The sequence below is a fragment of the Cupressus sempervirens genome, chromosome 3 (assembly GCF_028749045.1).
Source record: "Cupressus sempervirens isolate cs-2001-9-10 chromosome 3, ASM2874904v1, whole genome shotgun sequence".
In the NCBI taxonomy this organism is placed as follows: Eukaryota; Viridiplantae; Streptophyta; class Pinopsida; order Cupressales; family Cupressaceae; genus Cupressus; species Cupressus sempervirens.
In genome coordinates this window covers 1,091,698,242-1,091,770,330 of record NC_143120.1, presented here as the reverse complement: position 1 = coordinate 1,091,770,330, position 72,089 = coordinate 1,091,698,242, and the positions used below count along the sequence as shown (strand labels likewise).

Genomic DNA, 72,089 nt, shown 5'->3' with positions numbered 1-72,089 from the left:
ATTGAGAAAAAGAAAACTTGAACATATTAGAAGAGAAAGAAGTTTCAATCAGTAACTAAGCCACAAAAGAAGTAGAAGTCAAAGAAAAGTGATGATAGTGAGAAAATAAAGTCTAACACTGAATTTAAAGTTGTAATAAACTTTATACCTAAAATAGTTGATGAGCATGTCGAGGCTATCAAAAAATTTGCAGGAATTAGGTCTATCAGTATGATAAAGTATCATAAATTAGATGAAGAAGACAAAATAAAAATTGAGGAAGCTATTGTTGATACCATGTACACCAATAGGTATGCTCCTGTTGAAATTGTTGATGAGATTCCTAAGGAATTATATAACAAGATAATTGGAAGATGCAGATTTGTTATGACTATCGAGAAAAAATTAAGGGAAAGATCATTGGTTTCAACATCTCCACAGGGTTTCAACATCTCCACACCCATCAGTACCAGAAAATAAGGAAGAATTAGATAAGCACAAGAAAAGATTCATGACTAAGAAAAGGTCATTGAGAATTATGAAAGGAAGAACTCAAGAAGTTGAGGAAGAGAATGACAATCTATGTATCTATAATTTGGATAAGGAACAATAAAATGAGGTTGACACTGAGCCCTAGCAAGAGAATATTCAATTAGATATTGAGAACATAGTAGAAACTATAAATGAAGTAATAGATAATATTCCACAAATTATGAAGTCCACAGAAGAAAAAAGAATAAAATTTTTTGATATTACGAAAAATGAGCTAGACAAGTGTATTAATAACGATCAAGATGTCATGGATAATGTCAAGCAACAACTAGAAGAGAGTCGTGTTACTTAGTCAACCACTACACAATTTATGAATGAAGCACCTATCTTGTAGAAATTCCATGCATATTCAATCCCTCCTACTACTACTAAAAATGATAATATTTCATTTGATTCTATTAATTGTTTAGCTACTAATGTTCCCATGGATACAAATGATACCAATAAAAGTACCAAGCAACCTCAAGATACAAATAAGGATGGAGAACCCAAGGAAACTAAATAGAAAGATGAAGGAAATATTTCCATTAAGTTGAGTAAAGATGAAAACATTGACAATACAATAGGAACATCCACTAGTGAAACAAGGCTCAACAACCCCAATGCCAAAATAGAATAAAGGGGAATTAAGTGAAAAGGAGAAATAAAGAGAGAGATAATATTGAGCAATGCACTGAGGAAAAACCTCCATAGTAGGAAGAAAATATTGTATAGACTGAGGCACCTGTACAATAAAGGGAGAATAGGAGGAAGGAAGATAAACCTTTTACTATTGACCAACCAAAGAAAAATGAGGAGCGAAAGGCTCCAGTGTGACCTAAGACATCCCCGAGAACAAGCTCCATTACTTTGTAGGAGAAGAAGAAGATTATGAAGAACAAAAGAGATCGAGTCACACTAGATGGAGTTATTGAGAAACCTCAATGTGACACAAGAAAACTTGGTCCTGATACTTTGGTAAGGTATGGAGAAGTATGCAAAGGGGAGGAAACATAGGATAAATTAAGGCAAGAAGCACACCGTCAAAAGGTTTTATCTAATGTAAAATACATCTTATTGGAGACAGTCCCCAAGACAAAGTTGGAGGACAAGTCACCTATCTTAGATAAAGTTGTCTCACTTTTTGAACAAGTAAATACACTAGATGTAGATACACAAGAGAAAATGATAGAGAGGATTGGAAAAACAGTTGAGCATAAAATAATGGAGAAACTTAACCAGTCCATTGTTGTACAACAAGTTATAATTGAAAAGATTGTTACTGTGATGTAAGAGGTCCTAATGGAAATAATAAGGTTATTCCAATTGTTATGTTATCTACCCCACTACACACAAGATATTTTGGAAAAGTTGAATAAAATTGATGAGGATTTGAAGGCTAGTGATTGTAAGTTAAAAAAGGAACCTTGGTAATTCCAAGTTCACTATCAAAAGACTAAATACTTTATGAGCATATTGTTAGATAATTGAGAGGGGGGGGGGGGGGGGAATGAATAAGTTATGTCAAGTTATCTCACAGTCCCTTCCAACATTTCAACACCATCAAAGCATCATAAGCATCAACAAAAATAATTTCAATAAATCCAATCACTCAGTAGACATATTCAATTTAATACTTTAATCATACATCCACTTCTTTCCAAATTGTTATCAAATTGTTCCTTTCATTACCGATTGTCAATAAATTTTTACTTGTTACCTAGGGATATCTTAGTTATTACTGAATTATAGTAAATTGTTAAGACATGTAAATCAACTTGCAACATAAATAACATTCACACAATTAACACCCAATATTTTTAATGTGGAAACCCTATTAAGCGAAAACCACTTGTGACTGACAACCCAAAAATTTCACTCTTGTGAAGTGATCTCTATTAGGAGACTACCCTGTTTAACGTTACGTACACTTTGTTAAAGTGATATTGTTATAAGATTTCACCAAAAGATCATCTAGACCTTACACTCCTTGTCCTTGACTAAAAAGAGTGGTCTGATTTAAAGTACTTACAAGCACCCCTAATAAATGTTACCATATAGGATTTCAAAAACTTTTTTGGTCCAATTGATGCTTCCATAATTTTCTTCTACAATGGTTAAACAATAATAATGTAAAGTGATATGCTACTTATAACAACTACATTTTCTTTTTTAGATCTCTATTCTTGCTCCTTCTCTATCTTTCACTCACTCAACTACTTTTGTCTTCAAAAAAATCTTCTTCTTGTATTTTCTCTACTCTTCTCTTCTTGGTTTAGTTGGTGCAACACTTAGCTCTTCTCCTTCATCAACTTCTCTCTTCATATCATCCTTCAATTAGATCTCTTTTAGCTTCATCACTCAACATTATCAAATCAACAACCTTATGAAATCAGGTCAAAATATTTTCAAATCACTAGCCTAAATTGTCTTGTTCTCCTCTTTAAATAGGTTTTCCAATGCTTCATTTTTCTACTTAATCATAATCATCAATCTTAGGTTTACAACATAATTCCTTCATACAACGAATTTAGACACATAGAAAATATATCCTTAAATAAAACTTTGTGTCCATCTTTATCCTTTTTCAATTTCCTTAATCAAATCCTTCTTGAATTTTCTCCATCATTGATCTTGCCAAAAATGTTTACTTAGATTAGACCTTCTCAAATTTTCCAAATTTCTATCAAAAGTTGGCCTCAGATTCCAATTTCTTAAACTTTTTTTTTATCTAGCTATCACTTGGTAAACATTACATTTACTCAGGAAAGATATAACTTTCTTAATACTTTCTCGGGAAACATTGTGTTCTTATTTCTTCTTTACAATTGCTCGATAAATATTGTAGTCTTTCTGTGAATACATTCCTCCTTCATTAACCTTGTGACTCGGTTAAGCTTGTGATCTTCAACATATTGCAATAATACATGATTGTAAAAAAATCAACCCAATATTATATAATCATTGTCTAGCTCATTCAAGTACCCATTAAATACCTTACATATCAACTTTGTCTTCCTCATACTTTCTTCAAATCCTCTTCATCAATCTAATGATATGGTACTTTCCTAAGTTAGCATAATTTCTAGCCAACTAAGGCTTTGACATCAATGAAAATATAATAACTGAATATGACTCTCTTACATACATTCATAACATCATCACCTAACAATATCCCACTATCAATTACAATATCAATTGGGATTAACACCTACATGTTGATTTAAGGAGAGAGGAGAATAAAATAAGAGTAAAAATACTTGAACTTCAGGCCATCTTCATACCACAACTGGAAGTGATGCAAAAGAATGTGAAAAATGCCACAGAGCTCACAACAACTCAAGAAATGTTTGGGATTGAGCATATGATTGATCTTCTTAGAAAGTAAAGTCCACCAAGATAACTTGGGTGGGGGGGGGGGGGGGGGGGGGGGGGTGGCGGTGTGGGAGTGAAATAGTTAACTGATCAATATTATTTTTATCAACCTTATTAAACTTCAAACATGTGATCAATATAAAAACAACCATAAGAATATACACATACACAATAACACCAGATATGCTAACTAGGAAACCCTTTATCAAATGGAAAATCCTAGTGGGGATCGCACCCATAAAAGATGTACTAATATATAAGCTCCTTGTAAGAGGATAGACTTTATTAAAATCCAATGAAATAGATTCAATACATATTAGTCTATGTTAGGAGACTTTGAATCCATGTGAGGAGATTCCAACTTTGTTAGGAGTTGTGCCAGCCTTGTTAGGAGTTGTGCCAACCTTGTTAGGAGCCGTAGAAGGAAGAAGAACCCACTATCCAAATAGCTTCAGGAAAAATACCACCATACACATTATCAAACTAGCTTTTATATTATTCCTTTTGGAATAATAGAAATACAATTGATCTCAGCAATTCAATGTTTGCTATGTCCTCTTACTGTGTCATTTTTCCACCAAACACCTTTCAGATCTCACTACCAGGTCTATAAATTCACATCACAATAATCCATTTTATTACTTACTCACATTAATCTTTTTCAATTATCATATTCACTTTCTTCTAGCATAGAAAACATTTATCATTACAAGGAAAATAATTTCATTTATACCAAATCCTCAAAATAACTCATGAGTCGGCCTTGAGGCTTTCCCAATTAATTACAATAGTACCTCATTAAGATAACATACTATGTTATATCATTTCAAAATTACATAATATTTTTGGCTCATAGTATTTAAAAATTCTCACACATACAACCTTGGACTTGATACACTCGCTGACATCATCATCACAATGCCTTTTTTTCTCTATCTAATTGTGCTCATTCAGATTCTATCCATGCTAGGAGATATAATCCAGACATTGAAAACCACATCTTAGGTACTCTATTTGCAAACTATCTTTTGTAAATCTCACATAACTCTCAACAGTCTTTGACTTTATGCATGAGCACTTGACCACTAAATTAGGACACACTGTAGAACATATCCTCAACTACACTTGACCTTATGTTTAATCCTCAATCTATACAACCTCGATCTCTTTCTTCTACTTTGTTAATATTCATAGTATGTTGACATCAATGAAAAATATAGTCATGAATGTAACAAATAGTGATGCTAACTATCCCTCCAATGCTAGAGCAATGCTAGAATAGTCCCTCATAGAAATATTATCAATATTCATGCTAAAAATCTACCCCTTCAACATTGATGGAAACATAGATGAAAATCATCTAAGTTCCAAGAATACTAAAAATATTGCTTTGTTTTTGTTATTGCTTCTCTCATATTTTAAAATCCTCTTCATCAATAAAATCTAAAACTCCTAGGAACAACTCTTTGTCCCCCATTGACATATCTCTCTCATGTGCTCATTCTCCCCATAATTGAGATGTTATATTTTTCATGTGCTTATTCTCCCCTATTGACATTAATGATTAAGGCATCATTATGCTAATCTACTACTTAATGTCTTCAACCAGCTCAAGTTTCCAAAGACATTGTTCAATATAACCTACCAAGAGTCCTTCATGACTCTACTCAATAAGAGCTACTCTCCCATAGAGGAAGCATCAATATTCAATCCAAATAAACAATAGTGCTCTATAACATTGGACTAATGCAATCTCAGTATCATCTATTGTGAAGTAGGCTGGGGCCTAACCCCAAGAATACCTCACAAATACTCAAATGTATCATTAGGCAAAGGCTTTATAAATATATCCACAATCTACTCCTTTGCATTCATATATGCTAATTTGATCTCTTTCTCTGCAACGTTCTCTCTCAAAGCATGACACTTAATAGATATAATGAATGAAGATTGCATAAAGGATGTTTGTAACACTTCTACTAAGAAAATCAACCCTTTAACTGCAAAGGATCTCAAGAAGATCCTTCACCAATCACCACTACAAGCACAACTATGCACAAATCTAGTATTGGTGAGTGTTGATGAGCTACAAAAAGCTGTAGCAGCAATAAAAAGGGAGAAGGAAACTACACAAGAATGATCCTCGCAACCTCCCATAGCTACAACAGAGCAACCTAAAGAGCAAGAGGTACAAGAAAAAATTGCTAAGGTTGACTCTACAATAAAGGTGGCAACTACCGCCGAGGAGCCTACAAAGGAATCAACAGGACAAGATATTCCTGCAACACAAACCCAAGGTGCACCTCCTCAAATTGTCATCATTGATCAAGGTAGTAGAGGAGAGGAGAAAGAAGCAGAGAAAACCCTTAAGGAGTAGGAGGCAATACAAACATTGGTAAACTTGCCTAGCTCGAGAACTCCTCAGAAGTAGCCAAGCACTGATGCAATGCCATTGCCAATCTCTACACCAGGCCCAAGCTCTACTAAGGCTACAAGGGTACTTCACTATGGAGACCCTACATTAGATGAAGAAATAGTCATACCAAGCTATGACTCAAGGACAATGAACCTGCAATAGATATATGAAGTGCAAGAGGCACTAGAAAAGAGGAAAAGATAAGAGATACTCAGAAATGAGTATAAGTAGAAGCAAGCACTGGTAGAAATAAAAGAAATATTTCTTGATGCATTCAACTTGTAGACACATAATTAAACCAAGATTATATTGGAACAACTGATAGATATTATAGAACAAGTGACTAATGAAGACCAGGAAACCAATGTGAAACTTATGGAATGGTCTGAGAAGAAATTTCAAGGAAAAGTTAATGAGAAAATATCAAGTGAAATAACACTGTCATAGGTTGAATTGGCAAAAAAGATTGAAAAAGTGAAAAAGGTACTTGAGAATGTATTCTCATTATAAAAAAGGTTGTGTGATTTCTCATATTTCACATAGGATACAAGCCAAAGAATAATGAGCTTGGAGCAAAATCTAAAGATTTCCAACACTCAACTCCCAAAAGATCTAGCTTAGAGTGAGAAGCATTTTGCTCAAATGCTTCACATACATAAAGAACTAGTTGTGTTGACAACAGAGGATGCCAACATCAAGGCCAAATTGATGCAAATTTAGTCTTACATAACCCCACATCTAGAAGTACTCCGTAAAGAACAAGCATATGTAGAGACTTTTCTAAAGAAAGATCATATCTTTCTACTGTGAAAGGACTTATTCATCTTGCAACAGAGACAGATATCCAAATAAGTCATTGGAAATCACTTGTACAATTGGGATGCATCTCTCAAGATGATTATGGAGGTCAATAAAACATTTTTGGCAAAATATGGTCTCAATCCTTAGAACCCCTTGACATAAGTGTCAAAAAGGGGGAGATATAGTTAAGGGGGAGAAATTAAGAAGGAGATATAATGTTTTGGGGGAGTTGTAAATAAGACTAGAAGGAAACATAGATACAGAGTACAAGGTACACATATACATTAGCTTAGGGAGAACACAAGAATTTTGGTTACAGTTAAAGGAATAGAAATGGCATATCAGCTCAGGGGGAGTTACAAAACTTTTGAGGTATATATATAGATAGTTTTCATAGAATTTTGAGAAGTTTTGAAATTTTGCATATATGCCAAACTGTATGCATATTTCACTCAAGGAGATTAGATTTTGATATACTGCTAAGTGTTTTTGACACTCATGTCAAAGGGGGAGATTGTTGATCTAAGACTAGGTTTTGACTATTTTGTGTCAACACACTTAAGATGTTTACTAAGTTCATGATGAGCTAGTAACACATGCTGAGTAAAATATGTATAGATGCCGAGTAAATAGTTGATGCTGAGTAAGTTCAAGTGTTGAGCCAAATAGAACTACAACAGGTGTCGAGTGAACTTCATGTGCCAAGCAATCTTCAAATGCCAAGTGAAGATCAAGTGCTGAGAAAAGTATAGGTGTCGAGTCACTATAGAAGCTAAGTGGAACAAAATTGCTATAGGTGTCAAGTGAGCTAGTTTTTCTATATGAGTCGAGCATTAGAGGCAACAAGTGTTGAGTAACACAGATTGGACATAGTTGTTTGTAATTGTACAAACACCTATGTAAACAATTTTTGAGATGACATAGAAGAATCTCGAAGGATATTAAAGATAAGAATGAATCTTTTATATTTCCTATGCAATCAGCATGCAACCAATAATAAAAATGAAGAAGGCATACAACCAATAAAAAAAGTGCAAGGAATGAGCGAGAAATAAAGATTTAATATGGATCATAGATTCATACCTAACCCTAAGTCTTCGAAATCTTTAAAAGGAGTACGAAACCCCATTGTATATGTGGATGAAAGATGTGTATGGGTAAAATATAGCAAAATTCAGAGGAAAGTGTGAAAAGAATTAGAAGAACAGAGCAGCATTGCAACATTTAGTTGATGAAGAACTAAGTATTAGAATATCAAAGAGTGACATATCAGATCAAGCAAGGATCAGGTTAGTCAGAGAAAAACAAGGATCTAGGATTAGCAATTGGAGATTGCAAAGTTATCAAGTCAAAAATTTTCTAATATTCTCTAATAATTTTATTAGATATGAAAATCCTATGGACTTAGGTTGGCCTAGCAGCCATTTCTAAATCCTTTAACAGGGTGACATTCCAAGTGAATATATTAATGTCCTTTAACCAAGCCTACTTTTAGTAGGGTAGTGAAATCCTTTAACCAGGTCACTTTTGACAGAGTGTAAAGTCTTTAACGGGACAAGCCTTTCATAGGGAAGACCATTGGAAGTTGTCAAACATTGTAACCTTAAACAATTACACATTGCTGCAATGATATTTTGTGGGTGTCATCCCCATCCCAGTTTTATCTTCTCATTTTGGAGGGTTTCTGGGTTACCAAATTTGTGTGTTATCTATTTTCATGCATGTCTTTACTTTCAAGTTTATTAGATGGATTGGATGCATGTGGATGATTTTAATTAAAAGAATTTAAAAGGGTTAAAGTTAGTTACTTCTGATTCACCCCCCCACCTCTCAAAAGTAAATCTTCCCACTTGTTAATTCCAACAATAAATCATAGAATGAGTGTCTAAAAGATGTTAATTCACAGTGAGTAGAAATAGATCTTGAAGACCTAAGAAGGTAAAATACAAAACAATTAAATGCTGTGAGATTGCCACAATGAGGATAGTCACATATTATCTTTTATTGTTAGTTTTGTGTATGGAAGTAATCTCTCTTCATTTTACTGATTTTGAGTTATCCCTTTGAACCGTTTCAACCCTTCCTATTGTATCAGTGGTTTGACTAGTAACTTCATTTTCTATGAGAAAGGGTTTCTCTAAAATTTCTTAGCTCTCCTATTGGAACAATATTTCCTATAAAGTCATTAAAGTTGAATTACATTAGTTCCTTGTAAGAGTTAATATACTTTAAATCCCTTCCCTTGATTGAGAAATTAAGAGGATTCATAAAATGTTCTTTTGGAGAAATAACAAATTTTCTTGTAGTTGAAGGGGAGCCAAAAAAATGTTGTTGATCTTTGTAGAGATCTTTGGTGGGGAAGAAATATATACCTTCTCTCCTTCTCCTGCCTACTCTAATTAGGGCCTTCAATGTCAACATGTCTGTGACATTTGATTGGGCCTAATGTACTTATCCTACTTCCCTAGATCCCATATTCTACTTCCTAAGAAGGTTTTGGCTTAAAGGATCCCATTTTTCAGGTGCACTCCTAAATCTAGCTGCAAAACCATTATCACTGCAACCTAGTACCAATTGACTCCTCCAAGGGATTCTGCTTCTCAATCATTGCCTTTCAACTAGCAAGAGTCGAATACCCTTTTTATATTAAGTGATTTCTATCTCAATTCTTTAAAAGAATGTAGATCAACAACACAAAGAAAAAAGAAAATCATGAACTAAATGATATCGTAGTTTGTCAATTAGGTCTCCTAAGGAGCATTGGAAGAATTGGGAAAAGTAACAAAAAATGAATTGAGCAATTAGCAATAAGATGACTAAGCAAAGTAACAAAAAATGAACAAGAAGTCTAACAAATTATCAAACCCTATACTCAAGGTTTATGATGTACCAGTAGTAAGGACCATTTAGAGAGTTCAATCAAGACTAATTTACGACCAAAATTAGCGATGAGATGACTGCAAAATGTAACTCTGGCAAAAATGTAGTGAGCTTGAGAAAACTAAAGTTTGGTGTGGTGCCCAAACCATATCCTGCATGCTCCCTCACCAAAGTTTAATAAAAATGCACGTTGAACTATGTGAACACCCAAACAATATCCTGAGTGCTCCCTCACCAAAGTTTAGTAAAAATGCACGCTGATCCTATGTGAAATTTCTCGTCTTGGGCATCTATGCACAAATTTATGTATAGTCTATAATAGTGATGCGCCTAATTAATTTAGTATAGTCCAAATTATATTATGACCCAAGTTGGGTCAAAATTTTGACCAACTTGGGAATAGTTTGGATATCTTTAACTTGGGTAAATGATGTTGGTCAAAATTTTGACCAAATTGGGAAAAAAACAAAATTTTGTGACCAACGCGGGCATGGAAACTAAAAATAAGGAAGATTCATAGCTTTGGTAAAAAAAATTAGTAGAAAAATGGGTACAAATGTACTAGTGTGGATGCCTTGGGTAACAAACATCAGATGCCATCTTTTTGAGATATTTTCTAATTAGTTGACATGGGAATAGTCTAAGTTCACTCAGATGGATTCACTTATAGGTTCATAGTCACAGACATTGCTTGCCAAGGATACACAGGAGGAGAAGCCAAAATAAATATCAAATTCCTCTACTAATCCTTCATCTTCTTCTAAGAAGAAGATGAAAAAGAAGACTAAGATTCCTACCTATTCCTATTGTTAGAAGAGACCTCATAATGAGTCACATTATTTTTAGAAGAGCTTTGATGGTTATGAGAAACAGATTACAGATTTGCAAGCTTTTCTTCAAAAGAGCATTATTTCCTCTCCATTCTCTTCTACCTCACAAGGGTCTACCTTTTAGTCTTCTTCCACATCTACACCATATTTTGGATAGGGTCATGTATTATGGGCATCCATTACATCCCCTTCCTAGGTCCCTTGGTTACTAGATTCAGGTGCTTCTCATCATATAACATCTTCTCATGGTGTCTTCTCTACTCTTGAGTTTTCTCCCATTCCTCATATTCTCAATGGGGAATAACACTACCCTAGCAGGCTGCAGGAAAGGTTTAGTTGGCATTCAGGATGTCACCTTCAATAATGTATTGTATTTTCTTTCTCTGTCTGTAAACCTTCTCTTGATTTCTCAAATTACACACAATGGATCAGGGCAGACAGTTGAGTTCACTATAGGTTCAATCTTCATTTAGGATAGTGCAACAAGAGGCCTTATTACTATAGGGATAGTTGATCATTACACCCATCTCTACACTTTCTCACACTTTGGTCCTCCATCTCCATTGTTGGAGCACAACTCTTCTCTTTCACAAGAACATCATGTGGTATAGTCAGGGTACTTGAATCTTTGTATTGTTCCCAAGATCACTACTTTGACTCCCACACCACATCTAGTTGAGGTCTTTTCTCTTTAGTAGGATTCTTCTCCAACTCTATCTGACCCTCTAGCTCCATTCATCGAGTCTCCAGGTGCACCTATTGCAGATTCTACAGAGGACATTCATCTCCTCTTTCATGATAGTGTTAGCACACTTGCATTGGGGATTTTCATTCAAGATCCTCATGTTTTCTCCTTTTAGCATCAATTATGCCTTCCCGTTTCACCTCTCCTTTAGGGGTTTCCTTGTTTTGTTTCCTTGTTTCTTCGACATTGGAGTTTCATTGGTTTGATCATTTCTATAGGGGCTCCATCATTGTGGGGGGCTTTGGTGTCTCTTCTCATGGGCAGTTGGTTGTACTTATGGTTTTGAGAGAGTCTCTTGAGCCATTTCTACTCTATGCTTAGGGATTATGGAAGTTGTCCTTGGGGGGTCTTGTTGAGGCCTTCTTTCCTTCCTTCATGTTTTTCAGCATGTTTGTACTTACCTCTTTTTGGGGGAGGGTTTTCCCATGTGGTTTTTCCTCTTTCCCTATTTTTAGAGGTTACATTTCTTTGCATTTGTACATGGGTACTTAACATGGCCTAGTTTCTGGGACCCATTCTGCATTTCATCTTAGCTTTTGTGAGCTTAAGTGCATTCCCCTAAGTTGCACTTAAGGGGGAGGGGGGTGTGTTAGTGTAAATTATCATTTACACTTAAGTTTATTTAGGATAAATGCATTTGTTTATTAGTTGTCATCTAGGAGTTGGCATACTTTTATGTATTGACTTGTTGACAACACAAGAGTTTGTTCCTACCTTGTCATACTTATCCTCTCATCTACATGGAGGATAATCCACCTTTTGTTGATGTATGTTGAGTTGTCATGCTTATCTCCTAGCGCTTTCTAGCTCATTGTAGAAGTTTCCTAGAGGCCTTTATAAATAGGCTCTCTTAGTGTATTTTCATATCATATTGTACAAAAATTTACATTTTATCTGAGAATACAATTTTTTAATTTTCAATCCAAACCCTTGCCTCTTCTTGTCTTTTTCTTCTTTGTGACAGATTTTCTACGTGCTGGTGATTCGAGGGCTTCTGGATTTGATTTGCATATTTGCTCAAATCCTACATTCTTCTCTATAATTAGTGTTCTTGCATAATCCATTATTAATTTGTTTCTTCTTTTAGCTATCTCATTCTAGGGAGGGGTCCTTGGTGCTGACATCTATCTTTTGGTTTTTTTGTCATTGTAGAATGTACTAAATTCATGTGAGATAAATTCACCGCTTCTATTAGATCTCAAACACTTCAAACTCTTCCTTGTTTCCTTTTCAACTCTTGATAAATGTCACTTGAATAACTACAAAATCAAAATTTTCTTTAAGAAATATCATAGTCATCATTCTAGAATAGTCATCTACAAATGAATGAAATATTTATCTCCATGGTAACTTTTAACACCAATGGGTCCACATAGGTTAGTACGAACCAATTCCAAAATATTATTGCAATATATGTTTTTCTTTTGAAACTATACTTTGTCATTTTTCCTAATTGACATTGTTTACACATAATATTGTTAGGATTCTTTAGTTTAGACAATACTCTTACTTTCTTCATCTTGTTGATAGTCACCAAATTGTTAAACTTCACATGACATAATCTTTTGTGCCATAACCAAGCATCTTGTTATTGTGCAAACATACATGTCTCACTTGATAGGCCTAGATAGAATAAGTTGCCTCTAGTCTTTTTGCTAGTTCCAATTATCTTACCATCACTGTCATGTATCTTGACCTTTCTGTCGTGAAATTCAACTATGTAACCTATTTTATTCAGCTATGAAACACTCAACGAATTATAGTTAAGTCCTTCAACCCAGTAAGCATTGTCACATGTTATCTTGTCAGTCAGTTGAATAATGCCTTCACCTTTTATAACACATGAGATATCATTACCAAATTTAACACACCGACCATTGTATGGACCAATATCTTCAAATTTTTTTGTATCACCAATCATATGGTTGGAACATCCACTATCAATTATCCATTTGTCACTTTTGTTCACATAATAAATTAATGTAGTTTTCTCATCATTATCAGAATCTTCTTTCATAGCAACATAAACAACTTCATCATCATTACTCCCAAATGCATTATCAATCCATTACTCCCAAATGCATTATCAATCCTTTCTTCATTCAACTTCTCACTAAAGAAAGTAACAAGCTTACCTTCTTGACTTAATACAGCTCCTATGTCACTACACTTGCATCACATTCAACTTGAAATACCTTATTGAAATCAAGCAAAGCCAATACATGCAACTCAACAACCTTTTGTTTCAAATTCTCAAAACTCTTATTAGCTCCATGTGTCCACTTGAATTCCTTTTTATCTCCTCTCAATGTCTCAGTCATAGCATTACAAACAGCACTAAAATTCTTTATAAACTTTCTATAAAAACTAGCCAAACCATGAAATGATCTTACCTCACCCACATTCTCCAATGTAGGCCATTCCAAAATTGCTTTAGCCTTCTTACGATCCATTCTCAAACCATCAGGTGAAATAATAAGTCCCAAATACACAATGTCTTCTTGCATAAAAAATAGTTTTTCATATCAATCATTAACTTCTTCTCTTTTAATCGCTGCAATACTTGTCTAACATGCTCAAGATGTTCTTCCTTAGTCTTGTTAAATATCAGAATATCATCCAAATAAACAATCAAAAACTTACCCAAGAATATTTTTAGAACTTCATTCATCAACCTCATGAAAGCACTAGGTGCATTAGTTAAACCAAAAGGCATAACTAACCATTCATACAAACCATCTTTTGTCTTAAAAGCAGTCTTCCATTCATCACCTTCTCTGATTCTGATCTGATGATAGCCACTCTTCAAATCAATCTTGGTAAAATACTTTTCTCCACTCAAAAAATCCATTATGTCATCCATCCTCGACATAGGAAACTTATATTTCACTGTGATCTTGTCAATAGCTCTGGAATCAGTACACATTATCCATTCTCCCTTCTTAGGTGCTAATACAATAGGTACAACACATGGACTCAAACTTTCTCTGATTAAACCCTTCTACAACAATTCATGCACTTGTCTATTAAGTTCTTCATTTTTTGTAGGTGTCAATCTATATGGTGCTTTGTTCATAAAACTAGCTCCAAGAATTAGATCCATACAATGACTTATGCTTCTCACTGGTGATAAACCATCAAGAATATCCTCAGTAACAATATCTTTATACTCATTCAACAATTTTATAATTTCTTCTATTACTTAGCTACCACTATTTGCTATTAGTCAGTCAATACCAGCTTCTATTGTCACTCGGCCATTAGTACTAGCACTCAGTCCTCTAGGAACTATATCAAAACAAACTTGATTCTTCTTCACTTCTTTTTCAAATTGTTTCCCATTAACCATGCAAACTTTTATTACGGCACAATTAACCTCATTTGGACTTTCAATCAAAGGCAGCAATATTTGTTTTTTCCCATTCACCCAAAGAGTATATTAATTTAATCTTCCATCATGTATAACATATCAATCATATTGCCAAGGTCTACCCAAAAAAATATGACAACAATCCATAGGCATAATATCACACAACACTTCATCAAAGTAATGTCCAATCTTGAACTTCACAACACATTGCTCACTTACCAATATCTTATGCTCATCTTTGATCCATGAAACATGATAGGGTTTAGGATGCTTCAGCCTCTACAACTACAACTTTGTAACCAACTCTTTTGATGCCAAATTTTTAGAACTTCCACTATCAATGATCATCTTGTAGCATTTCTAGCCATCTTACATCTGGTCTTGAAAAGAATTCTTCTAAGGATAGGTTCCTCATCACTTCCCTTATTACATAAGGTTCTTCTCACCATCAAATTTTCTCTAGCCTCAAGTCCACCTGGTGAACTCTCAATGTCTCCTTGAATCACAACATTTATATTATTTAGCCCACTTTTAGAAGATCTACATTCAAAAGATCTATGCCCTTCTTTACCACATCTGAAAAAATTACCACAAAAACTACCTCTAGAATATGTATTACCTCTTCCTTTGTAAGAACCAGTACCTCCTCGGTAAGAACTACTACCTTTCCACTCAGTCTTGTCTTTGTCATCATTCTTCTAGTTAGATCTGCCACCTTCACCATAAGATCTACCTTTGCCTCTCTGGAATCTATCATCTCTATCTCTTTATCTTTGTCCATGCTTCTTTGTCAAGATCTCCTCAGCTTCAAGGCATATTGATATGCTTCTTCTACAATTTCCAATTTCACAAAACTTATTTCGTCTTGAATTCCAAATCTCAATCCATTTATGTACCTTGCAATTTTCTCAACATCATCATCCACATGTCCAGATCTGATGTCCAATCTATATAATTCCTCAATATATTCTTTAATAGTCATGTCTTTTTGTCTCAAATTTTGCATCTTTCTCAACAAGCTAACTTGGTAATCAATAGGAAGAAATTTTTCTTTACCTTGTTCACCATCTTCACCCAAGTTCTGATCTTTTCCTTTACTCTCCTTTGTCTATCAGTTTGCAAATGCTCCCACCACAATGAAGCATGACCTTTCAGCCTAGTAACTATAATTTCACCATCCTATTATCAGGAGTGATTTCATACTCAAAGAACTTCTCCATATCAGAGATCCAATCCAACACAATATTGGTGTCCAACTTGCCATCATAAGGAACAACTTCTACAATAGGCTTCGGATGTGCCCTAGACAATACTCTCAACAATCTTTCCTCATCTTGATATTCTTCTAGTTATGGATTAGTGTTTGGTGTTATCGCTTCATCATCACTCACATCCTCAAGATGTGCTCCTCTCCTCTAGGTTGTCTCCACAACATCCAATTTGGCTGTAATTTGTCTCAAGGCATCTAACACGACATTATCTACATTTCCTCTACCACAAACCATCTTTACAAATTAGGTTCCTACAAGATCATAACCCTCTTCAAGTTATAGGTCAAATCCATAGATCTGCAACCCTACAACCAAATCTAAATCAAGGTTCTACACGATCCAAAGTCCTAGTACAAAATGCTTCACACTTCGATAATTTGATTACACACTTAGGAATAACTGTGCTCTTATACCACCTGATGCAATGAGGGCAAAGAACAACTAGGATAAAGGCACACCTAGGAATCCAAACCAACCTGTAGAGTAAACACAATGGAAGCAAACATACAAAGAGAACAACACCATCGAGAGAGAGAGAGAGAGAGAGAGAGAGAGAGAGAGAGAGAGAGAGAGAGCAAGATATTTTTATTGATTCACCAAATGATCAACATACATGCCCAATTGTAAGGCCTTCTAGGTTATGACCAAATACAATATACATTCAAGATCTAAGATCCAACTTCAAATTCACACTTTCCATTTCTACTCCCAATCGATCTACCCATAATCTACCTAACTCTAAGCCTAAACACTCTATTTATACTTACCAAAATGGCTTATAGAACATTCTAGAACATTACATAATGGAAAGGCTAACCCAACAATAGTCTAAACACATCCCAAGAAGAGATCTTATCATAAATGTTGCAATCGAAATAAATCCCACAAGTCAGCTCACACCCAAAACGTAGAAAACATGTCCAAAATACTGACGCTTGGCATCAACAGGAAAACTTGGCACATGAAGGATCACTCGACACATGAAGAATAACTCAACACAGACTATGGAACTTGACACACACTACAGAGTGAGATGGGATAAAATGTGAACTCGAGTGTTAACATGACATGGGATAACCTCAACTTGGCTTAAACTATAAAATTACTGGCACTCAGTAATTGTTGCAACTCGACAATGACTGTAACTCAGCAACAACTAGCAAAAAGAACACAATTGAGTAAGATAATACGTCAACCCAGGATGCTCCTACATCATGTCTAGAACCTTCCCAGGTGGTAAAAAGTGCCAATATAAGGAAGGCTTGTAGTTTATCTTGGGCAATTATGGGTGATATTCACAACTCTGTCTTAGAGACTATTATAAGGCAAACACCCATGTGGGTTTGCATATTGTAATTTTGCATTTGTGACAATAATAAGAAGCTCATATTTTATTCTCTCAATTTGTGTTGTTTCTCTATTTATTTTGTGTGTTGTGGTATTAAGGGGAGTACCCTTCATCAAGTGGTATTAGAGTGAGAGTTCTTGAGGGCGTAAACAAATTGCCGATTGGGAGACAATTTGTACTAGGACCGTGGTTTGGGATGAGCATGTGGATAGATCGCCAATTATGAGGTAGTTTGCATTAGGGTTTTAGTGGAAGCATGCAAATGCCTCCATGAAGAGAACATGGTGAAAGAGTTGCAGGTATTACTCTTGAGGGTTTTGGAGCCTTCTAGAGGCAAATGCAAGAATTGGAAGAATGAATGTGTAGAGGGATGAATCTTGTCATAAGACATGAAAGTAAAGATGAAGGTGAAGAAGAAGAAAATGTTGAAGAAGAGGTAGTTCTAAACCCTGGAGAAGAAAGACATTTTAGGGTTATCTCCAAGATAGGAAAAAGACCCAAGTTTGAGGTTTCCACATTTTTGGGAAATCTTAACCCAGAGGACTTGATTGATTGGATCAATGAATTGGAGGAATACTTTGAGTATGAAGATATTGAAGATCTAGACATGGTCAAATTTGTGAATGTCAAACTAAAGGGTCATGTGAAGATCTGGTGACAAGAGATTCAGTTAGAGAGAAATAGAAGAGGAAAGGAAAAAATCACAAGATGGGATCAGATGATAGCTAAATTAAAGTGACAATTCATTCTCATGGATTATGAGCTTGATTTGCTAAAGAAAATGCAAGGGTTGAAGCAAGTGGGAAGATCAGTTTAGGATTATAAAGAGGAGTTCTACTGAGTTCTTATCAGAATAGGCCATGCAGAAGTTGACAAGGAGAAAATTGCTTGTTACCTTAATGGGTTGAGGCCAAGTATTCAAGAGTAATTGAGTTTGCTTTGAATGAATAGAATTAAAGAGGTATACTAGTTTTCCCTAAGAGTTGAGGAAAATATGAACAAGAAGTTTGATAACAAAAACATTGAAAAAGGTCATGGTGGATGATTTGGTAGACGGTCTTATGGAGGCTGAAATGATGATCAAAAGAAGGACAAGGCTGGCAGTAGCAACTAGAATTAGAGGGGAAACAATTATTTCCATGATTAGAGTAATAGAGATCAGAGAGAAAGAGGAAGAGGGCAATGATCTAGTAGAGGAGGTTTTCTTTGAACCTATTTTTATTGTGGAGAAGAAGGGCATAGGACATTTTAGTGTGCTCGGCGGCAAGGAAGGACTGATAGAAGAATTGAAGGCCAAGCCAGAGTTGCACATGTTGATGAAGATGCCAAATCCACATTTTGAACATGTTCAAAGAGGAGAAGTCCTAGTTAACAAAATAGTCTTGTTGAGTGGTGAGAATGAACCTAATCAAAGGAGGATCTTATTTCGTAATAGGTGAAAATGTGAAGGTAAGTGTTGCGATGTGATTTATGATGGAAGCACTGACAATCTGGTGTCAGAAAAGATGGTCACAAAGCTAAATCTCAAGAGGCAAAACACTTGCATCCATATTGTATTACATGGGTGTGGGATGACCACAAGGTCATGGTCAATGAATAGTGCTTAACGAAGTTCAAGATTGAGAGCTACCAAGATTAGGTGACCTAGTCCCTAGCAAATAACCACACATTAAAAAATGAACAAGAAGGTAGAGATTCAAATCCAAAGAGACAATACTTCGTATATTAGAATCAAGAAGTTTACATCCAACATGTTGGGCTATAAGGCCCTCTTGGTTATGACCATTATAAAGAAGAATACATCATTAAAAAGAAGAATACATATCAAGACTCATATGCAAACTTCCATCTCCTAGCTACTCCATCTCACAACTCCACCTCTCCATCCCGGATGATGACTTTAGACAACTCAAGAATATTGTTAACACCATTATAAAGAAGAATAGATCTCTAGACTCAAAATGAAAACTTCCACCTCCTAGCTATCATCCCTTAGGATACTCCATGCTATCTTACATTTGAATGATGATTCAAGACAACTCAAATCTCTCTACTTATACCTAGTCAAGCCACAAGTCGATCTGGCAGATTAAAACTAAATAAACACTCATGCCATAGGTCGCCATAACAAATTAAACTAAATAAACTGATGGGGACACAACCCATGAACAGAATGGACACAACAGAAGAGGGAAATTATATTAACTGAGAAAATAAGCTAGTACAAACAGTACAGAGAAAATAAACTTAAAAACATGCCCTAAGGGCTTACAATAGCATAAATTTGGAGATAATTCCTCCTTTTAGTACCTCCTCTCAAACTCCACTCCGAACTGCCTTTTACAATGCCAGAAATCTCTTTAAATAGACCCCGGAGGGTTAAGGACTAGGAGTACATTCTAGAAAGTGCTAGTAGGCATCCACTGACCAAATAGAAGGTTCCAGAAGCTGTGTTAGAAGTCAGTGCAAATCTAGAAGAATCCAAAAACGGTAACCGAACTTTCGGGAGGCATAACTTTTGAACCGTAGCTCTGATTGACGAACTGTTTACATTTTTGAAAAGCTCTCGAAGTGCTCTATAGCCTTATGGACAACTTCGCTCGTCCCCCATTTTTTGGCCCTTTTCGAGGTCATTTAATGCCCCTAACCTGACTTTGAAGCATTCTTAGGAGGTCTCCAAAACCTGAAAAACTGCAATAACTTTCAAACCGTGGGGCCTTTTGACCCAATTCTTTTTCTGGAATGCTCTAAATCACAATTACATTCATCTGGCCAATTTACACCTTCTAGGTCACCAAATTGATGGCCAAATTGCATGCTCCTATTTTTTTGAGATTTTCTAGCGCACTGATAGTTGAACTGTGAGAGTTGGAACCTTTATTTGACCCAAATGGGTATCCAAAAATGAAAAGACATGAAATAGAAACTAATTCTAAGTACATTTTTTTGGGTGACACAAGATTGCCCTTATACCTCTAGATGCTCTTGCATCATAAACACTTAGACTAGATCATGCCACAAGTTGGCTTGGCAGATAACTACATAAACTACTTGGTGAGACCAAGAACATGACAACATCGAGCAACAAAGAAAACACTGATCTCACTTAGTGAAGCAAAAACCCAATAGATAACTGAGCCCACTCAATGAAGAGGAACAACCGAGAAGTAATTGAGCGCACTTGGTGAAAGAACACCACAATAGTAATCGAGCTTGCTCAATGAAGGAACACTAGAATAGTAACCAAGCTCATCAAAGAACATCAATCAAACACACCAAAGCCACCACCAAGCACATCAATGAACAAGAAATTGGGTACTCCACCGAGCACTCCAAAGCAACTACCAAGAACCTAAGATGCTCCTATATCACTTATACACCCTTGTAATTATCCTGTTTAGTCAACCTTCATGACGAAACATGTAAACACTTATTCAAAACATATTATCAAAAATTGCTAATTGAGGGTTAACATCTAGGATGTCATCCCTACATTGCTAAGTAATTGAATTGACAGGTCAATTCAATTCCTTAGCCAAAATGCCTGATCTCAGCCTTATACTTTATACTCTATGATAATGGCTTTGTCTTAATTTTTTCCATCTAAAGTATATGCGAACTATTATCCTAATACCAAAAAACATACTTACATAAGCCATAGACCCCACTCAATCATAATAAAAAATTGTGGCCATATATATTAATCTAGTGAAGCTCGCTGACTAAAACTATACCTTTGTTGTCTGTATATTTGACTCATACTTAACACAATTTTCATATCAACAAAAAACCAAAACTAAACTTAACATCAATCAACCTTACTTACATGTAGTGTTTCCACAAATGACAACATCTATGCATCCATGTCTGCCAAAGTGCCAAAATGTGTGTGTGTGTACATAATGAAAATGACCTATTTTTTATTAAAAAATGGTTAAAAATATTTTCCCTGCATGTTTTAACCAAAAAACAAACTTAGATGTTTGACGAGTCACAAATAACACTCTTAAGTTGGTGGGAAAATTTATAGCCCCACTTCATTTTCACCCACTTAGGCATGAAGGGATCTATTTTTTTAGGAAGACGATTGTCCAATGAACATAATTTGAACTTTCATGTTAGTTATGCTAATGAATGGAGGCCAACATAAGTTGATTTTTTTTTTCTAATATCATAGAATTGTTGATTAATTATATTCAAGTAGGTTAGGTTTTGAAATGAAATTGAATCATCTAACTTAAGTAGATTAATTAGAAAGATTTAGATATAACACCTAAACTTAATAATCTGACATTGGTTTAGGTTAGTGAGTGAAGTTGAGTAAATAAACACTTGAATAATTAGAGAAATGAAACAACTACATTTCGTACTAATGATCTTATGAATTGAAGCTTAACATAGTAATTTTGAGTTAGTGCTTTTAATTTTATTAGTATTAAAACTATGATTGTAAATTTGTTGTATTTCAAAATATATTTTAAAATGCTACATGACTTAACATCGAGTCATTCGATACAAAAGAAAAGTTCAACTTGAAGATTAGGGTTAGCTAATAATATCAATCTCTTTATTATTGTTTAATTAACAACATAGAAGCTTTAATTAATTAATAATAATTAATAATAGAATTTTTTTTTGATATTTATTAAGAATATAAAGAATTTAGCATGTTGAACATTAAATATAGTGGTACATTTTGAATTTTAGGTCATTCAAAATAGCTAATGATTTTGCATAAGATAAGATTAATTGAAAATATATAGTAAATTTGCAATACATTAACAAGTCATAGACCTATGCATAGTAGTAAGAGATACTCTAGCTCCACTACAAAATTCATAAGACTACCCTTTTAAAAACAAGGGCTCTGGTGGGGCCTGAGTCCCTGCCTTCTATTTTATTGGAACTTTATAAAGTTTGTAGCTAAAGTATGCTTTTGCTGGGTACATATATTAATGTAGAGTCATACAAAATATATTTTTTTGTTGTTCTATTTTCATGATAACAAAAGTAGTTGTATTCACTAGAAGTGTACATATATTACTTTAGAGCACAAAATATAGTTGTTTGTTGTTCAGTTTTCATGATAACAAAAGAAGTTGTATTGACTAGAATTGTACATATATTACTTTAGAGTCATACAAAATATAGTTGTTTGTTGTTTGGTTTTCATGATAACAAAAGAAGTTGAACGTTGATATTGTGTGCATGGTCTTTGTATAGTGTTGCTACCTGTGTGTTGATTGTCCCTACAAAATATTAGATTGAGAAGGTCAGAAATAGAGATGGAGCTATCTGTTGTGAACGTACAAAAAATGTTTTAATGTTATTATTGTGTTACCTTAATGGCTGGAAAATAGTCGTGGCCAAATTTTTTTGGGATTATTAAATGTTCATGTACTCTAAAATTGTTAAACAGGAGTTAGTAATAAGATTAGAACGTGGACTGTTGTTGAAGCTGAAACTTGAGCGATTGAAACAAAACGTGTTTGATATTGTTGTGTATGTTGTTGTTAAGTGCAAGGACCATATTTTTCATGCAATATGAAAAGTTGAGAAGGTTAGCAATGTAAAAATGAGGAAAAGAAACTATGCAAACAATTGGAAATGAGTGGAATATTAGCTTACCATGGTGGTTTCTGTGGTGATTGAGAGAATGGAATTGTCCATTGCTAGTGTGAATGTGCCATGTATGTTGAACTTTCACATCATGTAGATGACTGTAGACATTTGTTCTATGTACTGGTTGAAGTGGATTATGGTAAGCTCTGGGAAGTTGTCCTCAAGTAGCTTTCCACGTAGGCAATAGTCAAGAATGTTGTCCTCTATTTTGATGACATGTTGGAGGTAAGGCTGGAAATTGAATGTTGTGGTTTTGCCATAGTTGGTGCAATGAATCTTTGCTTTGCTTGTGCTTGTGGATAATGAGACTATTTGTTGACATACTATGCATAGTGGCTGATATGGTGTTTGGTGGACGTTCTTTGTTCGTAGTGTTCTTGTAACCTGAAAGTGAACAGTGTAGTTAATAAATGTATTTGTAATTTGTTGAGTCCTCTACATGGTAGTGTGCAATGTGTGTGTGCGTGCTGTATGGTTGATTACCCGCAGCTTTGTTTTTGCCAGATTTTGTAGTGTTGTTTTTGTGCATTGATCATTGAGCAAATTGATAAATGTGGATTGGCCTGACTATAGTATTGTTGAGCCTCTTGGACCACTACAAATTACATTTTTTAGTAGTAGCACTAGTGGTGTTGGTTTTTGTAGCCATAACTGTGGTTTTGGAAGACTCAGAGCTGCGATAATGAGTAAGTTGTTAGTTAGTGGAATTAATTGAAATTGTAGAGCATTTACAGGAAATTAATTTTAATTTTGAAATCTATATCTTATAGTTGCAATGTCGGAAGAGAGCTCTCCATCTCTGATTTGTAGTTGGAATTGTTATGCTATCTACTGATGGGATGTTACAAGAACACCCAAGGTTCTAATTGGATATGTATTTGGTGACTGTATTAGCTGCAAGATTTTTGTGTCTAGTGCTAGCTTTTGTTGCTTGCATACAGTAATAGTTTTCTAAATATGAGTTTCTAAAGTAAGCTGTAAGTAGTATTCAATGTCCCTTCTTTCAAATCCTGATTTTTTGTTTATTTTGAACTTCACTATGTAGATGCTTGTGCTAGGAGTTAGCCAATGCAAATATTTGTCAGTCAATTTGTTGGTGATGTTTATCATTATGGTCTTTTGAGCATGTTTGTCAATCATATCTATGTGTGCAATTGGTGATCCTTGCTAGCTTGAGGAAGCTTACTTGCAAGTTGGTCCATATGTCATGAGTATGTCACCTTCAAATATGCTTCCTGATTGTGTTGTGCAAATGTCAAATATGGTGGAAGGTTCAGATGCTTCTACCTTTTGTCTTCATATAGAAATCTATTTGTGTTAGAAGTTTGGTGATTCTAATGTGTATGTGTTCATATGTGTTTGAAGTTGATTGCCATTATTTGTCAATATACTTACTTTTTTTTGCTTGCTTTCTTATTGATTGTCCAATTGTTGTGTGATATGTTTGGTTTCCATGGTCTACAAGAAATAATCAATAGAATAAAATTAGTAACTTATATGTTTAGTTTGATCTTGGTGGCATCTTTGGTATGGTTTGTAGCATCCATGGTCTACAAGAATATGGAATATGTCAGTAGAAACTAGTAATTCAATGGTCTGATGAGATTTATTGTATGAAATTTGTGTATCATATGCATCATATTTGCTTGTTATAGTTGATGTTGTCATGTAGGAGCAAAGTGGTTTGTCCAGTGTGTGTCTAAAACAACGTGGACAATTATTTTAGGATTGATGTTCTTTATCCATATATGATCTAGTAGGCTTGTCAGCCATGAGCAATAGGTTGTGGTCTTGCATAAAACGATGTAGTTGGGACTATTGTTTTGTTTCCTTAAACATATCAATGTTCAAGTCTCCTGTAATAATTAGTTTTAACCCTGTTGGTAATGTTCTTGTTATGGTTTCTATGAAATTGAATAGGTGAGTGATTGGTACTTTTGGTGTCAAGTATACATTTGCAATTCAGAGATTATTTTTGTTGTAGAAAATGTCAACTATTATTGATTCCAAGTATTCTGTTGCAAACGTTTCTAAATTTTCCAAGACACTATGTTTTGTGCAACATGTGAGGAGGCCATGAATAGAATGTGAAGGGTATAATTTGAAGATTTCGGTGAGTTGTAGGACATGATCGGGGCTACTTATTCTTGTTTCTTGTAAGCACAGTACAGTTGCACTACACAAGTCATGGTCATGAGCAATTTCATCTGCATGTAGTAGGATACTACTTTATATGTATGGTGCATACTATGATGTTGGTTGATGTTTGTGGAGGAAGACTATATTTTAATGAACATTATGCAAAAGTCTATAGACGTTGTGTCTTAGAGTTTACTTTTTGTGAGAGCCTTAGGTTTTGATGTTAATGTTGGTTGATGTTTGTGGAGGAAGATTGTATTTTAATGACCATTGTGCGAAAGTCTGTAGACGTTGTGTCTCAGAGTTTACTTTTTGTGAGAGCCTTAGGTTTTGATGTTGTAGCCAATGTCTCTGATCCATGACAAGGCAGTGTAGACTAGTCCATGTTGACAGACTTTGTGTGGGTCAAATGCAACTGCGTTCATTGTGAGCCCTTTTGTCTTATGAATAGTTCTAGCACAAGCCAACTGAAATGGGAATTATGAGTGGGTAATACCTTGGTAGCAATTTTCACTCATATGGTGATTCATGTCATTGGTGTCCATGTTTAAGTTATAGATTATGTGTAAAGGCATTGCATTTGTTTACTATGTAGCTTTTTGACTTGTGGATCATTGAATTGTATCCAAACAATGTCTTGTTTATTTTTTGTATATGACTAGAAAATTCCATCGACACCATTTACTAGTCCATCTTCTATATCAAGGTTTCCTACTATGAGTTCTATGAGTATTCCTTGCTTGACAAGTATCTTTGCTGGCAGTGTTGTCCTTTCAATTTGGTAGGTACTTTTTTTGATGGTTACGTCTTTGTGATCTATAGCCTCAAGTATATGCATGGTAGTGGGCATGTAGTCTAGCATTATTCTATTGTGTTCATCTACATCTATGTTTTGTTGGAACAAATGAGGTAGGCTTGGGTCATTTGGTATAGGTCTATAGCATTTTGTATTTATGAAGTAGATATCCTCATCAGTTTGTTGACAAGTTTTGATGCGATTCAAAGTGAAAATGAATTGTTCATTTCTTTGTCTAATGACATTGTGTAGTTCATATTGTTTGATATTTTCATTCCAAAATGTGTATTGGATAGTTTCATTGTTTATCTATGGCTCTTCGAATATCCACGCATCGCATATAGGTTGTGCTTGGTATAAGTCACCGTAAAATATTATGTCTACGTTTCCAAATGTTTGTGTCATGTGTGTTTTATTTGTCATATTCTTTTGTCTATGTTGTATAACATTGTAGACCCAATAAGAGATGCCTCATCAATTAATAGGACTTGTAATTGCTCAAGTTTTATGGTCAATGTATCTAGTGTGTTAGAATCCAATAGTGTTAGATTTGAAGAGTTTAGTGGTAGGTGAAATATTGAATAAGTAGTGGTTCTGCCTACATTGTATGCAAATTTTCTTGTTGAAGCAATGATGATTCTTTTTGGCTTTAGAGGATCACTGTGTAGTTGTTTGTTGTATAGTCTGACCAGAGCTTCATAAAGCACTTTTGTCATGTATGTTTTACCAATTTTGGCTCTGCCAACGAGGAATAAGTAAATTGGTTTTTCTAGTGCAAGTCTCTTTGACATTATGATGTCCTTTAATATTTCTTATTGTTCTTTGTTTAATTTTCTTCACACATTGAAGTATTCTTCAGTGCTTTTAAGGAAGGGGTGCGCAATTTCTGAAGATACTGCTTTTGAGTTGATTCAGTCTACTTTTGCTTGTTTTCTGTGCATTAAATTAGGGAAAATGTCATAATGTTCTTCTATAGTTGAGTTGTCGATGTAGTCTATTTGACGATCAAAGATGGTTGTGCTAATGTCATCCATTTGAACTTGTGTTGCTACTTCGTCAATGTCACCCCAAGTGTAGTTGGTTAGACTATTGAACTTTTTCTCAATGTTTGCTATTTTTGTTTTGTTTAAGTTGAATGCTTCACTCCATATCTTTTGACCACAAAGTAGTGTTTTCTTGTTGCATCTAAATGGTATGTACAACATCAATTTCTCTCAATAGTAATTCTCATAGTCAATGTGTGGATTGTATCTCATGTATTGTATGATTTGTGCCTTATGCCTTCTTCGCATGTTTCCTGTGCTATTGTAGTATAATGCAACATACTATGCAAGTGACACATTCTCTAATGTGTTTGGTCTTGCTATGTACTTTTCTATTGCAGATGCATACATTATGTCTTTTGAATTGTCTTGTTCTTTGGCCAATAGTCTTGGACTTTTGAGCATGACCACTCTACTTTCAGATGGTGCAATATTGATGAATGTTATTTTTCTTGACGACTTTCTCAGTGGCAATGATAGAGCAATGTGAACAACTTCCCGACTAGACATTTGTTGATAGTTGAGTAATGCATTTCCAAGTCGGTGTATGTATTGTGTCTTGTCGTAGTACATTATCTTCACAGTTGGCTAAGTGCTAACAATGTTGTTGTTTCTTTCTTAGTCATGTATGAGCAACAATATGATGCGACATCATATAAATCTAATATGAATTGTGTATTTGTGTTCACATACCATAAGGTTGGAACTTTTGTTGCGAAAGCATTTGTCCAAATGTCTACTGGATTTCTTTTTAGTAGTAGAACTCTTTTCCTCAACTTAGTTGTATTAATGTCATGTACTCAGTTTCAACTATGTTGAGATCTTCACAAAAGTTGTCAAATGTATTGTTCTTTGTGTACCATTTATTTTTCAATTGCTGCAAAATTTATTTTGCCTTGTCTTTCATTGCATTGTCTATTGTTGTCAATGACTCCAAGACTATTGTTTTCCTCAGTGGTGGCAAAGGGAAGTTGAAGTGATAGTTAGATGTCCTATATTTCTTGCAACTTTTAGTATGATGATGTGTTTGCATGTTTATGAGGTTTTCATCTAGCAATGTTAAATTAGATGAGATGTATCTGTCTACAAAATTTACTATTTGCTCATGTGTGCACTTTCCAAATATTGGTGCATCTTTAATCCATAAGATAAAGTGGACATGTTCATTTCCTCTATTTTGGAATTCCACGACAAAGAAGTAGTCCAAGACTTTACCAAATAACTCTACGTTTGCCATCATCATTTTGCGAAACGCATTAAGTCTATGGTTAAAGTAATGTGTACAAACTACTAGGCTATGTCTTAGTTGAAAGTCTAAATTCCTATCCTGTATAGTTTCATGATGCTTTCCTTCTTATTTTGTAGACATTTGTTGGAGAGTTGTATGTAATGGTTGCCATAAATGCTTTGCACTTGTTAATGTAACAAAGAATGTTGGTGGCCCTAATTGTCTGATCATTGCAAATATATTTTTCCTTGTGTTTTCTAGGTAGTTGGAGATGTATGAACACTTTTAAGTGATCTAAAACCTATCGGTGATCATAATATTTTTTAAAGATTTGCAAGAGTTCGCACATCTTTTGCTAGCAATTTTTGCCCTTTCAGTTATGCTTTTCTTATGTAGACCCATGCTAATGATGATATTTGTTCTATGATTATCTTGACAACTTTGAAAAAAAAATCTATTATATGTGTTGCAAAGTCATAATCTTGATGCATAAGCTCCCATTTTGATAATTTTTGGTATGAAAACCACTTGTAATGTTTGATGCATGTGCATATCCATAGAATAGCATGGGGAAGTTCATTTCCTCAAAATTTCCATCTTGGAAAATGCCAAGAGGTTTTATTCCTTCTAAAGAAATTTGGATTATAGTAGTGTCAAGATCTTTGATTGATTATGTCTCATTAAACCAATGAATCAATGATTTTGAAGTTGGGTCATCATCAAGTTCATTATTGTCGTCATCAGTTTCAGGTTGCAAGTCAATATTTAAGTGGCTTTGTTGTTGCCTTGTTTGTGTCATTGTTTCCCAATTTTCTACTATATGTACCTTCTGTTCAGTATACAATGGTGTTGTTGCTAGTTTTTCTAATGCATTCATTACATATGATGGTCTTATGTTTCCTTGAGCACATGCATTTTCATATTCTAGTTTTCACTTTAGCATGATTGCAACTATTTTGTTCTCATCTATTCCTCTTGGCAGTGCTTGTTGCACTTTATAAATGTCAACGGGAACATTGATTATTGTGCCTGTCAAGCCATATTGTGATCTCTTGTATCCTTGTTGCCTTATTTATGCAAAAGCAATTAGCAAAGACACTAATCTATCCTCTAAAAAAGTCAACTTTTGCACAACACTTTTGTGTGGGTTTCATCATATATTCCAAGGTGCTGCATAGCATGGAACTTTTTGACATATAGTAGCTTTGAAACATTGTTTGCAAATGAACTACCCTCTGACGATTTTCTTTTTATGCATGATGGGAAGTGATAAGAAAGAATGGACAAATGTTTTGTCAATCGTACGTATGTTTTTTGTGGAAATATAGCGGTTCACAGATGCTACATACATGAGTGGGTGTGTCATAATGGTGTGCAAGTATTATCTCATTGATTTTTGCATTGTAATTTGTATTGGGGATTTTCTTTGAGTCTTGTGGGGCTTTGATCGAGTCCTTTTGATCCCACAACCTTGGTTATTATTCCTGACGTCTTTGTTATCGTTGTCTATATGTGATTATTGTTTTCTATTTTCACATATATTTGCTTTGAGAGATCGAAGTGACTGTGACATATTGGGATTATGTAGAGTATTAGTTTGTGGTGTTCAAGATGGCGACGAAGTGGCGGTAATTGGTGAGAAAGTGCATTTTCCTGTACAGATATCAATGCGCTTTGGTTGTTGAACTTGGTTATCATTGTTTGCATGTGATTGTTGTTTTCTATTTTTATGTATTTTTGCTTTGATAGATTGAAGTGACTGTGGCATATTGGGATTATGTAGAGTATCAGTTTGCGATGTTTGAGATGGTGACAAAGTGGCAATAATTGGTGAGATAGTGCATTTTCCCGTATAGATATCAATGTGCTTTGGTTGTTGAACTTGGTCAACACCTTGTACAGTTTCATGTTCTTTTGGCATGTTTGCTATTGACTTGACAGTGTTTGTTCAACTTGTTTGTGTAATCATTTTCTATGTTGGTTTTAGAGAAATATTTGAGTATAGGTATACTAGGTAGAAACTAATGTTTGTGTACTATATACTATTATACTAGTTTCTATGAATTTATGAAATACAAATATGACTTCTACAATTGCTGAATTAAAAATTAAACATAGTTTGATAGCCAACAAAAGCAACTGCAAATATGATATTGTATTCACAATATATAGTATGCTTGTAGATTGTAACCAAATGGAAACAAACATAAATTTTAGCATGTGCCTTCTTTTGATCCTACTGCACAACATATTACTGACCTCTTCTGTTACTATTGTAGGAGTTTAAGAAGTGTCAAACTAAAACTTGGAATCAGTGACCTAGGAAAAAGTGAAGAATAACAACTAGTTTAGTGCATCCTAAAGACATAATTTTAAAACAAATATTTTACATCAATAAAAAGTGAAATATAATCTTCCTATTAGTAAAGGAGGTTTTTTTCTTCTTAAAAGCAGATTGCATAACCAACTGAACAACAACCAAAATATTAGTCATTGAGGCAACTTGATCTCTTGAAGTACATTCTGCTTGCAAGATTCCTACTTTCATACTTGGAGACTTTGATTCTTGCAAGACTCCTACTTTATGATTATAGACACTAATTTTATGCTACAACTATATTCAGGCTAGGAAATTGGAGTTTCAAGACCACTTTTCATTACTACAACAAGCACCTTTGTAAGATTGTGACAACATCACTACACTAGGTATTACAAACTGTAGGAGTAGGTCATTAGTAGTAGGGTACACTACAGTGCCTATGAACAACAATAGATACTAATTTAACAATTCCAAGAGTTAAAGGCTTGAAGGGGTCCCTAGTGCCCAATTTGAAATCTGACAGCATACGAAGCAACACCAAGAAAAACGAAAACGTGGGTGAGCTATAGCAACATCACACAAAAGCATGATTCTATGCTTTGTAACTCTACCCAAAAATAAATCATATTTCTAAAATCAATGCTTCTATCATAGATTTTGTGTACAAAAATATGAAGCTGTTGTAGGAATGCTTTGATAAATCCACGATTCCATCATTTCTAACTATTTCTAAAACTAGTCAATTATTGGACTAGCTTAGCATGTGCACTTTCTGTAGTTGCGGGAAATAAAGACATCATATTGTATTGATCATGAAACGTGGTTCCAAACAATCTCATGTATATAAGCATTTTACTATTTTAACCATTAGGAAACAAAGAATAATATACAACACTCTTGCCATATAGGAAATGCAGAACAAGCTACCAAGAAGAATATTTTAGCAGAAAATCAAAGTTGATGTAAACAACTTTTTATATCTTGATAAAAATTGTCACTTCTGTGAGTAGATGCCCTGCCACCAGTAGTAGCTAAAGGATGCATCAATTTCTAGAGTCAAACTTTGGAACTGTAAAATCACATGAAACAGATATAGCATTTCCAAGTTTCTAACATCTAATTAGCACTAAAAGTAATTGGAACTAGAACCAAGAATTGGTAGAAGTGAAATATTGTATGCTCATACTACTAGCGAAAAAAAAAGAAAATGTATGACAAGAAATTGTAACCAATCAGACCTAATGAGAAAGTGATATTGCTTAAATGAAAAATCCAATGGCTAGCACCTAGCATTGAGCCTACAAAAAAAACACCACAATGCATAGAAACTAGATTCAGGTAGCTCCAAATCATAGTATTGTTGCTATCCTTCCACCACACGGTATAAATGCATCTTGCGATAAAGAATAGAATAGGAGCCTTGATATACTTTGAAGGGTGCACTTGATTACATAATAGTAATCTAATTTAATGTAGAAAAAATATAATCTCTCCACGACAACTAAAATTCAATATTATTATACTCATTGAAATTGTAATTCCAACAAACACACAGGAACAAGGCAATCACTGCATCACTAAAATACAAAACTATATTCCATCTTCCATATCAAGAAAATAATGTAACGTGCACACAAACAAACTAATATGACTTTTGGGGGAACCTCTCAAACAAACCAAAACACTCGATGACCAAGACTGTTAATAGGAGAAACATATCATAGCTAAGTACCATTGATACAAAATAAGACAATGTACACTTCCATGCCCTAAAGAAATATGTATACCAGCTATTTGGTAGTCGACTAATATGTATTTACTGTAGTATAATCTCATTATATGTAAACAAAAGCATTATTAATAAATTCCATTAAGAAACAAGAGCATTGTTAACAAATTCGATTAAGTTTTTGAAATATTCACTAGCCATAAAAGAGGGCTATTATAAATTGCATTTAGAAAAGTAACACCTAATTTATGAAATCCTATACCTAGTTTAGAATTGCTTCATGCTGTCATATTTTAGTGAAGATTTGGGAATTCAAACTGAAGGGCAAAACAATAAATAGTTGTTCGTGTACCAATCTTACTAGCAAATTTGGTCAACGAAATAATGTAGAATTTTGCCATTTTCAAATGAAAATAGATTTCTTGTTCTAGTCCCATTCGAGTTTCAAAATTTGCCATAAAACTGACAAAATGACAATCTAGAACTGAAATGATGGGAAGTTAACATTACTGAAAACAAAAATTTCATTGCTCGCAGCAATGATGAAAGATGATCAAATGCACAAACGCTAAAACATAAATTCCACACTCTTGACAATGTTCTTTAGACCCCGGTCACAAGAAGAAACACTAGATAAGAGTTTCTAGGCATTACCTCAAAATCACTTGATGTGTCAATGAAACCTGAAACTGCCAAAAACCCTATATTCAGCTTCTCTATAGTGGAACAGTCGGTCGCCTTTGAAAACCCTTCACTATTTTTAGCTTACCTACAGTCGGTGACCTCTCCAACGTACGAAATTAATTTATGTTCGAGGCTTTTTGACATATAATAAATTCATTTCTATCCCTTGCTAATGGCAGTAATCAATGCATCTCTATATCGTGCTTTGTCTGCTGTCAGAATTTATTTCTATTTTTAAACTTGAAAAAATCTGAAAACCCCACTAATTTTCGCTTCTTCCAATCAAAAATTAAGAATAACCATATCATAATTGTTTTTTTAAATATTACCTCCGAGAACTTTACAATATGACATGCGCAAACCAAAACAAAATAAAATTGGAAAAAAGAATCAAGTTCATCGAAAACATTAGATCCCTGCCTTAAAAAGGCAAGGACTAATAATTAGACAACCTACCTATAACCTCCCTAAAAGTACCATAAAACCCCTCCATGAAACTTCATCTTGTAACTTATTAACCTAAAAAGAATCCTCTATAATTAGCTCTCTTAACCTTGTTGCCCTGTGAAGCTCCTCTTCGATGCGAGTGGTCATTCTTGAACGAGTCGTTGCCTCGCTGCAGCAATCCTTGAAAGGGCAGGCGACCGTGCATCTGAGGAAATGGGCTGCTGAATAAGTTGAAACATTAAGGGTGAGGACGATACTGATTTTTCCATTTTCATCCTAAAAGTAGGGTTTCTATTATCTCTCTCTTACTTCTACTATTCAAGTTCTGAAAATCGATTTCGTTGTTTTTTTTGGAATTCTTGTACCCCTGTATTTGTGACACGCTGCGAGATAGTTTGTGTAAATCTTGGAGGTCATAATTTTGACCGCAGGATAAGTTATATGGGCTTGATAAAAATGGGTATGAAGACCATTAACTTACATTCAACTGCATTTTGTTCATTTGATCGAAGATGATAGAGCTGCATTTGTTGCATCACGAGCCAGGTTCAAACTTCTCTCTTTGTAATAAGGCAACCCGGGGCTTCAGCTGGTGTGTGATGAGGGCTTGATGTACCCATAATGAGGCACATTTGATCGTGATTCAACCATATTCTTTTTTGGTATGTAGCCCAATACGTCCTGCAGCTTCACCTGTGAATTTCAAGCACAAAAAATCACGTTTACACTGTGTTTTGAAATCCCCCATTTAAACTTTCTGACATGGAAGTTGAGTTTTTCACTTTCCTTTTTCGGAATTGCATTTTAGCTCCCGATTATATCTTACCTTCATACTTGAAGGGCTAGTTTGTGCAGTTTCTCAATTTCATTTGGGAAAGCGATCATCTCATGTTTTTTTGAGTAGGGTGTGTCGAAATATTTATTCCTACGAAAAAGTTAATAGTTCAAATCTCTAAACTCAGAATACACACTATCAAGGGTTATGGTGTATCTTATAATGTTTAAGGATACAAGTTAATAAGTGCAAAGTATTGTGGTAAATTGTAAAATTTTCTTGTCATGCAAGTTTTGTGTTGTGAAACATGGGCGAGTGAGGTTTTTGTTTACGAAGTTTGACTTCATGTTGCAATAAGGATATTGATGGTCTCATTCACACACTGCAATTATGCAGTGCAGGGTCATGACTCCACAATTACAAGGCCCCTAGTGAAAACAAAAAAAAACTAAAAATATTAAGTTTTGGGCATTGAATTCAATGATTCATAGACTTTGGTTATTCAAATCTGACATTCGTAAACCATGAGATATGAGTTGTATATTAAAGAATGTCATAATGTCTGTATGCTCTTTTATATTATTTATCTCTCATAGTTTTCCGATGTTATATCTATTATATGTGGGGGGAATAAAGAATGGAAGCAAGGGAAGAGTGGAGCTTTAAGAGACTGCAGCATATCTTGGCTCAGTATTCTCTATGTGCTAAGTTTTCTGATGGCTATCTTGTAGTTGTGAAATATTCTTGACTTGAAAAAGTAAATTGAAATTTGAAAACTATTTACTTTCAACTTACAGTTCTTGCATTTTAACTGAACTTAGAATAATTTGAAGCAATCTTTGGGTTGGTCTAATGATATTCACAAACTGAGAAAATGAATATAATAAAGTTTAGAGGGAGAGTGTTTTATTTGATTGGTAAATGACAAATTTTAAAGCAGCCAAATACTCCGCTGCTTTAGGAGACTGCAGCATATCTTGGCTCAGTATTCTCTATGTGCTAAGTTTTCTTATGGCTGTCTTGTAGTTGTGAAATATTCTTAACTTGAAAAAGTAAATTGAAATTTGAAAACTATTTACTTTCAACTTACAGTTCTTGCTTTTTAACTGAACTTTGAATAATTTGATGCAATCTTTGGGTTGATCTAATGATATACACAAACTGAGAAAATGAATATAATCAAGTTTAGAGGAAGAGTGCTTTATTTGATTGGTAAATGACAAATTTTAAAGCTGCCAAATTCTCCGCTCAATCCCAAAGGCCTGCAAGCACAAAGACTCAGTGGGGGTTTGAACCTTGGTGACAACCTCACCAATGAAGTGTTTCAACCACTGTTCTAAATGAGTTACCCTCTGTATCATTTCCATTTCCTACTTTGATATACCATGACCAAAAGCATAAAAAAATAAGCAGAGAAGAAACTGGTGAATAATCTGTTTTAGTTTGTCTTCAGCAACAACTGCTCTATAAATGGAGGCTAATAGATGTTGAAGAATTGTGTTTTTAATATAATGGAATTGTTGACTAATGTTATTCAAGTAGAATAAGTTTTGAAATGGAACTGAATCATCTAAGTAAAGTAAATTAATTAAATTAATTAGAAAGATTTAGATACAGCACCTAAATTTAATGGATTGATATCAGTTTTGGTTAGTGAGTAAAGTTGAGTAAACAAACACTTGAATAATTAGAGTAATTAAACAACAACTTTTAGTACTAACAATCTAATGAATTGAAGCTCAACATAGTAATTTTGAGTGAGTGCTTTTAATTTTATTAGTATCAAAACTATGACTGTAAACTTGTTGTATTTCAATAAATATATTTTTTAAATGCTAGATGACTTAACATTGAGTTATCTGGCTCAAAAGAAAAGTTACCAACTTCAAGATTAGGGTTTTACCCAATCATAGCAATCTCTTTCTTATTGTTTAATTAACAACATGGAATCCTTAATTGATTAACAGAGTTGATAACTTTGATATTTATCAAGAATATAAAGAATTTGACACGTTGAACATTAAAAAATGTAGGTGAATCAATAAATATAATGGTACATTTTCAATTGGAGGTCATTCAAAACAGCTAATGATTTCGCACAAGATGAGATTGGCTTAAAACGATAGTAAACTTGGAATACATGAGGGATTTGAAAAAGGAGTTATATTACTTGATTTATCTATGTTATTATTTCTGGAAATTGAAATTTCGTATTCTAGATTATTGGTTGGGCCATACTTATATGGGTCTACCCCTCCACAAAAGTTAAAGGAGGAGACAAATCTGCAGACATAGTGATATTCTCTTCTCTCAGAGTATGAAGTACTCTGTCCTATCCTTTAAAAGAAAAGTTCCTTTTAGCTGATCTGTTTTGATAATTTTTTGTATAGTGACTAAAATTTCATGCAAGTTTTGACATCTGACAAGTGCCATATGGTAAAGCTGATTTATCAGACTCTTACAATGATTTTGTTTTGAATATAATACAAAGGAGACTTGCAAATTGGAGAAACATGTGTATGTCTGGGAAGGTATTTATATGTGTCTGGGCAGGTATTTATATGTCATCCTATAGAATGAATATGGTACAATGCAGTAGATCCTTGCATAGTAGAGAATCTGGGTGGATGTCTGGGCAGCTATTTACACAGCCCTTGCGAGCTTGTCATTTAGAGATCTGTGTTCTCTGTATTCCTGTCAGTGGTAACTGTATCTTCATCCATTATCTTGACAGTTTCACGGTTGAAATGTTATTGGGTAGGTAATTTCATTTCTTTCTCAGTCTGGTATTGATGGTCAAAAAATTTGATCAACCTATATTGAACATTGGGCCTGTTCTCATATATCAGAGTCTTGCTTCTGGAAGCATTAGTGTGCAATTGCTTAGGGATTAATAAAGGTTCATAGACTATTGATTTAAATTTTAGATGTTTCCTCCTATCTCTATGTAAAGGTAGCCATATTTTATCACTGTCTTGGAAACAGTGGTTTGACCAGGGCTGTGCGCTGCAATTTTAAAGTTGCATTGATATGTTGAAGCTTCAAATCATAGGAATTAAGAGCATTATCTACTGTCTCCAGTAATGCTTACAAACCTATTCAAAAAATGACACAGGGATTCGCTATTTCATTAGACATAACTGAGGTGGTAAGCAAAATTCCCCTTGGACTTTTGTAAAGGATGACTAGGTTAAGAACTATGCTGTTACGGGGTATTGTATGGCCAGAATACTGTTTTTTTGCGTAACCCATTGTGAATCAGGTAATCATTTAATGCTAGTGGCTGACAATTACCAACGAACCCATTGATAGGGTTTCTCCCTTGTTGATATCAGTAAGGTCGCTACAAGCCCAACTTTCATACTTAAGAAAGACAAAGCGCAGCACTTCCTCAGATCAATTTTGTATCGACATGCTATCTTGGTGGCAAGAAATGTGACAGGAGAGGCTTCTATTGCATTTATTGGGCCTGCAAGTGCAAGCAACATAAACAGTGAGTATGGATAGGACTTTTTCCTTCATTCGCTGCACCATAAGTGTTTTGTGTTTACAACCACAAAGGTGATGAGCGGGTTCTGGGTTGTTTCCTAAGGTTGCAACCTTGTTTCAGTGAGCAGAATGTTGGAGCATTGAACTTCTTAGAGTTAAAACTGTATTGGATGCGAGGTAAAAAGGTTGTGCAGAGTCCAGACAATGAGTAATTCATAAGAATGCAACTGTTTAATAGACAAATGTCCTAAATTTTTTTCTTACAGGCAGGGTCCATTATTTAATTTTAATACTGCCTGTGCACCTTTCATGGGGAATGCTGGAACCCTTAAGGCTCAAACTCAAGGATTTCTTTAGCCTTTTCCATTTTCTCATCTTTGTATGCATTGTAGTGGATTTTCAATTAGTAATAGTACCATTTAGAATATACGCACATTTACTTCAATAAAAGCATGGGATTCATATCACATATACGATGAACAATTGGAAGCAATTTATTGCCTTTCCTTTTGTATAAAAATGTTTGATTTACCTGGATGTGATATGAGCAAAGGTTTTATTGAAGAAGCGATGCCCATTTTGAAGCCATTATTACATGGCATGGGGAAAGAGAATACATTATAATTAGACGTACTAATCTTGTATGAGAATTCAAGTTTTAAATTGTTGGATTCTTTCAAAGAGACTTATTAATTGCATCATGTAAAGGATGCCATGTCAGGAGGGCAATGGTATTGTGGTGAAAAGGTAACCGCAAAGGCTTCTGATTTGCAATCAGAAATCAATAGAGAGTATAACAGAATGCCTTTGAATTTAAATCTTGGGATGACATATTTACTGCACATTATCCTCAATTAGAGCTTCATGATTATCTTTTTAAGCCACATGCAATTATAATCCATCTGACATTGCTAAAAAGTCAGTAAACGTGTTTTTTATTAAAATCTTGATTCCTGTTTTTTAATTTCTGACAATGAAGCATGGCATCTTGAGCCAAAATATGCCGTTTGTTTTTTCTATTGGATTTGAAATCTCATGGTGTCCAATAACTTGATAGCATGATGAGTTTCCTGACACAATTGGTGCCTATGCTCTCCTTGATGCCCAAAGCACATTAACTACTAGAGTTCTACCAAGCACCCTCTGATGATCTCCATGGAAACCTTTTTATTGTGTATGTAGGTATGTAGCAAGAGAAATGTGATTCTGACCCCAATGATGATGATTTTAGTAATCAGAATCTTGCTGTTAGTGCTCCTTTTGTGCTAATTGCATGCTGAAGTTGAAGCACTACATTCTTTGCAAGCAAGGTAGAAAACAGGCGTACTGAGGGGTATTATTTTTTAATAAAACATAATTGCTTTTCTCAAAAATTCTGAAACTGTCACCGGTGCTCATGTTTTGAATGCTGAAATTTCTTGTCTTCAAACTTGGAAGGATATTGTCAGATCATGATCATTTTTTCTTTTGAAATCGTATGACAAATGCTATAGTATTTACGGTGCAAGCTATTCCATTTAAATTACTTATGCCTATATAGCTATATTGTTTCACTTTCTGGTAGCCTTGTTAACTAAATTAGTGATATTGCCCATTTATATGCTGTTCCTTCCTTTTATAACAATATCCAGAATCTCTTTGTTTAAGATAATCTATTGTTAGTGCCGGTTTCGATTTTCAAATTAGAAGGTTAGAATTATGTTTAATCTTATAAAACCTCAGTCAACTTCAAATAGTGTTATCAACTTAACATTTATTTACTGTTCCTTTTTCCTTTCTGTCTTAATAAATTTTTACCCCTCTTTTTGCAAAAAAAAAATATTAAGAATCTCTATGTCAAGACCGTCTATTCTTAGTGGTGGTTTCAGTTTCCAAGACAAAAGGTGAGGAATTGTGCCCAATCATATAAAACCCTTGCCAATGATATCCATAAACACTGGCTATTTTAGCAACATGCAAATATTTAGCAAATATGTTAATTTAATAGAACTGATTTATTTAGTCTTGTATAATATTTTTTTAAACTATCAGTGATCACCAGTGCATGGTTTGAATGCTGAAACTTCTTTTATCTTTAAACTTTGCAGGATTTTGTTAGCCCTTGATCATGTTCTCTTTTGAAAGCTTATGTCACAAGCCATAGTATTTACAGTGCAAGCTATTTCAATTAAATTATCTATAGTTATTTCGTTTCACTCTAAGGTAGCCTCTTTATCATCAACTTCAATTGTGTTACTGCCCATATATTTACTGTTCCTTTTTTAATAGCCATACTAAGAATCTCTATGTTAAAATAGTCTATTTTTAGTGTTGGTTTCAATTTTCAGGTCAGAAGGTGAGGAAACTATGTTTTATCTTATAAAACCCTGGACAATGATATCCATAAAAACTCACTAATAGCCAACACTAAGAATCTCTATGTTAAGGTAGTCTATTTTTTGTGTTGGTTTCAATTTAGTCTATGTTTTGTGTTGGTTTCAATTTAGTCTATTTTTTGTGTTGGTTTCAATTTTCAGGCCAGAAGGTGAGGAACTATATTTAATCATATAAAACCTTGGACAATGATATCCCTAAAAACTAGCTAGGTTTTAGCAACATGTAATTTTTAAGCAATTGTGATTTTAGCTCTAATTATTTATCTTAGTTTTATAATTTTTTTAATAATTAAAATTCTGAAACTGTCACCAGTGCCCGTGGTTTGATTACTGAAATTTCCTGTCTTACGTTGGTTCTTGATCAAGTCAAAGGCGAGGAATTATGTTTGATCTTATATAACCCTGGCCAATGGTGTACTTAAAAATTAGCTAGGTTTTACAAACATTGAGTGTTAAGCAATAATTTGATTTTAACACCAAAGCTATATATCTAGAAGATCTATTTTTTGTACTTTATGGCATGTCCTTGGATCGAGGAGAGTCCTTTACATCAAAATGCAGGCAATGGCAGGAGAAAGATGATCAAAAGCTGAGTATTTTGCCACCTCGGCAAAATTGCCTGTTGTACCAGGTGGCAAAAATCTAAATGCCAAGGTCAACTGTCTTTACTCCAATGAAAATCAAAATGGCTCTTTGCTGGAAACTTTGAAACCTTCACAACTGTTTATGGCATTCAGTGATGTTCCAGTTCCCAGTTTTCCCTCTTCTTGGTGTGATTTCTTGAACCCTATTGCTAGGAGATGCATTTTTAATGTTATTTAATATTAAATAATTACCTGTGGGATGCATGTGATTTGTTCGTATTTGCTCATATGTAATCTTTAGGGCAATAGTAGGAGATTTGCATCGTAGTCTATTTTTGTGATTGTGTTCAAGAGCAGCAGAGACGAGGGAACTGAACTGAGAGTCTTTTTAAGGTTCGTTTCAGCTGGTTTTGTTAGGATAGATCTTTGCTTTGCAGGCCTAAGGGATTATATCAATTTTATTGTCAAATTTGAAATACATAACCAAAGTGAGCAATATTAAAATGTTTACTCAATGTGGGGTTTTTAGAGTATATTTTTATTCTTTTTTGGTCTTTTGCTTATGTTTTATAATTTATGCTTAGCAATTTTGGTCATATACAGTCTCGAAAACTAGATAAAAATCTGCAAGTTGATGACTACATGAGGAAAATTCATCTTAGTTTACAGATCAATGATCATTGAAGAGACTTTGGTAATCGGAATCTTCCACGATGTGCTTCTGTGCTTATGTGTCACACAGAAGTTTGAAGTGCTGCACGCTTTACAAGTAAGGTAGAAAACCGGGGTCTCTGAGTGTATTTTTAGTCTATTTTAGAAAGCACGCAGTTGTTTTGAATGCAGATTTATATTTCATGTATTTTACAGTCGGGAGGATATTGTCAGTTATTGTTCATGTTCGCTTTTGAAAACTGATGGTATCAGTCTCTGTACATCGCAAGCCTTCCATTGTAAGTTTACATGCACAGCATGTCTTCAACATCTGAAGAACATACTGCTCTATGCATCCGTAGAGGGCTATTTGGTTTGACCTAGGATGATTTTTAATTATCGATTTCAATGATATGATTATTTTGTTCGTTTAGGTCAGAATATTGTGATGTCTGTTACTCCCGTTTGGTCCTTTATTTTTGGTATTGTTATTTGGTTTGCCTGTTTTGAAAGTCCAGTTTGTCCAGTTTTTCTTGAGGACACTTCTCCTGTTCCTCTCCAATATATCCCCCTTTTCTCCATTTTCACCTGTTCATTGTTTTTGGTATGTTCTTGGGGATGTCTTGATATCCCCAATTTGCCGAAAATGTTCCAGGGAACAATGAAACGTTCTCAACACCAACAATTAAAATAGGAAAAAGTATATTTGGAAAATGATAGAAGTGAAGTTTAATTTTGAAACAATTTTTCTAATCTTGTATATTGCTTTTGTTCTTTTTTATTCTGATGATAGATTAGACTATGATTTGAATATTGACAATCTAATTCAAAAACATCAAACAATCTTATATTTGTTTTCATATTTTCATTCCCAATCCACAACCTCTACTTCTATCTTAGACAAAAGCATATTGATGGAATGTAAGACTTGTAATAAAATATAAGTGCCAGTGATAATTTTCAAGATTTACTACATATCTTAATTGTTTTATTAAGGTAATCAATATCTCTTGTTTTTTTTAAAACATCTGTTATGTAAGGTGTATAGTGAATAAATCTAATTTAAGAAACGTTTTTAATGGCCTTGGGGAGATAAGGGAGCATGCAAGATGATGATACATTTTACAGGTTAGGCTCGGTCACATGGAGGTGGTTTTTGGATTAATTTAGAAGTTTTTTCATTAATTTTGTCATGAAGATAAGGTTTAAAAAGCACGTGTTCCAAAATTTGTGAAGGTCATTTATTTTGGTGGTTTAGCATTTCTATTAAGGTGAATATAGAGATGTGAAAAATAAAAAGTTAAATTGATAAAATGGAAAATCTCCATATCCTTGACAAAGGTAGGAAAAGGCCAAGTTGGTGGGCCACTTTCTAGGCAAACATCTACATAGATGATTAAAAAGCAATTCATGCTAAGAAGCATTACATTTATGACCTTTTATAAATTATTTTCTAATTGAACTTTTATAAATTATTTTCTAGTTGGCTGATATTCACAGGGAATTTGTGTAATTCTCAAAAGTAGGAGCAGGGTTCGTGGCTAGATTGTGAAAGATTTTATTTAATCCTACAGCAATTTATTTATTTATGGGACATTTTTGCTCCTACATAGAGGGTATGCATTATTTTAAAACAAAAATTAATTTGTTTCTTGGTGATTTTTTTGAAAGTATTTGTAAAATAAAATAGAATAATTTGAATTCTTCGTAGAACCTTGTAGATTGGAAAAGATGGGATTGAGTACAAATTCTTGTGCATGATTGCTTAGATGCCAATTTTTTTTCTCCATTTGTAACTTTTTCTCAAATTGAGCATTTATATAATTAATCTTTATGCTTTTTGGTGCTTCAAATCCAATGTTGGCTTTTTCTAAAAGAGTTAATTTTTCTTCGAAAATTTGATCTCTCAAATTGACATGAAGTTATAGATCTAGCTCAATCACCTCCAATGTTAATATCATACCATTTCAAGAGGGGAAGCTATGATTGCATGTTAGACAACCTTGCAAGAGAAACGTTCCAAGAATGAGATTGTGTATCAGATTAATATGAATAACATGGATCAACTAAATGAATGCTTATAAAGGAATTAATAGTAAATGAGAGGGAAGAGATGACAAATTCAACCAATGGGAAGAGACCACTACCATAATCAAATATCCTTAGTAGCATTAATGACTCCTAGATTTTAGTCATTATAGATGAAAGAGCAATTATAGAGTACTTGCTTACCTAGCAGATTGGATTGGAACTAAGAGAGATGTATTGTCTTGAAGTAGACTTGTAATCTTGACAATGACTTGCCTAATTTGAATGTCAATCCCACTAAGTCAAAATTTGTGATTGTTGCACAATCAATCCCATAATTATGAGTACTAAGTATCATGAAGAATCCTTTTAGCTACTTGCTTGTGCAACTCATGAGGCTCTTACATGAATTGATGGATCAAGTTTACATCATATGAAATATTAGGTCTGATGTGAGTCAAGTACATGAGATCACCAATAAGCTAGTGATACAAATTTCCATCTGCCAAAGGTCTATAACACCTAGCCTCATGTTTGACTTTGACAACAAAGGAGTTAGTGCATGCTTATAGTCACCATGCAAACTCTAGGAAGCATATTAGGACCATACTTAGGTTGTACAACAAATATCTCTAAAGAAGAATGAATGATTTCATTCACTAAGTAGTGCAAAAGGCCTAAATGTGACAAAAAAAATCATGATATCACCGCTTTAATGGTGGATAAGTAACTCCTACTGATTAACTAGTCATCAACATAGAGAACCAAAAACATATCATCTTGCCACAAATATAGACATTTGGAAAACAATGATAATGAGTGAACCCATTTGTTAGGAGTACAACTTGCCAAACCAAGCTTGAGGCCATAGAGAGACTTTTTAAGATGACAAACAAATGTTCTAAAATGAACCCTTGTGGTTGCAATATTTACGTTTCATCATGAAGGTCACCATGGAGAAAGGCACTCTACACATCTATTTAATGAACTTGCAATCTATAAACTATCGCAATAGCAAGGGTAAATTGTCAAAATTCTTTTTCTCGATTGGTGCAAGCCTAGTAGTCAACCCCAAGAACTTTGGAGAACATTTGGCAACCAAGTGTGCTCTATGTTTAATTACAAATCCATTAGAAGCAAATATTGTTTGATAGATGCATTTGTTCCCTATGGAAGAGGGGCAAGATCCCACGTGTGATTCCTATCCATTTAGTTGAACTCCTACATAACTTTATCCCACTTAGGGAAACTTAAGTTTGTTGAAAAGATTGTGCATTTGAAGATAAAGCAACGAAGAGATGTGGAGCCTAGTGAAATTTTGACCTTGTTCTTCTTGCATTTGAAGAATCACTAACCTAATCAACTATTGACTCTAGTGTCTTTTAAGCCAAAAAGATCTCAAGATTGGAGGATAATTGTTATCCTTTGCATGATGACTATAAGAGGAATGTGAATCTTTGTCATTATTGTCACCATTTGTGTTGTAGAAAGAAAACTCCTCTCTTGAAGCAAGAGGATTTAAATCCTTAAGAGCACTATCATCATGATGCATTGACTATAGAGTGAGCAAACGAAGAAGTTGAATGGTAGGGACAAGGTCAACAATTGTGTCATATAATGATACAAATTCCCATATTTCTCTTGTTAAGTCTATTGTAATAATTTTTTGAATATGAACTAATCAAAAGCAAACGTAAACCAATCAATATAATCAAAGTAGATAGAGATAGAAACACAATACATAATGAAACAATTCGTAAAATAGGGGAATCAAAATAGGAAAAATTTCAAAATGAAGACTCTCGCTCCTCCTGTGAAGACTCGCTTAGGTTTTGGTATTTGCTACTCTAGCTTCAATGACAACTCATAAGCCTCCCATTTAGACTATTGCTCACGCCCTAGCCGCTCTCGTCATCGCTATTAGGCTTTTGCCCTCGGTGCTGTTGATTCTCTTAGTCCTTTGGTTGTTGCTGGCGCGGCTTGGGTATTCCTGTGCCATGGGTTTTCTTGGGAGGAAAGGTTTCCCTTGATGGCCAAACCTTGGTACTTGACATTTAATTCGATTACTGAAACCTTTAATAAGATGCCTCTTTGGGTGCGGTTGCCAAATCTTTCCCTTCACTTTTGGCAGAATTCTGTTGTGGAGGCTATGGGGGATGCCATTGGGGATTTCATATTGGTTGATGTGGTTTCTTCCAATGTCTATGGGACAACGTATGCTCGCATCCTTGTGGAGATGGATGACTCCAAGGGGCTCTCGACATTGTTGAAGTTGGCTTCTCCAAATAGTTCTTGGATTCAACTTCTTGATTATGAGGGTATTCCTTTCAGATGTAGGAAATGTCACAAGACTGGCCATCTTGCTGTGCAATGTTCCTTTGACAAGGTTAGATTGAAGAAATCACCTTGGTGGTGGGGGGTTTTGGATGATCACTATACGGTTTAGAAAGTATCATCGGATATGGATGGGTCAAATGCCTCTTCTCATATTGACATTGTGGTTGAGGATTTTGCTGCTGTTTTGATGGTTCGAATGTTGTCCCTCTGACAGATTTGAATCATAATTTTGTTTCTAACTCGTCACCTGCTCTTTCTGTTGATTCGATTACTGTCCCTTTGGTGGCTTTGAGTCAAAATGTTGATGCTATCCCTTTTTTTTTTGTTGTTGACTTTGTCTAGAACACTATTGCTAATGATTCTCTTGCTGAGGGGGTTTTGGGGTTTGTGGGGATTGACAAAAGGTTGTTGGGAAGGTGGAGGATGGTTGGACATTAGTTAAAGGAAAAAAATGCAAATTCTTCAAACCTTCATTTGATATGTCTTTATGTTCACTAAAGACTGGACCAAAATGTAAATCTTGATGGTTTGTGGCTTCTTGGGTTGTTTGCTCTTTAGTTTGTCGGGTGGATTTCCACGGTTGTTTTAAGATCCTCATTGTTATATCTTTCTTGTCTTTTGTACAAGGTTTTGGGTCCTTTCAAAATCTGTTCTTACTTAATCAAAACAAAATACACAATGAACCTTGTAGTTTACTTTGAAACTCAAGATTGGAAAAACCACAGAGAAGTCAATTTTTATGAATATAAACACTATTTAAGGTGAATTTTGTAAGGGCTAGGTAAGGCTCACCATCCATGGGGCTAATTGCCTTAGACAAAATGATTGATGACAAAATTGTTGGTATGTTTGCCATTGCACCAAAAGCTTGAGCTATCAACGGACATCACAAATACCAAACTTACCCAGATCCACAAAAGGTAGTTAAGCCATGCTCTGAACTGCGAAGAAGGTGTTGACCACCAAGTCAACAATCTCCCCCTTAGCATCCAAGATTTCACACGGACAAAATGAAAGAGACCTCTTGAGATTTAAACTTGTGACCCACGGCTTTGATACCACTTGTTAGAGTAGGGTTATTGTTGCACCAAAAGATCGATTTGTCAATGCTCGATACAACCACTCAACTTGTAGCACACAGGAGGTAGTTAAGCTCTTGTTACAAATCTCAAGGGGAGCATTAAACAATTTTCCAACAATCTCCCCCTTAGTGTTACCCAAGGGTCTGAGGATTCGAATTTGTGACCAAGTTCCGATACTACTTGTTAGTATGTTTTCCATTGCACCAAACGCTTGAGCTATCAACGAGTGTCACAAACACCAAACTTACCCAAATCCACGAGAGGTGGTTAAGCCATGTCATGAACCTTGAAGGAGGTGTAGACCACCAAGTCAACAAAAAATGTCTTATAAACAAAATGTGAGCTTATAATTGTGTATCTACATATACATACCTCCAATTTTTGTTAAGATCACAATATCAATTCCTTGTAGCATATCCAATTAGAAATCCTTTGCCAACATTCAACAATTGCAAAACTGAATATTTCTTCCTTTGACTAGCTTTCATTTTCTTTTACTATTATCCTTCACACCTCTTACTCTCCTTGTATACTTCACCACCATGCATACATCTAGAAACATATATTTGGAGCCATAAGATGTTCTATATAAATACATATATGTGGAACAAATAAGTTGGTCTAGGGAACATGTTGGCACGAATACAAAGAACAATATTGGGATATTTAATAAAGCTTATCATGCTAGAACTAGACCTAAAGGATCAGGATCTCTAAAACTTTTACCAATCCAAACATAAACTATACTCAACATAATTCACCAACTCCTCATTAACCTTAATCATGCAACATCATGTAATACCAGATCTAACATATACTAGCATGAATAAAACATGTAAATAAGTAAGCAACACTTGACACAAGATTTGTTAACACAGAAACATGACACAACCTTTCCTTTGCAACCTTCTCTCTCAAACTATGATACATGTATGCGATCTTCGTTCATGTTTAGTTGATGATCGAGGAGGAGCTCAAAGAGGTTGATGATGTCACACTCTTCACTATTTCATTTGGCTTTGAGACGTCTATGATACATTATGTTGTATTCTCATTGTTTTTCTATTTGATATTGGAGCATATATGGTTTCTTATCTTTCTTTTCTTTTGCAGGTATCACATATTAGTGGGGGGCACAGTGCAGGGGTAAAGAGGCACAACCCATTGACAAGGGAAAGGTAATAAGGTGTTTTTAAAGTGATTAAATATTGATGCATTCTTGTAAAATGTTTCTAGTAATGAAATTTAATTACATTCTTTACTGTACAGGGCATGGCTATTGGTGTACAGGGCATGGCTATGGCTATTTGCAATGAGAGCCCCATCGTATGTATAAGTATCATTTATTTGTTATTTTTTAAATTTTTATAAACAAATTTAAAACCAATTTCCGCGATATTAACAACTAGTCTTTTGTATCTCATAGGAAACACCTAGTGCACAGGAGGTTGGACATCAAAGTTTTGTATCTTCTCTCACGCAGCCATTATATCTAGAGGAGGAGCCAACAGGGGTAAGCTTTAGTTTGAATTCTTGATTATATGTTATAAATTTGATATGCTATGAATTATAATGTTATAATTTAATTCATTTGACAAACATAGTTGAACATATATAGGCCACAATCAATGAGGTTCTAGCATTGCCAGGACATATGAGAGCAAGAGGTCGATGAGAGAGGTATTTATGATAAAATTTTAATACTATAAATCCTCATACAAAAGGACTATTATGCATTTGAGTAATTCAATGTTAGATACATAGAATCATATAAATTTAGTAGTATAACTCTGAGTTTTCCTTTTTTGTTTATGTAGGAGGCATCCGATCCACCTAACAAGTGAAGAGGTTGCATTTTGATCATCCACCAACAACATAGGATAGTATAGTTGTCATAGGATGCATCATGAGACATTTTGAGATGACATATGCCACATTGTATACAAAAACACTGATATTATACACATTCACATGACATGATCAGCCATGTTTTATATACGGATTTATGTATTTTGATATATATTTGCATAATTTGTCCATGGATACATGAACTTTGATATATATTTGTGTAATTTGTCCATGGATACATGTATTTTGATATATATATTTTTCATTTATGTGCACAATGATACACATTAATTTAGTATAGTATTGTTCCATTTATCGTGGATCATATGTATCGTTCATATTTATGGAATATCATTCATTTTGATCATGTTTGTTATATTCGATTCAAATGCAATAATTTGTGAAGAACATTTTAACAACCATTATTATCAAATTTTGATGCAATTTTTAATTTGAAATGATATCATATATGCTTAATTTTGAATGATCTCTGTAATCTTTTAAGATGGTACTGTGGTTCACTTGCTCAAATGCACTTAGAGCACCTTGGAGACTCTTCGGTATGAGGTGGCTACAAATGATGGAGGCTCTTTGTGGCTGGAACAAGGATGTCACTAGGGTTCACTCATCCATCTGGAGCTAATGGAACTGATAATTTGATGTCAAGATCATTGGTATCAAAGTTACACAATGATGCACCAATGAATTGAGACACACTACGAGTTTTGGTATTGAGCAAGATCGTTGTGCCGAATCCAAATAGAATGTGATTTCTCAAAAATGAGATAGATTATTGTAGGCCTCAACATGATCATCTTGTAGCATTCAAAATTTCACTGATAGCTCCCATGAGCTCCGAGTTATGACCTTCGGAAGATCAACCTCCAAATGCACTTAAAGTACTTTGGAGACTCTTCGGTATAGGGTGGTCACAAATGATGGATGCTCTCTGCAGCCAAAAAAGGGTGTCACTAAAGTTTAATCACCCATCTGGAGCTAATGGAGCTGATGATTAAATGCCAAGGTCAACGGTTTCAAAGTTATACAGTGATGCACCATGAATTGAGGCACACTACAAGTTTTAGCATCGATCAAGATCATTGTGCTGAATCCAAACAGAATGTGATCTCTCAAAAATGCGATATGTTATTGTAGGCCTCAACATGACTATACTTTAGCATTCAATGTTTCACCAATATCCCCCATGAGCTTCGAATTACGACCCTCGAAAGATTGACCTCCAAACGCACTTAGAGCACCTTGGAGACTCTTCGATACGGGGTGGCTGCAAATAATGGAGGATCTTTGCAGTAGGAACAAGGGTGTTACTAGGGTTCACTTGCCCATTTGAAGATAATGGTGCTAACAATTTGATACCAAGATCAACCGTTTCAAATTTATGTAGTGATGCACTAATGAATTGAGACACACTGCAAGTTTTGGCATCAAGTGAGATTGTTGTGCTGAATCCAAACAGAATGTGATTTCTTAGAAATGAGATAAGTTATTGCAGGCCTCAACATCACCATCCTGTAGCATTCAATGTTTCACTGATAGCCCCCACAAGCTTTGAGTTATGACCCTTGGAAGATCGACCTCCAAACACACTTAGAGAACCTTGCAGACTCTTTGGTATGGGGTGGCTATGAACAATGGAGGCTCTCTGTGGCTGGAAAAGGGTGTCACTAGGGTTCACCCTCCCATCCAGAGCTAATGGCATTGATGATTTGATGCTAAGATTAGTTGTTTCAAAGTTACATAGTGATGCATCAATGAACTGAGGCACATTGCAAAGTTTGGCATCAAGTGAGATCATTGTGTTGAATCCAAACCGAATGTGATATCTCAGAAATGACATGGGTTATTGTAGGCCTTGACATGACTGTTCTATAGCATTTGACATTTCATTGATATACCCCATGAGCTCCGAGTTATGACCCTCTGAAGATTGAACTCCAAATGCACTTAGAACACTTTGGAAACTCTTCAATGCAGGCCGCAAATGATGGAGGCTCTTCGTGGTAAAAAAAAGAGAGGTGTCACTAGGGTTCACCCACCAAATCAGAGCTAATAGTGCTGACAATTCGATGCCAAGATCAATGGTTTCAAATTTTGGTGTTAGTATTAATTAAAATCATCATTGTTTAGGTCCCTCCACATAAATTACATTAAGTAAAAATATCTTTATTTCTTACATTAAATCTACAAGTTTACATTTACAATATCTCAAGTGTTTCATCATTATTACATCAATACACAACTACTAAAAATCATAGTGTCAAGAATCATAGTGTTAAAAATCGTAGTGTCAAAAATATAATAGATTTTTCTTCATTCTTCTCCTTATTTAGTTTTTATCTTCACGCATGGCTAATCTTCATGATGTACCTACATTCCAATATCATAAAAAAATTAGTAAATAATCATATTGAACAAGATAATCATTGGTTCACCGAATCATTCTGAACAAAAGAACATAAGAAATAAATATATCTAGTTGAGTGTTCCCATAGGGTCCTCTTTTTTTTTTAGGGTTTCCAATAAGGCTTCATGATCAACATTAGTAATAGTGAAAATTTCTTTACTTTTGGTCTTCCTTGGTGCTTCAACAACTTCACATTTGTTGGTATATTAAGATGTAAATATATGAGAATTGTTTTGTGCTTTTGATAGTCTTCGAATGCAGGGATTTCATTCCTTCTAAGCATGTATGTTTGCAGCCATGTTTCAGCAACAAAAATTGAACTAGTAGGATATGTGAATCCATCATCATCTGTGATCAGTTGTGCAAGCTTTTCTTTACCTCTTACCCAATGTGTTAACCAATAATATGATTTCTCATCATTCCCCAGTGGTGCAACCAATGCAAAGACATGTCCTCGTTGAAGAAGATCCAATAGATGGTTATGCTCAACTGGACTTTCCATGTCTTCGTTTCTGATAGAGCGTATGCTAGACAATGGAATAAGATAATGTGGAGCCCATGTTTCGATCCACTCAATTGACTCACAGTGATCCCAATCATACTAAAAACAATTAGGAAAAAAGAAAGCTAGTTGTCGTGTCCAAATGGTCCATGCACTAGAATTAGAGCTCCAGAATGAGTGCATTTTTGATGAGTCTCTAACAGTAGCACAATCTAATCTATTACCTATGGACCCTTCCTCAACCAACCAAAAGAACTTGCATACTGCTAAATCAAGAGTCTCCCCTATAATAATGTTGAACTACACCAATCAACAATGCTACGAGCATTAAGAAGCTCCACTTCTAAAATCTTCAATTGCTCTTTAACTAGAGATCTCTTCCACATTCTCCTGCTCCATCATGTTCCCCTTTCCCATGACCAAACTCAAAAAAAAACTCCAAATATGAGGCATCCCCCTCTCTACGTGCATCTTACACAACCATTATTACATGTGAGCATTCTTGAATTGACCTATGCAATTATCTCACCAAATGATATGTCTATCCATAGCAATGTCATGCTCCTCTAAGAAATCAAAATAATTCTCAAAACAATGTTGCACAAACTCATGAGAGTGAAATTTATCACCACTCATGTAAAACTGGTACTCTCTAATAATCTTATGATTATCTTCCAGACTATTAGGGGCATGTTTATATGTTATGTGGACAAAAATAACAATCTGAATGACGTTGTAATACTGAGATTGTGTCTCATTTTGGGGTTGCAATATGTAGTCATCTGCAAAGTCAACAATTGATATAATAGTGCCAATGGGAAAAGTCTCCTTACACATTCTAAATTTCTATTCCAACCACCGAGACTTGTGACTATGCTTTGCATACTTCTAGAAAAAATTTATCTTGAAATCTGAAATAAAACTAGCCACACTGATTTATTTTGCAACCAAATCACATCTAGAGGCCTCACCTCAACTCTTCAATGTGTATTTCACCATTTCATATACCATTGTTTTTACTATTGTCCTCCCATGATTTTGTTCGCACCCTCATGGAAACATGTGTCAAACTTATATAAGCCACCACATTATGAACACTTCACATTTAAGCAAACATTTCTATAAAAGATACAACCATCAACTCTAGGACATAAAAAATGATCTAGCAAGTTCCTTGATAATTTTGGAAGCCCACTAACACCACAATTTTCAACATTTCTTTACTATGCAAAGTAGAACGGATGGAGCATAATAGTTCATGGTGCATAGAAAACTCCACATGATATTTGTAACAATATGTATTTTGAATTTTAAGTGACACAATAAAATGGCTTCAAGGATTCAAAAGCCCTTTGTGATATATGCAATCTTGGATGAATTTCTCTAAATTCTTTGAACAACATTGTTTGGCTTATCTCCAAATAATGTTTAGGATGTGGTGTGCGGTCTTTGATGTCAATTCTCAACTTCATCACGTCTTTAGCATTGGGTGATACTCTTGAACAAGAGTGCCAAAACTGTGTAATTTCTTGCTTCACATCATTAGATAGCTTCTTATCAAAATGTGGAAGTCTCCCACCTAAAACCCATGTTTCATTTTGAAGAGGATCGTCAATTCTCTCTTGTCTACTAAGTGCTCCTCTCAAAGTAGTATGATTTAAGTTTAAGTCAATACAAGTTTTTCTCATATATCTACCCTTTCTCAAATGATGACTTATCAAAGAGGTTGTAATAATCTTTCGAGCAACTCTCTTATCCTTCTACATGCTATTTTTTCCCATGTTATTAAGAGCATTGAAAGGATTCTTCACAATAATGGCATTTCTTTCCATTTTTTTATTGACATGAATCTTCAATTTGGAAAGCACAGGTCTCATCTTTTGCATCATTAATAGGTGCATAAAAAGTTGACATTGCTCCACCATTGTCTTGTTGCTGAAAAACATCTTATATAGCCTTGATGTCTATAACCAAATGATTCTTTGTAATTTTTTTTCTTCCAAATTGGTAATAGTCATTTCATCAATTTCAATTATCCATTTTGGTGTTCTAGGACCTTCATGTCGATTATAATTAGGAGATATGTAATATTCTTGTGTATTTTCATTTTTGACATGGTCAATCATGGCATTTATATTATGAACTAGTAAATTTTCATCCTCCAAATTTTCAATCTTGGTGTCATTATCATTATCAAATGGTACATTTTCATTCTCCAACTTAACATATTCAATATCTGACTCTATAACTTCACCTTTGATCAATACATCATCAACTTGATTCACATTTAACATACCTTGTCTCTTCCTTCGATGATTTACCTTGTCCCTTTCCCTATATGCTGCAATGTCTTTATTCAATATCTTCCTTTTGTGTTTATCCTTTCGATGACTACTGCTCCCCATTCAAGCTACAATACCGGACACCTAATCAAACCTTATAGCAACTTTTTTGATTGTATGGGCCCCAAACAATTTTTTTCTCCAAACCCATAAAAATAGACCCAAAAAAATGTGATTGTCTAGTTTGCAGTGACAAAGAGTATTTTGGGAAAAAGTATGCCAGTATTTCAGGTATTTGATCCCATTCGGATATCCAATTCAAGATCAGATACCCAATTAGATATCGAGTACCTGAAATGGTCACCCAAATTTTGGACAGAAGTAAAAATTTGGCAAATGTGGGCAATCAATAACTAAATTGTATATAATTGTATATTAGTATTTATTAGTATTTTATTATTATTATTACTATTATTAAATATAATATAGTAATATATATGATTATTATTATTATATTTAATATATAATCATAATGTATTATTATTATATAATATAGTAATGTAATATTCTTATTATATAATATAGTAATTTATTATTCTTATTATTAAATATAATATATTAATATATGGTTTAGGGTTCTCTTATGTGGTGAAATAAAGACAATGATGAATGATGGTAAAGTTTTCTAACTAGTTTCATAGTTCACATGCGTACACTATTTAGCGCAGGTCATGTTTTCATAAAATGCATCGAAAGGGGTCACAGGTTATCCAATGACACCTTTCAACCTATTCAAATAAACCAAATACTTGCCTAGGGATCCTAAGACCCCTAGGTACATATATTGTCATAAAATGCATCGAAATAGGTCATAGGATAACCAATGATCCCTTTCGACCCATTCGAACAAACCAAATAGGTCTCTAGGGGTCCTACCCCTAAGGACATATGTTATCATGAAATGCATTGAAAGGGGTCATAGGTTATCTTATGAACCCTTTCAACCCATTCAAATAAATAAATAAGGTCCTTATGGGTCCTAGGACCCCTTGGGACATATATTGTCATGAAATGTGTTGAAAGGGGTCATCAGTTATCTTTTGACCCCTTTTCGAAATGTTGTCATGAAATGCATCGAAAGGGGTCATAGGTTATTCTATGACCCCTTTCAACCCATTCAAAAAAACAAAATAGGTCTCTAGGGGTCCTAGGACATATGTTGTCATAATTTAGTCAAAAGGGGTCAAAAGATAACCTATTACCCCTTTCGACCCATTCAAACAAATCAAATAGGTTCCTAGGGGTCTTAGGACCCCTAGGGACATATGTTATCATGAAATGCATCGAAAGGGTTCTTAGGTTATCCTATGACACCTTTCAACCCATTCAAACAAACCAAATAAGTCCATAGGGATCCTAAGACCCCTAGGGACATATGTTGTTATGAAATGCATAAAAAAGGGTCATACATTATCCTATGACCCCTTTTGACATATTAGAACAAACCAAATAGGTCCCTAGGGGTCCTAGGGACATATGCTGTCATGAAATGTATCGAAAGGGGTCATAGAATAACCTATAACCCCTTTTGACTCATTCAAACAAACCAAATAGGCCCCTAGGGACATATGTTGTCATGAAATGCATTGAAATAGGTCATATGTTATCCTTTGACCCCTTTTGACCCATTTAAATAAATCAAATAGGTCCCTATGGGTCCTAGGACCCTTAGAGACATATGCTATCATGAAATACATCTAAAGGGGTCATAGGTTATTCTATGACCCCTTTCGAACTATTCAAACAAATCAAATAGGTCTGTAGGGTTCCTAGGACCCCTAGAGACATATATTGTCATTAAATGCATCAAAATGGGTCATAGGTTATTCTATGACCCCTTTCAACCCATTTGAACAAACCAAATAGGTCCTTAGGGGTCCTAGGACCCCTAGGGACATAAGTTCTTATGAAATGCATCAAAAGTGGTCATAAGATAACCTATGACCACTTTCGACCCATTCGAACAAAACAATAGGTCCCTAAGGGTCTTAGGACCCCTAAGGACAAATGTTACCATGAAATGCATTGAAAGGGGTCATAGAATAACCTATGACCACTTTTGACCCATTCAAACAAACCAAATAGGTCTCTAAGGGTCCTAGGACCCCTAAGGACATATGTTGTCATGAAATGCGTCGAAATGGGTCATAGGTTATCCTAAGACTCCTTTCAACCCATTTGAACAAATCAAATAGGTCTCTAGGGGTCTTAGGACCCCTAGTGATACATGTTGTCATAAAATGCGATGAAAGGGGTCATAAGTTATTCTATGACTCCTTTCAACCCATTCGAACAAACCAAATAGGTCCCTAGAGGTCCTAAGACCCCTATAGACATATGTTGTCATGAAATGCATCTAAAACCTATGATCCCTTTCGACCCATTCAAACAAATGAAATAAATGTGTCGAAAGAGGTCATAGGTTATCCGATGACCCCTTTCGACCCATTTGATTAAACCAAATAGGTCCCTAAGGGTCCTAGGATCCTTAGGACCCCTCGGGACATATGTTGTCTTGAAATACATCAAAAGAGTTCATAGGTTATCCTATGACCACTTTTGACCCATTCGAACAAATCAAAAAGGTCCCTAGGGGTCCTAGGACCCCTAAAGACATATGCGTCGAAAGAGGTCATAGGTTATCCTATGACCCTTTTCAACCCATTTGAATAAACCAAATAGGTCCCTAGGGGTCCTAGGGCCCCTAGGGACATATGTTGTCATGAAATGCTTTAAAAGGGGTCATAGGATAACCTATAACCCCTTTCGACCTATTCAAACAAACCAACTAGGTCCCTAGGGATTGTAGGACCCTTAAGAACATATGTTAGCATGAAATGAGTTGAAAGGGGTCATAGGTTATCCTATGACCCCTTTCGACATATTCAAATAAACCAAATAGGTCCCTAGGGATCCTAGGACCCCTTGAGACATAAGTTATCATGAAATGTGTTGAAAGGGGTCATAGGTTATCCTATGACCCCTTTCAACACATTTGAAAAAACCAAATATGTCCTTAGGGGCCCTAAGACCCCTAAGGACATATGTTGTCATATAACCTATGACACTTTTTGACCCATTCGAACAAACCAAATAGGTTCGTAGGGGTTTTAGGACCCTTTGGGACATATGTTGTCGTGAAATGTGTCGAAAGGGTCATATGTTATCTCAAGACCCCTTATGACTCATTCAAACAAACCAAATAGGTCCCTAGGGGTCATAAGATGCCTAGGGACATATGTTGTCATGAAATGTATCAAAAGGGGTCATAGGTTATCCTATGACCCCTTTCGACCCATTTGAACAAATCAAATAGCTGCCTAGGGGTCATAGGACCCCTAGAGACGTGTTGTCATGAAAAGTGTCGAAAGGGGTTATAGGTTATCCTATGACTCCTTTTAATCCATTTTAACTAACCAAATAGGTCCCTAGGGGTCCTAGGGACATATGTTGTCATCAAATGTGTTTAACCCATTCAAAGAAACCAAATAGGTCCCTAGCGGTCCAAGGACCCCTAGACATATGTTGTCATGAAATGCATACCTTTCGACCCATTTGAACAAACCAAATAGGTCCCTTAGGGACATATGTTGTCATGAAATGCTTCGACCCATTCAAACAAACCACATATGTTGTCATGAAATATGGTAAATGGGGTCATAGGTTATCCTATGACCCCTTTTGACCCATTCGAACAAATCAGATAGGTCCCTAGGGGTCCAAGGACTCCTAGGGACATATGTTGTTATAAAAACCCCAGTGGACCCATTGCATCATGACATGTGTCCCTAAGGGTCCTAAGACCCTAGGGACATAAGGTAATTGATGTTATGGGTTGAATAGGGTCATAGGCTAGCCCACGATCCCATTTGACCCATTGCATCGATTACCCTAGCCTACAACCCCATTATATAATAATAATAATAATAGTAATAATAATAATATATTACTAGATTATATAATAATAATAGTAATAATAATAATCATATATAATAATAATTACTATATTATATTTAATAATAATATATTAATATATAATAATATACTAATATAATATATAATAATCAATATTACTATATTATAATATATATTAATAATAATTTAATTTTTGAACAATTGCTAAATTGATTTCCCTCCAAAATTTGGCTAATCAATTTTTGGGAAAAAAAAAAAGTTGCCGCCAAATTTCGGGTACCTGATTAGGCTTGGTATTTACCAAACCTCTTTGGTCAGCTCAAAAAACATGTTTGATACATGTTTCACTGACATTCAGACTTTGAGTAGCCATTTGAAAATATTTGTTTCATCAAAATTCAATGAAATGAAAAGGGTTTTTTGATAATACTCTCAAGATTCCATCGATATAATTGCTATCAAACTATGAGTTCGATAAGTATTAATTAATTAATTTTTAATGAAGATGTTTGTAAACTGCTGATTGACATACTGATTGAAAAATAGCTATAACTTTCAAATGGTATAACATTTTTGAAATCCAAAAGTCGCATCAAATTCTATGCTTCACCTAGTATAAGAAAAAAAAGGGAAAAATAAATTTGTAAACTTTTCAATTAGTTAAGGTGGTTAGACACGAGAGTTTTTTTATTCTAAAAAAGTTATAGTAGAAAATTCATATTGAATTATTTATATGGAATAAAAATATCCAAAAAAATGTGTCACATGTGGGCATGAGTCTACTTTTTATATCTATAATTAAATTAAAAGATATTATCATTTAATTTTGATTAAGGTGGTTAGACATATCGTTACTTTTTATTTTCGCCCTGAAATTTTTTAGTACTGCATTAAAATAAATTTTTTTGACAAATGAAATAATTTTTGCTCCAGATAATGCCTAGTATTTTAGAAACTATAGTTTCTTATCTTTGTCATCCTTTCTTCTCTTGTAGTCTTTTTCATCTCTTTTTCCTTCTTTGTCAGGGCATCTAGTAGTAATATGACCAATTTTTTTGCATGAAAATAAAATGATAGCTAATTTACCTTTGTATTTACCTCTTCCTCTTCCAAACCTTTTTGCAATGAGGCCTTCAATTTCATCAATCTCATCATTAGAACTATCACCTTCACTCTTCACATGTTTTTCTTTCTTCTTGCTAAGAACAAGTTGTGACTTGAAAGAAGATTCAATGGTAGCAGGTGTGTAGTCATAAAAATTAGACATCTTGAGAGAAATAATTCTACCAATTACACCTTCTAAGGTCAAGTTCTTACCTAGTGTGCATCTCAATTCTTGGATTACAGAGACTCTAATGGCATAGATAGGGAGTAGAGTCCTCAATACCTTACTTATCACTGTTTCATCTTTGATTTCTCCATTTGCACCTCGAATCAAATTAACAACCACTTTAACTCTTATGAAATATTGTACTGTGTTCTCACTTTCCATCATTCTCATATCATCAATTTCCCTCTCAGGATTTCTGATTTGGCTCTTAAAACATTGTCATCACCTCCATACATGGTCTTCAATCTATCCCACATCTTCTTTGTATTATTGTAATATTTTGGATCATCAAACTTGACATAGCTTAGGGATGAGGAAATCTCCAATAGTGCTTTCTTATGATCTCACTTTTACCTTCGTTCTTTAGTAGCCAGAGGAGAATTTGTTACTTCTACATATTCATTGTCTAGAATTTGATAGTAGCACTAGATATGTGCAACTTCATCAAGGTATGCCATGCATGAAAGTTCTCCTTGTTTGGCTTGGGTACATATCTCTTGTTCGTCACGATCCTTAGCTTTAAGTACCTTCAAATTTTTTTTTGTAAGTACCACACTCTGATACCAATTGTTAGAAATGTTAAGAATAACTAAGAGGGGGGTGAATTAGTTACTCAAGGTCTATATGTACCACTTGAAAAATTAAACATTAAATACATCATTTTTCTTCTTATCCTATTGTTTCTCAATCTCTAATGTAAAATTTTCATAAATATAACTTGCATTGCATAATGAAAACATTATCAAATGTAAACATTCATCATGGTTTGACACTAGAATTTTACATGGAAACCCAATTTGGGAAAAACAACCAGCAACATGTCACTCTTTTTCACTCTTTCGAAGTGAGCTCTGTTAGGAGCCAACCCTGTTTAAGTTTATAATACACAATATTAAATGTGACCTAGTTAGAGGAATTAATCACCCTATTAGGAGTGGCCTTGTAAGAGGACTTTGATCATTCTATTTAGAATGTCAAACAATTAAAGGATTTACATAGACTATTAAGTGTTCAAATGACTATTAGGTCAGTCTCTGTTAAAATGATTTCAATACAAATTGTTTACAATGATAAGAAAGAAAATAATAGGTTTGATCTGTGTGATTACAACTCACTTTTTCTTGTTCAAATCTTTGTTTCGTCCTTATGTTGGTTCATTGATAAGCATTTCATTGTCATCTCTAAACTTAATCTACTTAGACACCTTTGAAGCAATCAGTCTACTCTTCTCATCAACTAATGCAGGAGCATATAAGGTCTTTTCTATTTACCCTTGTAGTCTAATACAAGAGCATCATGTTCATCATGTTATCCCACTAATTTTGTTGGTTGCTACCAAGTTACAGACATTGTCGAGTGCCAATAATTATTCAGTATTGATCGAGTTGAAGTTTTCTAACATCGCATTAACATAATGGTTAGTGTGTTATCCCATTTATTCTACCAATATCAAGTAAGTGATATTTCAAGTGCCAAGTTGGTCAATTGTAGTATTTTTTGAGTTGCAGTGTTGACCAAGTTATCCAGTATTGGTCAAGTGTTCCTATTGGAACCGAGTGTTCCTGTATGTTTTGAGTGCCAATATTTGTCTTGGTCCTTCTTTGATCGAGTTGTCTATGCTTGGTTCTAGTTTGGGCTGACCTTGCATGTATTTCATTTTGTGATGGGTATTTAATATTTTTTGAGAGCCAACTTGTGGCTTGGTTATGCATTTAATGTAAGGGTTTATTTAGTTAGTAATTTGTAACAGGCTGATTTGTGGTCATGCAAGTATTTAAAGGGATCTTAAGTAGAGTCTTAGGCATTATTATTCAAGCATGGAGAAGTTATTTTTGTTTAGGGATTCTTAGAGTGGAGTAGCTTGGAGATATAAGTCCACATTTGAGTTCAAATATCTATTCTTCTTTGTAATGGTCATAACCCAGAAGGTCGTACAATTAGGCATGTTGGATGTAAACTCCTTGATTCAATTATATGGAATATTATCTCTCTGGATTTGAATCTTGTTCCTCTTGTTCATTTTCCACTGTGTGTTTGTTTTTTGACTTCTAGATCACCTCATTTTGGTGTACATATGGATTCGCACTGCATCAGGTAGTATCAGAGCTCAATTGTTCTTAAGTGTGCAAGCAGATTGTTGAAGTGTGAGGCAATTTGTACCATGACTTTGGTTGGGTGATTTTATATGACAAAATTTTGATTTTGAAAGTCCTAGATCGTTGGTGAATCTATTGTAGGGTGGCATATCTATGGATGTGGCCTACACTTGTAGAGGACTTGTCATTCAATTTTTTTTTATGAAAAGATGGTTCATGGAAGGAGAGATGTTGATCCAAAATTATTTGACATGTTGAGGAAACTTGTAGCCATAGTAGAAGCTATTGAGTTAGCACAAGAAAATGGAAGACATCTTGATGATGTTAAAAGCAATGAGTATGATTCTTTTTGGGATGAATTACATGAAAGGATTGATGATCTGAAAGAGTCTAATTTTATTTGGCATCTGAGGATTAGAAAGAAGGTTTGTTGGTTAGTTAAAGAGATTATGAAAAGAAGAAGATAGATCATGGAAGTGCATGATGATTTTTCTGAAATTGATGAAGTATATTTTGGTTTTCATTAGTAGATCAATCGATCCGACATGGAAATTGCGGGGCATCTTGTTGTGTGCAATGAGATTGATGAAGAGGAGAGTTTCACTTATGTTGGTAAGGAATTATAAGTTTCTATTATTTAGGATGATGTTAGTGTTGAAATGGATGTGATTAAGGACTTATCTATTGTTGTCATTTCTAATCCAGAGTTATATGTTCATTTTCTTATGGATGTTGTTTATTTGGATGTTTCTCATGGTAAGAAGATGGATTTTCTTGATGGTAACATGGTTGTGGGTTTTAGAGATATTATTGATGTCAATTTATGTGTTGATGTTGTTATTGATATGGATCTAAACTTATATGTTGCTACTGAGATGCTGAAGGATATGGATGTTACTACTAATATGGATTTTGATGATGTTGTTGATCTATATGTTTCTGGAGAATTGAATATATATACTATTGTTATTATGGATTTATATGTTGCTACTATTATGGATCTAAGTTCATATGTTATTGCTAATTGGGTTTGTGATTTGGATATTGTTGTTGATCTGGTTTTCATGTATGAGGATGATGTTATAGATGATGGTGATGATAAGTTGCAGATGGAGCATTGTGATTTTCAATTGAGTATGTATGTTGATTGGTTGGATGAGATTTTGATTTTTTAATTGATGAAGCATAGATGGTTGCTTTTCAGATTTGATCTCTTTTCTTTGATGGGGTGGAAACCTTTGGTGAAGATGAAGTTGAGTGAAATTTTTTCTTTTGGAAGAAAAATGTGGGACACATTTTTCTATTTACTTGGGGAGTCTTATGTAGGAGCATTTAAGTTCTTTTCTATTTACTTCAGTAGTCTGATGCAAAAGCATCCTATTCATTGTGTTATCTTGCTGATTCTATTGGTTGTTGTCAAGTTATAGACATTGTTGAGTGCCAATAATTATTCAGTATTGATCGAGTTGAATTTTTTTAATGTCATCATAACATAATGATTTGATTATGCTAGTATTGACTAAATGATATTTCAAGTATCGAGTTGGTTGGTCACAGTGTTTGCCAAGTTGAGGTGTTGGCCAAGTTATCCAATATTGGTCAAGTGTTCCTATTGGTGTTGAGTGTTCCTATATATGCTAAGTGCTAGTATTTATGATGTAGGAGCATCCAGAGGTATAAGGGAAATCTTATGTCACCCAAAAAACTGTACTTAGAATTAGTTTCTGTTTCATGTCTTTTCATTTTTGGATACCCATTTGGGTCAAATAAAGTTTCCAACTCTCACAGTTCAACTATCAGTGTGCTAGAAAATCTCAAAAAAATAGGAGCATGCAATTTGGCCATCATTTTGGTGACTTAGAAAGTGTGAATTGGCTAGATGAATGTAATTGTGATTTAGAGCATTCCAGAAAAAGAATCAGGTCAAAAGGCCCCATGGTTTGAAAGTTATTGCAGTTTTTCAGCTTTTGGAGACCTCCTAAGAATGCTTCAAACTCAGCTTAGGGGCATTAAATGACCTCTAAAAGGGCCAAAAAATGGGGGACGAGTGAAGCTTGTCCATAGGGCTATAGAGCGCTTCGAGAGCTTTCCGAAAATGTAAACGGTTTGTCAATCGGAGCTACGGTTCAAAAGTTATGCCTCCCGAAAGTTCGATTACCGTTTCTGGATTCTTCTAGATTTGCACCGACTTCTAACGCAGCTTCTAGAACCTTCTATTTGGTCAGTGGATGCCTTCTAGCACTTTCTAGAATGTACTCCTAGTCCTTAACCCTCCGAGGTCTATTTAAGGAAATTTCTCGCATTGTAAATGGCAGTTCGGAGTGGAGTTTGAGAGAAGGTACTGAAAGGAGAAATTATCTCCAGATTTATGCTATTATAAGCCCTTAGGGCATGTTGCGAAGTTTATTTTTCCTGTACTGTTTGTACTAGCTTATTTTCTCAGTTAATATAATTTTCCCTTTCTGTTGTGTCCATTTTTTTCTTGGGTTGTGTCCCCATCAATTTATCATGCTTCTTTTTTGACCAAGTTGTCTATGTTTGGTTCTAGTTTGGGCTGACATTGTGCGTATTTAATTTCATGATGGGTATTTAATATTTGTTGATAACTAACTTGTGGCTTGGTTATTTATTTAATGTAAGGGTTTATTTAGTTGGTAATTTTTAATAGGTTGACTTGTGGTCGTGCAAGTATTTAAAGGGGTCTTAGGTAGAATCTTAGGCATTATTATTCAAGCATGAAGAAGTCATTTTTTTAAGAAAGTCTTAGCGTAGAGTAGCTCAGAGATAGAAGTCCACATTTGAGTTTGAAGATCTATTCTGTTGGAAATTTGATTGAAAAGTTCATTGTTGTTGAAGATCAAAGAGAGAAATTATTGTAAAAGAATGTTTTCAATCATTGTTTTTCCATTGATGTCAAACTTGCTATTTGTAGGGATGATATTTGCTTATAAGATCCAAGCACTATCACTTAGCTAATTGATGAAGAGGATTTGATCAACAAGATGTAACAAGAGCACCTAAAGAAAAGGTTGAGTTATGATGTTGTAATGAAGTGCAAGAATCAATTAAGACAATGGTTAAGTCATGTATTGATGACATACTTAAAGATACAGAGGTTGGTCACACTTAGAAAGAAGTTGTAACAAGGTTGACTGCAAAGCTTTACCTAAGATCATCAGTAGGTGCCGAGCAAGTTAGTTGAAGCCGAGTGATCTTCAAGTGTCGAGTGAGGATTAGGTGCCGAGCATAAATTTTTTTTTTAGTATGTGCTGAGTGATCTTCAGGTGCCGAGCACCAAGAAAAACATAGTTGATGCCAAGTAACACAGTACGTGCCGAGCACCAGTATTTCAATAATGTCGAGCTGCTGCATTATTTCAAATGACGAAGATTCACCAAATCCAAGCCGACTCAGTGGTTACATTGAATTTTGTGAATGAATTGGAAGATAAGGATGATGAGTTGTTGGCACAGAATCTTATGTAAACCATTTTTGGGTGAATTCTAAAGGATTATTCAAGAAGTTTCTAGAGGAAACAAAATATGGGTTAGATGCAATGAATCCTACCTAATCCATGTGAATTGAAATTGAAAAATGGAAGAATCAAGAAAGAAAAGGAATTCCAAGACTTTTATTTAAGGAGTCATAGACCAAGAAGCAAAGAGCTGCTAATACTTTTGCTGCCGAAGTGCCAAATCTACGAAGTAATTAAAAGGGTGTCAAGAAGGAGACATCTAGGAGAAGGAAGAGCATAGAGGCTCTATTTCTACGAGTGGTCATGAAGAGATGATTGCACCAGTACATTGAGTATGGAAACTCAAGGAGACAAAGTTTGAAAGAAAAGGAAAGTTTTTAAGAGTTGCAGAGATTGAAGGCCAAGCAAGGGTATGAGCTGAGAAGTGATCTGAGATCTGCAAGATAAGTTGTATGTTGTAATCAGGTCAAGGTTTTCTAATACTCTCTAGAAATTGTATTAGATCTAAAAATCCTATGGACTTAGGTTGGCCTAACAACCATTTGTAAATCCTTTAACAAGGTTGCATTCCAAGTGAATGTTCTAAAGTCCTCTAACCAGGCCCACTTCTAACAGGGTGGTTAAATCCTCTGACAAGGTCACATTTAACAGTGTGTTGTAAGCCTTTAACACGGTAGGCTTTTCACAGGGCATCACTTTAGAAGGGTGAAAATTGAATAGCATGTTAATGGTGGTTTTTCCCAAATTGGGTTTCCACATAAATCATTGTGTCATGTGTTGATTTCTTGTGTGTTTTACTTGCAAGATTAATTTACAGTAACTTGCTGATTAGATAAGCTAAAGCTTGGATGAATGAATGGTTGAATGTTTTCAGTAAACTTAGTGAAAAGTTTGAATAGGACATTTGGACCTTGAATAAATGATTCACCCCCCCTCTCAGTTATTCTAAAGTAATGCTAACAATTGGTATCAGATCCGTTTGCTCAATTTCAAGTTACTAGAAGCAAGAAGATCAAGATGTCCAAGAGAGAAGTTTCCAAGCTTAACAAAAATAACTTCGCTGCATGGCAGAGTTTGATGAAATTGCACCTTGGATCAATAGGTGACTATGCACAAACCTCAATTGGAAAAGAGCATGTAACTCCAACAGGACCCCTCACTGTAGATGATTTAAACAAAAAGGAGCATAACCAAGCAATGTTGGAAATTGCATCTGCACTTAGCTATGCTGAATATGATGACATCAAAGACTGTAACACTACATTCAAAATGTGGAAAACCTTGTCAGATATCTATAGAGGTAATCAAAATGTCCAAAGAGCAAAGATAGAAAGCCTAAGAGGGAAGTTTGATGACATGAAAATGAAGGTGAAAATATTGCTCAGTATGCTACAAGAATAAAAGAAGTGGTGAGTGTAATAAGAAGTCTAGGTGGACAACTAGAAGAAGAAACATCCATCAACAAATACTTAAGAACTCTGCTCCCTATCTATGCTATAAGAGTTTCAACCATCCAAGCTAAGGTGTGTACAAGGGAACACACTAACCTTTGAAGGAATAGTTGGAAGACTTATTGCATTTGAGCTATCCAATTTAGACAATTATAGACTTGAGAAGCTTGAATTTTCTTTCAAGGCCAAGATGACAATGAAAGACACTGAGGAGGACCCATCAAGCAAGAGAAGAAGAAAAGGAAAACATGCATCTAGCGATAACAACACATATGAGGAAGATGTGGAATAGTTAGAAGCATTACTGGCCAGGAGATTCCATAGAGGTAAAGGCAAATTCAAAAGTAAGCTTCCTATCATATGTTTCAATTGCAATGAAGTACGACATATAGCTACAAGATGTCCACAGAAGAAAAACTATAAAGAAGGAAACAAGTTCAGGAACAAAAGAGAAGATGACAACAAAGACTACAAGGAGAAAGGCAAGAGATGCTACATTGTTGAAGAAGACTCTGATGAAAATGATGATGTAGTCTATGTAGCCATGAAGGATGAATCAGACAAAGATGAAGATGAAGCAACAAAATTAGTTACCTGTGTGAACAAGAATGACAAATGGATCATAGACAATGGATGCTCACATCACATGATAGGAGATAAAAGTAAGTTCATTACTTTTACTCAATATGATGGAAATAGTGTTAGATTTGGTAATGATGCCCCATGTCAAATCAAAAGAGAAGGCTCTATCAAACTTACAGAGAAAGTTTCATGTGATAATGCATACTATGTTGAAGGATTGAACTACAACTTGTTGAGTGTATCTAAGTTAGGCAATGTAGGTTGCAAAGTTGAATTTGGAAAAAAAATTGCCAAGATCTATGACACTGATGTAAATCTAATAGAAAAAGGTGAACAAACTAGAAGCAATCTATTTTACCTAGATATGGAAGAAGCAACATGTCTTATTGTTAGACTTGATGATGTGTGGATGTGGCATAAAAGGTTATGTCATGTAAATTTTGATAATCTGATCAACATTAGCAAGAGGAACAAAGTTAGAGGGTTGCCCAAGTTGAAGAAACTTGAAAACACAATGTGTAAACAATGTCAACTAGGGAAAATGACTAAGTCTAGTTTCAAAACCAAAACATACACTTCCAATGAAGTACTAGAGTTAGTTCATGCAGACTTGTGTGGCCCAATAGAAGTGCAAAGCTACCAAGGAGACATATACATAATGCTATTTGTAGATGATTATTCTAGGATGATGACTGCTATGTTTTTAAAGCAAAAATATGATGCATTCTAAATTTTCAAGTGGTATTTGGCTAGAGTTGAGAAGGAAATAGGAAATAACCTGAAATGCCTAAGGTTAGACAGAGGAGGTGAGTTTACATCAAGAGAGTTTGAAACATTTTGCAATGACAAATGTATCAAAAGGTAAACATCAACACCAAGAACTCCACCACAGAATGGTATTGTTGAAAGGAGAAATAGGTCAGTTATTGACTGTGCTAGAACTTTGATGATGGAGAAAAATGTTGCACTAAAATACTGGAGAGAAGTTGTAAGTATTGCAATCTACACACGTAATAGAGTTCAAGTCAAGAAAAGTACAAATGCAACACCCTTTGAATTATGGTATGGTCATTCACCTAATGTTAAACATTTCAAAGTGTTTGGCTGTAAATGCTATATTCTAAAAGACACTAGAAATGGCAAGTTTGATGCAAAAAGTGATGAAGGAATATTTCTTGGATACTCCATTAGAAGTAAGGCATATAAGTGTTTGAATACTAACACTAACAAAATTGTGGAGAGTGCAAATGTAAATTTTGATGAGCATGTAGAAGTTTAGGTTGATGAGTCAAAGTAAATAGAGGATTATAGATCCTTTGTATACTTCTACGAAGGAATGACAACTGAGGACAATATTGCAAATCAAGTTGGGAATCAGCAACAAACTTCAGTATCTGCCAAGTCTCAACCAGTGAATGTCGAGTTACATTTAGAAGTCAATCTATAGAATGTAGAAAATGCACATAGTGATTCTGAGAATAGTATGCAAGAAAAGAATGATGAAATGGCAGATGAAGGTGAAAAAAATAACTCCGAAGCTAAAGGATCAAACATGGAAAGAAGGATTGAACCTAGATTAGCCAAGTATGTAAGAAGACATCACCCTATAGATCAAATCATTGGTGATAAAGATGCTAGACCAATGACAAGGAATAGATTGAGGAATGAATCATGTCTACTGAGCAAGGTTGAACCCAAAATAGTCAAAGATGCACTACAAGATGATCACTGGTATAAGGCCATGAAAGAAGAGATAGATAAGATTGAGAAGAACAAAACTTGGTCTCGAGTTCCTAGACCAGCTGATAAGAATGTGATTGGTACCAAGTGGGGTGTTTACAAAAAAACTTGATGAGAATGGTGAAATAACAAGAAATAAAGTCAGATTAGTTTGCAAAGGCTATGCATAAGAAGAAGGACTGGATTATGGAGAGACATTTGCCCCTGTTGCAAGAATGGAAGGAGTAAGAATATTACTTGCATATGTTGCATATAAAAGTTTCAAAGTCTATCAAATGGATGTGAAGTCAACTTTTCTAAATGGTATACGAGAAGAGGAAGTCTACATAGAACAACCAGAGGGATTTGTTGATGAGAAGAACAAGAACATGGTCTGCAAGCTGTACAAAGCACTTTATGGATTAAAGCAAGCACCTAGAGCATGGTATGAAAGGTTGCACAAATATCTTGTGAAGATAGGATTTGAAAGAATAGATGACAACAACAACTTGTACATTAAAACTGAAGAAAGTAAAGACATTTTGATATCAGAAATCTTTGTTGATGATACAATATTTGGAGGAAAAGATGTTTTATGCAAAGATTTTGTTGATCAAATGAAGCATGAATTTGAGATGTCAATGTTTGGAGAAATTAGATTCTTTGTTGGATTAGAAGTACATCAATTTAAGAATGGCATATTTGTGACCCAATCTAGATACATCAAGGAAGTAATCAAAACATTTGGGCTAAAAGACTCAAAACCAGTTAGCACACCAATGACAATAGGTCATAAATTATTCAAGAATGATGAATCTGCTAAAGTAAATCAGACATTGTATAGGTCAATGATTTGAAAGCTGCAATATGTTGTACATAGTAGACCAGACATTGCATTAGCTATTGGAATAGTAGAAAGATTTTTTGCCAATCCAAGAGAAAATCACTTAATGGCAGTGAGGAGAATATTGAGATACCTGAATAGAACTAATGACTTTGGTTTATACTACAAGAGGAATGAGAAGTTTGAACTAAAAGATTACACTGATGCAGATTGGGGAGGCAACATTCATGATAGAAAAAGCACCAGTGGAGGAGGACTTTTCTTAGGAAAAAGGTTGATTACATGGACAAGAAAAAAAAAAAGTTTCACCTCACAGTCTACTGCTGAAGCTGAATATGTGGCAGCTGCTATAAACTACACCAAATATTGTATGGATCAAACATTTGCTGCAAGGTATGAAGGAAGAAGTAATTGAACATGTGACACTCTATTGTGATATACAAGTACTATCAATATATCAAAGAACCTAGTAATGCATTCTAAAACCAAGCATATTGCAATCAAGTATCACTATGTAAGAGAATTGGTGGAAGACAAACATGTGAAGATGGAATATGTTAGCTCAAAGGAACAGATTGCTGATATCTTCACAAAAGCACTAACTAAAGATGCTTTTGAGTACCTTAGAGGTAAGTTAGGGGTGATACCCCTAGCTAAGGCTACTTGAACCAAAAGGCAAGAATGTCATGCATCAAATAAGCAAAATGTTGAAGATTCTACACATTGATGTAGAGGATGTTTACTTTGGGATCCATGCCTAAAGTAGTAGAAGTGCTAAAACTTCAAATCAATCACAAGCAATGTGATAGAGGGAGACATTCAATGAACCTGTAAGAGCTACATCTGCATATTAAGATGCTAATATGTCTTTCACATTGTTGTCAAAGAGGGAGAAGTGAACAACTGATCAACAACTATTGAAGATAAAGGATCAAAAAATACAAAGGGAGATTGTTGGAAACAAATAAAGATAGAGGGAGATTAGAATAGTAGAAGATGAACAATACAGAGGGAGAAAGACAAAGAACAAGAGTACATCAACAAAGAGGGAGAAGCTGAAATGAAGCAATCAGAATAGTAGAAGGAGATGTGATGTTACAATTTACTTTTTGGCATTTGACTTACTATTCTAACCTAGTTAGTTTGTGGTTGAATAGTTTAGTCTGATGGTTGATCAGTTTGGTTTTCCATCAATGCCAAAGAGGGAGATTGTTGGAAATCTGATTGAAAAGCTCATTGTTGTTGAAGATCAAAGAGGAAAATTATTGTAAAAGAATTTTTTCAATCATTGTTTTGCCATTGATGTCAAACCTGCTATTTGTAGGGATGATATTTTCTTATAAGATCCAAGCACTATCATTTAGTTGATTGATGAAGAGGATTTGATCAACAAGATGTAAGAAGAGAACCTAAAGAAAAGGTTGAGTTATGATGTTGTAATGAAGTGCAAGGATCAGTTAAGACAATGGTTAGGTCATGTATTGATGACATACTTAAAGATACAGCGGTTGGTCACACTTAGAAAGAAGAAGTTGTAACAAGGTTGACTGCAAAGCTTTACCTAAGATCATCAGTAGGTGCCGAGCAAGTTAGTTGAAGCCGAGTGATCTTCAAGTGCCGAGTGAGGATCAAGTGTTGAGCATCGAAAAAGTTTTAGTATGTGCCCAGTGATCTTCAAGTGCCAAGCATCAAGAAAAACATAGTTGATGCCGAGCAACATAGTATGTGTCGAGCCAATATTTCAATAGTGCCGAGCTATTGCATTATTTCAAAAAATGAAGATCTGCCAAATCCTTTACCTAATTACTTCCTTGAAATTTATGATCCAACTCATCAATCTTATTTTCAACATGCTTTACATCTCCCAAGAAATCAACTGATTCAGCTTGATCTTATGATTTCTTTGAATTTTGTTCTCTTACTTTCACTCAAAAATCTCTAAATTATGATATTTAATCAACGCTAAAATACCTAGTTGTCGTAAATATTTCTAGCTCGGCATCAACTAACTTGCTTAGTCAATGTTAATGCTTGATCAACACTAGATTTTCTTTGCACTAACTATAGCTTGGTTAACATTAGCATTACTTAGCACTACTTAGTATTTTACTCTTTTTCTCGTCTTAGCTTATCTTTCTTGATGGAAAAAATCACTTTTCTCTATCAAAGTTTATCTAACTAAATGTACATTGTAGCTATTCTTTTCATAATTTCAACCTTTCCTCTAGATGCCATAGTTATGAGTAACTTCTCAAATCCTCTTCATCAATCAAATAGTTATGACATTTATATTAGGTAGCAATATGTCTCATCCATAGATTTGACATCAATGACAAAACAAAAATTGGTCCAATTATATGTTTTTGACAATAACTTGTTGAGTGTTGGACAGCTGGTTGATAAAGGCTATCAATTACAATTTATAGAGAAGACTTGTGTCATCAAACATAAGGATGGTAAGCTGATTGGAATAGGTACAAGATCTAGAGAAAATTTGTTTCAATTGAATCCTATTGAGATAACTTGTTTGGCTGTGAAAGTGGATAATAGTTGGTTATGTCATATAAAATTTGATAACATTGTGAAGGCTAGTAACACATTTGCAGTCAAATATTTTCCTAGAGTGATGAAGCCTACTAATGTTGTTTGCAAAGAATGTATCGTGGCTAAGAAGAAGAAGGATTC

The 72,089-nt window shown here is 34.6% G+C and overlaps 1 long non-coding RNA gene across 9 annotated transcripts; it reads left to right on the top strand.

Annotated features, from left to right (window-relative positions):
- The first annotated feature begins 33,577 nt into the window (after positions 1–33,577).
- Positions 33,578–49,001, top strand: LOC149570581 (uncharacterized). Of its 9 annotated transcripts, none has more exons than XR_016362968.1 (8): positions 33,578–33,798; positions 34,067–34,216; positions 39,906–40,020; positions 47,989–48,053; positions 48,145–48,201; positions 48,302–48,388; positions 48,494–48,555; positions 48,693–49,001. It is a non-coding gene; the product is annotated as an uncharacterized LOC149570581 (long non-coding RNA). The 9 variants fall into 9 exon arrangements; XR_016362969.1 differs by having other exon boundaries at positions 33,578–33,836; XR_016362966.1 differs by having other exon boundaries at positions 33,578–33,836; positions 33,986–34,216.
- Positions 49,002–72,089: the final 23,088 nt, after the last annotated feature.